This window comes from Sander lucioperca, chromosome 7 (assembly GCF_008315115.2).
Source record: "Sander lucioperca isolate FBNREF2018 chromosome 7, SLUC_FBN_1.2, whole genome shotgun sequence".
NCBI classification, from domain to species: Eukaryota; Metazoa; Chordata; class Actinopteri; order Perciformes; family Percidae; genus Sander; species Sander lucioperca.
This window is the reverse complement of record NC_050179.1, coordinates 9,137,852-9,195,146: the sequence shown is the minus strand read 5'-3', so window position 1 is coordinate 9,195,146 and position 57,295 is coordinate 9,137,852. Positions and strand designations below refer to the sequence as shown.

The 57,295-nt window shown below is 40.0% G+C and overlaps 1 protein-coding gene across 1 annotated transcript; it reads right to left on the bottom strand.

Moving 5' to 3' along the window:
- Positions 1-27,867: 27,867 nt before the first annotated feature.
- On the bottom strand, positions 27,868-57,068 carry cd82b (CD82 molecule b). The gene is made up of 9 exons (XM_031282509.2): positions 56,916-57,068; positions 45,926-45,998; positions 44,464-44,536; positions 38,397-38,521; positions 35,139-35,213; positions 33,196-33,294; positions 31,825-31,998; positions 30,636-30,719; positions 27,868-29,958 (listed from the first exon to the last, which is right to left on the bottom strand). The coding sequence occupies exons 2-9, from the start codon at positions 45,986-45,988 to the stop codon at positions 29,881-29,883; spliced, it is 771 nt and encodes a 256-aa protein (XP_031138369.1). The 5' UTR covers positions 45,989-45,998; positions 56,916-57,068; the 3' UTR covers positions 27,868-29,880.
- Between the last annotated feature and the right edge of the window lie 227 nt (positions 57,069-57,295).

Sequence of the window (57,295 nt, the reverse complement as noted above, 5' to 3'; positions counted from 1 at the left end):
TTAGCTTATGGAAAGGTTGAATTCAAAGACTCGTCAGGTCCTCGGTTCAGATGTAGGGCCTGCGCTTGTGTAAGAAAAGTATCACAGGAATGGCTTGGCTGCCAAGAGAACAGCTGTGAGGTATTTTCTTTTTGGCTCCTTGGGTATTTTCAGAGGGCTCAGGCTGAAAAGAAAGGCTGAGGTGAATCACTGACTAAACTGCCTCCTCCTCCCGTCTTTGAGTGCTCACATGGATCAGTGGTGTTGGGGAGAAGTCCTCTCTTCAGGCCCTGACACAGTTCAGTTCAGAGATTATTTGTTTTCCTTAGCTAATCAGTGATTGATCAACACATTTAGTGATCTGTGGCCCCTAGGGATATAGTACACCAGTCAATACACAGCTCCAAAATCAGTTTACAGTCTCAGGTTTTGAGTGATGGTCTAAGTCAGAATTCAAGGAAACATTTAAGAGTGACTCAGGTTTTTTTTTTTTTTTTACAAAAGTGGTGACTGATACATTAGAAAACCCGGCATGCCATTCACTCCCAAACTTTGATTAATGAATTTGAGGTGACTCAGATGAGGTGATGGAAGGATTTGCTGCTGCAGGGAACAAGTAGAGCAAACAGTTTATTTCAGTGAAAGCCTCCAATGAAACCATGCAGATGTTGAACCACAGGGAATTTGGATTGAATGCTGTGCAAAAATCATTTGAAATCCTTTTTCTGGCATGATTTGGTGTACAGTCTACTTGTTCCTCCTTCATCCAAGCTGCCGGCAATAAAATGTACTCTTGTGTCCATGTTAATCACAAAATACACACGCACGCATGCATGCACACACATACACTGATAGGCGGACTGTACTAGCTTACAGGCCGTTCCTCACATGCATTCTTATCGCACACAGACCCATTTAATTCAATTTACACACCCCGCGCTTTAATTTCACACACACATAACATCATACCACATGCTATCTCATTAAACAGGCTGTGGACATGCTTCACAAGCTCTCACAAAGTAGGCCTTATTGTCGTACACACAGGCACAGACACACACACACACACACACACACACACACACACACACACACACACACACACACACACACACACAGGGGGTGTAGTCTTAAGGAATTTCCCCAGCAACAGCATAGGAGTAATTTAATATTGCATTTTGTGCTAATGTGATGCTGGATTGTTTTGTCTTTAAATGTTTTTTTCAATATGTAAATTTTGAGTTCCTGTAAACAAAGGATGTTATTTCCCCATTCTGTGGTTGTTTCAAGGAGATAAAACTGTCTCTTTCCATGTTGAAACGTAGTTTAATGTTGTGCAGGTTTAAAATGGCATAAAAGCTCTGTGCGGCTTCTTCTCTATTGACACTGACATGCACAGTGTTAAAGAGTAGTTAGAAATACCCTTATTTGCATTCTTGCTGAGATATAGATGAAAGATTGATACCAGTCTAATGTCTGTGTGTAAAGTAGCTGCATCAAACATTATCAATTAATCTTCTGATTATTTTCTAGATTAATCATTTAATCTATAAAATAACAGAAAATAATGACCCAGAGAAAAAACCCAGAGAAAAATGCCTGTTACAATGACAGGCATTTTTCTCTGGGTGATATTCAGAGTGAATTACGTTAATACAAAACAGTGAAAAGCAGCAAATCTCCACATTGGAGAAGCTTAAACTATTATTATTAAATTATCAACTGATTATCAAAATAGTTGCCAAATAATCTCTAATCTTCTGTTAATCAACTACAATTGTTTCAGGTCTAGCGTTAAGTATGTAGCTACAGCCAGGAGGCGATTGGCTTATCTTAGCATACAGTCCATCAGCCAGACGCAGTGATTTCTTGGAATCTCCACTGGTTGCCTGGCAACCTATCATTGACAACAAGACTTGAAGTCACTGTGTCCCGTCCGTGTTCAGCAAGAAATAGTTTGCCATGTTACCCCCCCCTTAACTTGTCTTTATTTAGATATAAATGTAATGTGGGCATCAGAAACAGACTCAGTGATTGGACATAAACTGTTTGGATTAGGCTCAAATTCATATAAAAGCAATTAAAAAGTTTTGTAGCAACTTTACAAAAAGATAAATAGAGCAGAAATCACAGTAGGAGGATCAGTCACAAAACACTGATGATGGCTTTTTATGATTCATTTATTTTGGAATTTTTATTTAATTTGCTTGAACAAACAAACAAAGCCATGGAGGTTTTGTCCCCAACTGTGCAATTTGCCTGCAATTATTCTGATAAATGTAAGACACACGTAGACATACACAAACACAGACGTACACAGGAAGATGTCGAACACACACTCGTGCAGCCTCAATCTGTCAGGGGGCATCAGCCAGTGCCCAGAGGAAATGTACCATCATGTCTTATGGTTTCCTCCTCCAGGATCAAACTGTGAGACATGGTGTAGACGGGTAAGACTCATCTCCTGGATGCCCTGTAGCGAACCACACACACATTTGGTTACACTACCACTAGCTTTGCTGTCTTTAATTTTCCATTTCATAGCCTGAGTCATAATGCTGTTTTCCAGTATTCAACTTCAACATGTATTTCTCTTAGTTCTCTTTAATATTATATATACATTTATATTCATGCAGAAAACGTCCTCGTGAGGCAAGTGGCAAAAATTTCCCTCTCACAAGAATTTGTCTGAGACACTATTTAAAATCAGTGTGCTTTCACATGAAATCATCTGTGAATTCATGCATCTCCATCTGGCTTAGTGAGCCTGTCTGTGTCTAACACATTGGCAGGCTGACGGAGAAGGGGTAGAGGAAGATGACAATAGAAATGACACACTTAAGCTTGAGGGTACTGAATCTTCTTTATTTGGAAACATCTTTATCTTAACAACTAATGTGGTAATGATGTGTGTTACCTGGCTGTAACCTAGCAACAAGCCTGCAATGCTGTTTAGATGTATAATTGCTTAAATCCCTTGGAAGAGGCGTAAAGAAAAAAATTAACACGCTTAACCTGAAATTAGAAAGCTTTTAGTATATAATAGTATCTTTAACACTTTCTGTATTGAGACTGCTGGTTGGTTTAGACTTTTTCTCTGTTTCTGTGTGCATTCCACTGCATTAAAAACACCTGTAGGCGCTTTAGTGTGAGTTTTCCTCCACCTTAATAATTATGGATGTCTATCTGCTGTAGCTCAGTCAGTGACAAGAGCCCGAGGATACGAGAGAGAGAGCAAGGGAGGAAGAGTGGGAGGGGAAAGTAGAGGGAAGAGTGTAGAGATGTATGTCAATCTGATATTTTATACACCTCTTCTTTCAGGAATTCACACAACAGAAACATCTGCTGAGTCTGAGCTTAACCAAGCAGCGAGAAAACACACACAGGAGGCACCAATGCTGTACAGCAAGAGGAAATGGAGAGTGTAAAGATGGAAATAAAGAATGACTGGGCTATTTTTGCCCTTGTTCCCTCTTTATGTACATTAAGTGTGCAAACTGACTCTCCCCCATCCCTCCCACCCCCCTGAGTGCAGCCATTTCTTTGCTGTTTTGCAGTGACAAGCCAAGCGTGGCTGAACTCCCTCCATATACTGTACCTCCAGTGTCCCCAGGATGATGCACTGGTGAATGGAGGAAAGTAGGCCAGGGGAGCGACCACTGCATCCCCTCCTCCTCCAGAAATCTGATTCACTGGGAGGGAAAGATCCATTTGTCTGTCACAAACAATTTCCCTTCTCCTCAGTTTCATTCAGGGATTTCGTTTACCTCAGAGAAAACATGCATTTTTATCTCTGTATATTTATTTCTCATATCCACTCAGTGTCTGTAGGTGTGCTATACATTCAGTGTGTGTTTTGACAAACATCACTGTTTTAGTTTGATTCAAACAGGTCTGAGCCACTTCTTCTGTCAGAGGACTGTGGTTGTGTGTGCAGCACAAGTATTGAGGTCTGTGGTTATTGGTCCAGCCCAGACACATTTTCTGGTCTGGGAGTCTTGGAAGGTGGAAATGTGGGATATAAAAGAGTTTTAAAAATGAATTATGATTTGTGGATTGAGGCGTCGTGGCACTGTAAAATATTGTGAGCTGGTTAAAGTAGCTTTTAGCAGTGGAGCTCCCTTTACTGGTGACTGAAAGCACAGTTGATTACTCAGCCGGGATACAAAGTACATTACATCATGGTCAAAAGCACAACAAAAGACTACAGAAACAATCATGATGTGATAACTCTGATGCAAATAGGCTTCTGAGATATTAACCTAAAGGTGCTTTCAGACAGCGAGCAGTTTTGTAAACAAGATGGCAGAAAGTGGTAAGGATGAGAGGTCCCGCCTGCCACTGTTGCGAATGTGCACTCTATTTGCCGCTGCCGTCGGAGCTGATGATGGTTCAACTTTTTTAACCTGTTGCTACAGTACAGCTTGCCGTGTGACCATAGCCACCACAATAACCACAGTGAGGAAAAAAAGCAGTGCATTTGGTAATCACTTAGTATGGAAAGCGAACAAACTACATAGTCCGTGACTTTGAATCTTTGTACCATACTGAACAAAACAATTTAAATAAAAAAAGTGATTCGTAATTTCCACCTTAAGAAAGCTACGATGAACTAAACATGTTCAGTTCAGTCCACATTTGTTTTGTCACACTGACATACATTACGGTCAAATTTGCTTACCATTTACGTACTCTCAGTATGAAGGCTCTGTTCTTCATTTCCCACTAAGTCTTTACAGTGCTTGGATAAAGACAACATAAGGTTCCCCCCACAGCATTTGTTTAGTTAGAAGTGTATGGGGTTAGGGACTGAAGTTGATATTTACCATCATCAAGATTAGCATTGGTTTCATTATGATCAACGACATAATTGATGACACCAAGCAAGTCCAGATTATGTATGTTTTCTTTAAATATATTATATCAGAGATGTATTATCTTGTTTTCAAGGAGGTCCCAAAATATAAACACACAAGAACAAACAGAAAACAAGACAAAACAACACATAACACAACAACACAAAAGATAAATAAAGCAATCAACTCAATAAACACTATAAGGAAACAATCAATGATTGCATTTCTGAAAATGTGTAATTTATCTTAAGGTAAGGGAGAAAAGCATTTTAAATAAGCCAAAAAATAGAAGTGGTCCTAAAGTAGAGCCTTGAGGCACACTTTTTTGCTGAGTTAACACATCTGATTTACACCATTGTAAAACATGCTGGGAAGTTTGCTAATATGCTGATTTTGTCTCCTTTGAAACTTAATTTGATGAGTTAAATGAGCTCTCAGCTGTACATTTATTGAAATCATCATTTGAAATCAGAGGGGTTCATGTTTACAAGTATTCCTGTTTGATGTTTTACAGTGTATTTTTGTGGCATGTTTGGATGGCTTTAAACTGGAGACCAGTAACCAGGTGTGGAAACACTGTCATTGTGGTCACAATTCTTTCCCGCCTCCAGCCTGCTGGAGATTAATGTGGAAACCTATTAATACAGTGGGCTGGGGACCATTTAGAACCATAACTCTTGTGACTCTCCTATCCCACCACTAACGTTGTTTTTTCATGTCCACAAGCCGATAATGACGTTCCCAGAGTTTATTTTGGACCTGTTACACTTTTCGCTGCAGCCTTTTTACAAATGCCCAGGTAATTTCCCTCCTTCCCTTTAGAGAGCTACTATACATAAAATAAATATGGATGCAGCTCGAAATCTACTCCAGTGGCATCCAATCTCTTGAATCAACTTTTGGGATGTTTCCCTGCCAACTCTTGCTTGGATACCAACACTTCCTTAGCAACTGCATGGCCAGCAGCTATATATGTGCATTTAATGTTGACAGGAGCTGCAGGGCTCAGCTGTTGATGGAACACAGTTATCCTTTTTCTCATTACTGTCTGCTCTATGTGAGATGCACCAGGCCTGAGGAAAACCATCAGGGACTTACATGTGTGTGTGTGTGTGTGTGTGTGTGCACAGTGTGGCCAATATGGAGAACAGGCCCGCTCCTTGGAAACAACAAATAGTCTGAACAGAAATTTGAGCATAAAAACAAAGGATCTTTTCCTCATCACACTCCAGATGCCATCATATATGAATGTAAACACAACTCCCTGACAAAAATGAAAATTGCCTAAACATGTTCAAAGTGCCAGAACTTGCATGCATAATTTCATTTGAGACCATAAAGCATGAATCAGGTGCTCCTCCCGTGACAGCAGTGTTTGCTAACCTGTTTGTACATGCACACGGGAGCTGCATCCATGCTTGCATTGACAAACACAGAAGACAGGGAATACCCAAAAATCTGTGTCCAAAACAAAACCTACTGCATTCAGTGGGTGTTTATTTTGGTCCTGTTTCTATGCATAGTTTAAAAAACACCTCAGGCTGGAGAAAAGGTGATGTCATGCTTAAAGAAACATTGTATGTTTTTTTTTTTTTTTTGGATATTTCATCAGACAACAAGTTGTAGTTCTTAAATATCAGAGGATGCCAATAAGGTCCATGGTAATCTTGAAGGAGAAAGCAATATAAACACTGAATATCTTTATTGATCCCCCCCTCCCCAAACAGAACTTACTGTAAGTGGGCTCCACCACTAGCCTCTAATGCTCACACTAGGTCAGCAGCACAAGCCTTCATCTCCTGAAAAACCCTGCAGCCAAAACATTGCATTCAAAAGCAGCCTTCAATAGTATGGTGCCATCTGGAATAAGCTGGACAGGGGTGGGAATAGCCTACTATTTAATGTGTTTTGATTGTTTTCTTGTGAAGGGGTTCCTCATAGTGATGAATCCACAGATAATTAACACCCAACTTTAAACCCCTTAGTTCTACAGAGAAACATTGTTTAGTTAACTCTCACTGCTCTTATAACAGCTGTAATCAGCAAAAAAGCTCTAAAACCCCTCTGTACACTACCTGCTCAGCACCAAACAGACAGACACGAAGCTGGTGAACATAGTATAGCATTAAGCAGCTAAAGCACCAGATATTTTCTTCAGGAATTGGTGGAAAGCAAAAACAGAGCTAAAAGAAAAGTGGATATTGGATTTACATTCATCACAAACATTACTCCAAGTAAATTCTAAGGTTGTACTACAATTGCTGGATGTGTAAATAGGCAACTCTTTGCTAACAAGTTTGCCATATCAACTTAAAAGGTAATACAAATGTCGGTGTTGTGTTTACAGCTTGTTTCCTGCTGCAGCCAATATAGGCCAACAACTCAAAGGTTTGAATATTTGTACCTAGGACTTGACATGAAAGTTAATTTCATTTTCATAATTTTATCCCCCAGATGCTTGCCTCCACAGGGGTTGAATCCAGTATTCTGCTCACAACAACACCCATCTGCTGCATCTGCTAAATGCACATCATTGTTTATAACCAATAAATAAAACATTTAAAATAATTATGTATAATATATAATCATTTTAAGATTATTGAAATTGATTTCAAACTGTAATTATGGCTTGGTCACCTACTTTGGATGAAAAGGTCATGTCGCCAACAAGTCCGTCAAAGAAAGTGGGGGGATAGATAAGAAATGGACAGTTATTTGTCCACCAGGGCAAAGATAATCTCCATCATCTCTGAGTGATGTGACACATTCATTTACCGATGGTCTCATTATTTGAAGATGTGATTGGTGTACAAAGATAATCCAGGTGATTGATTGGAACAGTCTATCATGAGAAATTGAGGCACAAAGGTGTAATTATTTCTATACAAGGACAAGACAAAGTGAAGGTGGAGAGTCTGATTGAATATTTAACCTTGGATCACCGTCAGTGGTGATTCAAAGCTCAGCCAGTGAGCTGTGAAATATTGACATATCAAAGTCCTACTTTAAGATCCATTTGTTGCAGCATCAAAGAATAAATGTCACATACCATATGAGATGGAGGACTTAGAATAGGGGAAGCAACAAAGGGGCGGGGGCACATAGGAAAAGCAGCGCAGAACAGGTTGGCTCTTATTTTCTTCTTTATGTCAAAACTCAGCAGGCTGTTTCAGGGGAATCACCTGACTGCTGAGTTTCCTATAAAAGCAAATTTTTAAATCATAAATCCATGAGCCCAAGTCCATCAGGGGATAATTGATGCTTTTGTCAGTTGGCAGTGTGTATTTTCCTAATAAAAAAGATCTGAATCTTTGATGTGATATTTATATTCCTTCAGGATTAATGTTCAATTTGCTCTGACTCAATGATACCACTCCGAAAGTGACAGATACATTAAAACTTTAACGTGAGATATAAAATTGAGCCTCCACCATCAGTTTTTCTCGTTTGAGCTCTTGTGTGAAGAGCTTCTAACTCTTGAGCTGTTTTCCATTTATTTATTTAACAGTTTGTCCTGAAGGAAAGTGCATTAATTACTGCTAACGATACAAATGTTCGGCGCCGGAGGGCCTTGTTTAATAACGAAAGCATTTTCCTCTCTCCTGGCAGGGATGTGACAAACTTTCCTTGTAGGCAGGTCAAAAGATACCACCATGATCAAACTCAGTAGTGAAAAGACATATTATGATTACAGTGACCTGACCTCTAGTATCCAGATACAACATTATTGTAAAAGTCATGAAGCATTTGAAAATTTCATTAAAGGAATAGTTTAATACTTTGGGAAAGCGCTCTAAAATTCTCTTACTTGGCGTGAGAGAGATGAGAAGATTGATACCCCTAAAGATATGAGAATCTTCTCCTGTCATACCATGCTTCCTCCAACACAAATTTGCAAATCCTAGTTTTAAGCTTTCAATCAAATTCCTTTTTAATGAACAACTTCTACCTTTGTGTAAACCTGCAGAAAACTCCCCCCGCATCTTGTCCTCCATAATTATATCCAATTACGGTTCCCACTTTTCTTTTACATGGAAAGTATCTTCTGCCATGTGTCAGCTAATAACATTTTATAAATAAAAAAAAAAATGTAAGTAGGTATAACATATATACATATATACAGTATATACTCAGTTTTGGGAAATAGCCTATTTTATTTGCTTTCTCCTCGAGAGTTAGATGAGACAATTAATACCATATTTATGTCTGTACGGTAAATATGAAGCTGCCACCTGCAGAGCGAGGCTAGCTTCCCTCTGTTTCCAGTCTTTGTGCTAAGCTAAGCTAACTGGCTCCTGATGGTAACTTCATATTTACTGTACAGATATGAGAGTTGTCCAGTTTTAAGGGAAAGAGGAGGCTAAAGAATAATTAAAATCCAGCTAAATATGTAAACAATGCAGATCAAATATATATTTTACACGTACTCTTGGTTGTTAAAAAACAAAAACAAACATTTAATGGTAAGTGAATGAAACTACTCTTAAAGGCTGAAACAAGTCTACACAATGAATTGTGGTGTTAACTTAGCGCTCACTGTCACTGAATCTTCAAAATAGTGATGCCTTAACTCTGTTTTCAAAGAATAAAATAGAAAATAAACTGTAGGACAAATTCTTTCTTTGAATGAAAGGACAATATTTGAGCCTTTTTGCTGAGCTTCTTTTGTTATAAAAATCAAAGAAAAATACTTTTCTGCAGAGTGAGAGGCGAGATGAGGAGGAGTCTCAGGTCACATCCTCCATTCACCTCATTCCCTGTGAACCCTCATCTAATGGCTATTTAATTCATAGTACTAACGGATTATCAAAGCCATTTAAATTAGTCATTATGGAGAGGATAGATTGTGAGACAGCCGTGGGAGGTGGGTCATGTTAACCAAAAGGGAGGGATGAGGAAAGCCTGCAAATGAAATATGAAACAGGATGCTTTTTTTTTCTCTCCCTGAAGATTCTACAGGCTCTACTTGTGATTTAATCTGCTATAAAGCTGAGCCTACTGTGGGAAGCCCTCAGGGAGGAGCCTCTATCCTACACTTTTACCAGAAATAATGTTATTTAATTCAAAGGAATCTTAAGAGAAACAGGAGAGCCAAAAGAAGATGTGTGTGTTGCAGAACATAGCTGGAGAGAGAAAAATGGAGGAGCATGGCAGCGAGCATTAAATACAGGCGGCACAGAAGCCAATAAAATATAGATCTCAAACATCACATTGAAGTGACAGGGTGACCTTGTAGCCAGAGAGTGCCCTTTATGAAACGCTAAGAAAAGGAAAAGCAAATACAGTTATGTTTGACTCTATTTGTCAGCCGGCATCACTCTTCCTGCTCTCTCTTGCCATCTCGTTTGGTTTAAGCATTTTGCAAGGTGGCTGGCCTGTTTCCAGAGCCTGTAAAATCACTGAGAGCAAAACTGTCTGGTTTTGAAAGTACTGTCAGTGTAAGAAAAATCCCAACTTTGTCATCCAGGTTTTTGTAGAAGGAACAGCTTGACATTTTAAGAAATAGGCTTATTTACTTTCTTGCCGAGATTGATGACACTACAAATATCTGCGTTAAATATGCAGCTAGACCTAGCAGGCGCTTAGCTTAGCAAAAAGACTGGAAGCAGGGGGAAACAGCTTGCCTGGCTTTAGTCTATATCCACGACATTTCACTTCCGGGATTGCTCCGGTGCTGTTATCGCCTGGATGTCCGTTTCCTTCCGCTTTCTTTGTGTTGGAATTTTAAACTCCGGTCGATTTATGAGGACTATGGTTAACTGTTCCACAGATCTCTGCAGGGTAAATACAGACAGCTAGCTAGACTGCCTGTCCAATCTGAGTTTTCTGTTGCATGACTAAAACAACTTTTGAACATATACAGTACATGTTCCACCAAAACAAGTTCCTTCCAGAGGCTATTTTGCAGCGGCACCGTGGCTCTGTCCGGTGCTTGCCGCCGCCCATGACGATTGTGATTGGTTTAAAGAAATGGCAATAAACCAGAGCATGTTTTTCTCCCATCCCGTAGTGCTATATGGACTAGCCAGACCCTCCTCCGCAGCGCCGTGGAGGAAGGTCTGGCAATGCGAGACTAGCCTGGCTCTCTCCAAAGGTAACAAAATCCACAAACCAGAACCTCTAAAACATACACATTATATCTTTTTTTTTTTCCATACCAAAAACAAAAGTGTAAAAACAAATGTAACCATAATAACAACATCCCCATTAAAAGTTCTTACACCCTAGTGACATCTTCACATGCTTGATTTGTCTGACTTAAAACCCTAAAACCCCCAAATATGCAATTTGCAGTGATATAAAACAGAGAAAACGAAAAATCTTTACATTTGAGAAGCTTGAGGCAGTGATTTTGGTATTTATTTTACCTAGCCTAATTAACAAATTGCCAATACATTTTTTTTTAAAATCTTTGTTAATTTCTCATTGTAATCAATGAATTGTTACAGCATTATCGTGTCAAAGCACACTTTACTGTGAACATACTGCAGCATCAGGGCTCTGTAAAAGAGATTAATGATTCTAATTTAGAGGATCGCTGGAGATGAGAGGGATTTAAATATATACAACAAGACCTGTTTCTGTGTTACATTAACATCCTACATTATTATTCTTATAACCATTTCAGATGAAATGGTGCTGAGAGATGCACTTGTGCATCCACACATGAGCACACAGTCACAGATGTGTGACACACACCACTTCATCAGCTCATGTCTCCGCTCACCACAGGCCACCGGCTCTCCTCCACCGTGAAAATATCTTCCAAACCATATAAATATTTATGTCCATTAATAGTAAAGATGCAGCACGAGTAGATGCATAATGCTCTAGTACTGATCTTATTTTCGAAGGAGATGCACTCCAACTACCACAACGTCTCTGTTGCCATGACAACAGAGTTCAGCAAGCGAGTCAAGCAGGACTTGGCCCCATCAGTCTGCTTAAAGAAAAGTAGCATGGTTCTTATAGAGAAGGGAAACAATGTCCATGTTAAGTGTGCTCCAGCAGCAATGCATGTTAATGATGACTTGTAGTTACTAAAACAGCCCAAGGACATGAGAGAGTGGGCACAACACGGTTCAACGCTACCTGTGTGAATAGGCTTACCCCACAGATGTCAAAATGTGGATATGGACATGATTAGATGATCTCAGGCCATTTCTAGACGTTGTTACCAAATAGCAGGAGCCACAGAATACTTTGACCATATAAAGAAGTGAACGCTTATGAGGAAAGCAGATGTGAGGAATTACAAGCTATCACATTCACATTCCACAGACCAATGTGTGCCTGAGTCCAAGTCCAAAACATTGTCTCAACAAGGAGCCGGAGATTTATTGTCCCCCTGCTGTCAGATGTTAGTTGAAGGGGAAATTTAAAAAAAATCATTATACATATGAACACTATCACTCGTATAAACAAACAGTTTCAGCCTTACTTCACTTCTTTCCCTCTCACACACATGCTGTTCCTGCTGCTCTGGGCTTTAGCCTGTCAGAGCATTGCAGTTGTGTGATCACTGACATGATTTCTCTTTGCACAGACATCACCTCTGGGAGCAGCCACGGTTCTGGGATAGAAGATGGATGGAGAATGAAGGGGGGGAGGTCTTTCCAGCTACGGCTGGTGGATGAGAAACAAATGAAAGACAGGAAGCACCTATAAAGCTGAGGCGTGTGTCAGAAAACAGAGGCGGAGGGTTATTAGAGTGTGTGTTGAACACAGCAGCTCCACGAGGGATTAGGAGGACGAGCAGCAGGAGCCATTTGCTCCAGAAAGAACAGGTTAGTGACTTTCTGCTTTCAAGGTAACACAGCTTTCACTTCCAGACTCAGCATGCATGCATGCATGCGCTGGCTCAAAGTGCCTCCTGCAAGATTAAAAAGGAAGTTTGGTGATTGTGTGATGAAAAGACATATCTTCCACCAGAATCTGGAGCTGGAAAAGTTGAGTTTTTTTCCCGATGAAAAAAGATTGTAAGGTGAGAGTTTACATCATACAGTAATTTTCCCCACGATGAGAGAGTTCCTCTATAATGACAAGGGTCTGTCCCTCAAACTGTCCTCAAACACTTTCACTTTCCAGCACAGAGATGACCTTGTGAGTAAGTTTATTTGTATAGCACCTTTTTAACACAGAGGCAACTGAATGTGCTTTACAATGCGGCAAATAAATGCAGTAAAAAACACAATAAAAAGGAAGAATAAAATAAACCAATAGTAGGTTTATATTCTTCAAGCAAATTAGAAATGTATCTTGACCAATAAAGTGATTTATTAACTAGCATCAGTTCTTTAAAATCTGTTGTCTGAACTACCTGGAAGCCAGTGTAAAGATTTAAAATATATTTCAGTCTATTACAGCTTGCCCAAACTGTCTTCCCAAAAATGACCATTAGACAGCTGCAGCACATTTAGAAGGTTCCAACCAAAGCTCAAGAGAAAACAAGAACACATCACTCCTGTTCCTAAAGGAAACATGTATTACAACTTGGGTTATTATTATCGGGTTAATAATGTTTCAGTTGGCTTTTCTTTTCTTTTCTAAATAAGTTTGTCTCTTCATCTGACTTCTTTTAGCAATGGTTCCCAGATCTCTGGTGAGCAAAAGGTTATTACTACTGATTACTTCTCCTGGATCTTGTTATAACTGTGGTAGCACTATTCTGAATGTGATTAAATTGTCTCATGGTCTTTTCCATTGCAAACCATTGCAGTTGTCCACCCTACTGGAGGTGAAGGCATGAATGAGTTTGAAACCTCTAATTCTTGTTATTGTTAGGTGTTTCACTTTTTTTCCATCTATTTATTCAAACATTCATAAGCAGTGTCCCCTGGAAAACTGGCCTGCCTTTCGACACTGATTTGTACTGTCTAGTCATTGGAGGTGATGTTATTTGTTCAGACTGCGACCCCCAACGAGAGGGACCTCATATAGAGACAAAATAGAAGAGGGGATGGACAAAGCCTGGCCTGCAAGGATACACACACACACACACACACACACACACACACACACACACACACACACACACACAACACCTCTCTATCCAACAGATATCCAAGCGGGGGGGGGGGGCTGGGTAGTGGGGGTCTCAGCTGTGCCTAGGGACAGTGAGACAGCAAAATCCAGGACAAGAACAAACACACACACACACACACACACACACACACACACACACACACACACATACACGCCACTCACTGTTATTAATACAGGTCGTCAATTAGGCCTGACCTAGAAAGCATGTCTGCACGAAGGCTACACAACAAGCTGAAACAGACTGATGGGCTCAAAACACTCCAAATCCCTCCGATCAGCTCACTGTCTAAAAGCCTGGATTAACCACACACATATAAACACACACATGCAGACAGAAAATGCCACCTAAAATAAAATAACCTCTTCAACCCTAAGACTGATTTACAGATGCAGTAACATGCAGAGAGCCACACAAAGACTGCATGTTGACGGACAAAAAAACAGACGTGTTAGGGTTGTGCCAACACTGAAATAAGCAGCTAATTTAAAGCCTTTGAAATTGCGTTCTTTGCCGTTGTCTGCAGAATAGACAATTAGTTCCAGCATGTCTGTAACTTGTTTCTGTGACTCTGCAGGTACTGCATGCTGCGAGGAAGCTGGCAAACCATGTAAACAACCTGCAGTGAATGAAAGAGATACCCTCACTTTTCTGTCTCTGTGTTTTTCTTTCCTTCATTTAGAGTGCAGGGAGCAACTGAGTCTTAGGGGTCATGCTTGAGAGCATTAGCAGAGGAGGAGGGGGCAGTTGTTGAGGCAGAAGGATGTTCTGAAGGTGAAGAGGGTGAAAGTTGTCCTCCTTGCCAGGCGTGTGCTCTCAGTTAGCGGGCAAGGACGTGCCAGGGGCAAGCAGTCGCGTTTTGGCTCTGTTCCCTGAACTCAGACCCTCTGCTTTCATTCATGGTCTCGTCTTAAGAGCTTTTTCCTCCTCCATTGTTCCACAAGGCCTATCTAAAGGGTTTATGCCTCTGACTTGTGCTAAGCACTCAGGGTGACAGAGCCAGAGCTAATCACAAATCCTAAAACCCTCTACAAATGTTTTTTCTCCTCCCTGGCTGCTTTCTGTCTTTATTAATGTTTTTGCTCCCCCCCTCCTGTCTCTCCCTCCCTCCCTCCTCACTTGCTGCTCTCTTCTTGTCTTAATGCCTCTATCTCCTCTCCACTCTCACTGTGACAGTGGAGAGTTGACATGCTCTAATCTAAGCCAGATGAGCTAGAAAAACACAGGCTTCCTCCGCCGGTTGCTTTCCCCATTAACCAAGAGGCCCATCATTTCTCTCTCCAATCACAGAGCAGACTTCTGAGGTTTACCAGCACGTCTGCATATGCACTACAGCAGACGAGCCAGTAAAAGTCACCCATGAGTGATTTACAATGACACTAGTTGGCTGCTGCCATCTTCTATCTCCTCACCACAGAATATTGGGCAGTGGCTCAGAGCCAGACATGTGACACCTGTTGAGAATACAGCAGTGTCAAAACGGTTTTACATAAGGTTTTCTTTTCATGGATTAATTTGGATTCCCAACATATTCAGCATCCTGAAGGTATTTTTCCAGAGCATATGGGTGCAGTGTTGCATCATGTAAATGTGGCTCCTGAACAGACTGGACTGTGTCCAGTTGTCATCAGGGTTGAACTGAGGCTCCATCTTCTCTGTCATGGTGAGTTTGGGTTGAGACTTTCATTTAGGACTGGCTCTCACTCACTGCTGAGGCAGAAGGACATCACGTTCCTCTCGGGACAGTTGCCGTCCCACCCTTTGCCACTTTCACTCTCTTATCCACAGGCCACAAAAGCACATTGCATACAAGTCCAGACTGCAGTGAGGCAGAGGGGCAGAGAATAGGGAAAGAAAGAGAAACAGATCAACTTTATTTTAATAACAGAGTTTTTGACTCAATATGTATGTGTAATTCGCTTTCTGGCAAGAGTTACTGTAGATTAGGAGATTGCACTCGCATGTCTGTATGGTGACTATATAGCTACTGCCAGCAGCTTAGCTTAGCGTAAAGTCTGGAAACTATCTTTCACTCTCGTCACTTCAAACAATAAAAAAGTTCTCAAACCCTGTTGTCTACAAAACACTTGTTTTTCGAAAATCTTAAAAACCAAAGATATTTAATTAACAATGATATAAAATCTTACATTTGAGAGGCTGAAATTAGTGAATGTCTGGTATTTTTGCTGGATAAATTAACAAACCAGTTAACTCTCAAATGCTGTATACATCTTCTGTTGCAAAACAGAAAAAAACACCTATTTTAAGGGGGTTATTTGCAAGAAACAGAGCCAAACTAACTGTTTCCCTGGCTTCCAGACCTGATGCTAAGCTAAACTAATTGCACAACATGCTTTAGCAACATACTGTAGATAGTTGCACATCTCCCATGTGAGAAAATAATGTTGCTGATAATTCAGAAACCTGATTTTTCATCTGATTTTGTGTGAACACAGTATTCATCACTCTCTGGGTGGGTGAGAGGAACCCTGTGGCAGCTGAGAATCGAACATCAGAGAAGGCAAGAGGTGAAAATGAGGCTGTTACATCCACAATCATACGCTCCTAACTGGTGTCATGCACTGCATGCCAAATCAAGCCTTTTCAATATTCTCCCTTGTACCTTCTTCCTCACACTCTTTTCTTCTTCCTCCTCCTCCTTTGTTTAACCCCCCCCCGTTCATCTGCCCACCTTCAGTTCACAGCAGAGGGTACAATAAGTGATTGTGTGATTTCAATCAGCAGCTAGATTTAGGAAGTGAGAAAAAATAAACTTTCCTCTAAAAATGTATCATTTTCCAGGTTCCCCCCTGTGTCTACTCATCTCTTACAGGGCACGTCTAATGCTAAGTTAATAACACCGGGAGGAGAGCATGTTGCGGCTGGAGAACAGGCTCAGGATCGCACAATAACACACTCACTAGCAAGCCCCACATGAATCAAAATGACAAAGCCAATCTAGTGAAAAATTCTCTCTTGCTGGCAGAAAACTGCTCGGCTCTCTGGATGGGTAGGTACAGGAGTGCAAGCGGCCGGGGAAAATTGTGATTTTAATTTAAAAAATAAAATTTAGTTAGGTGTGCAGCCTCGACAATCCCACCTCTCTTTCCCTGCGGTGAAGTTAATCACATAGTTTATGGGACTAGAATCCTTCCCAGTGACACAGGCTTTCACTTCTTGTGGGCGCACATGTGTATCATAAAGGCTTGTCAGCAGAGACGGGGAAGGTCAGTAAAAGTCGAGTGAGTTCACTTATCCCTGCAGCTGCCTGTTGAGTATAAAATTAACCAGAGCCACAAGCTAACCTCAAGAGGGTACAGTATACTCTATATATACTGCTCGCCTTTACTTTTGAAGTCTGCTGCCTCTAGAGAAACTGTCACAAGCATGAAGGCAGACAAAATAAAGACAATGGTAAATGATATGAGGGATGTAAACCTGTAAACAGGAAGTATAATAATGCCATGGAGTCGGTGAGTTAGCTTTGAGCTACTGTTAAGCCTTGTTTTGGAATTATAATAAGTGTCTTTTTTTCTGACTCTGAGAAGGCAAAGTCTCTACCTTCATGCCCCTCTGGGAGGTTTGGACTACAGTTTGAAAACCTGTGGTCCACAGAATACTGGAACCACTGGTCGCTGTGAAAGCTAACTGGGAAAACATATATAAGTGCTGAGATGGAAAGCTGAAGTATGGGAAAAGCAGGGTTGAAGAGAGAAGGGGTTAAGCTTCTGTCTCCATCCAGAGCCCAGGTGTACCATGTCCCACCCCCAGGCTGTGAGTCTCCATGCTGGGGAGACCTTTAATAGCCTTGAGATGTAAGCACACTATCCCCAATAGCCCATAAAAGACAGTGTTCCTCTGTCCCATTGCCCCCTGTCTGTCTGGTATGGCCTCATAAAAGGCTTAACTGGTCTCACATGACCCCTCTGTCCACTGGTGCAGTGATTGGCTGGATCCTGAGAAGCAGGGGTGGTGATTGGACGACTTTAGACTGTAAAGGACAAGGTGGATCACTGCTGAGCTCACCCTGTCCTGCTGCTGTCTGGTCAGTCTGAAGAGGGCCTCTTCCTGCGTGATGGCATATATCAGCTGGGCTGAAATATTACTAAGAAATGTTTAAATTCCCAGTCTTAAAAGAGTACTCCAAGGATTAGCATTGTACACCTATAACAATGTCAGACTCACAACAGACACTAACAACAGACAGTTAAAAAAAATAAGATGAATGCAGCAGAATCAGATATCCTCTTTTTTATTCCACGCATTCTTCTTTATTGTCATAACCTAGTGCCTACATTACCCACAATGCAACCTAACCGCTGACAGTTTGGTCGAAGATATTGTTGTCTTATGCTAGCAACAGCTAATGTAGCCTCAAGCCGCCATAGGCTCAAGCAGAGATGAAGATCGGGCTACAGAGGTCTGGTAAGCTCATTTCTTTAACTCAGACTCCACACATCCATATTTCTCTTTAGACTCAAACTTGTAGTTTTCAGATCCAACCAATACTGCCTCAAGTGACATTACTTGAGGCAGTATATCAGATGTCCCTTTGAAGCCAACAACAAATGGCTTTATACAATTTTTTTCACATATGAAGTTGTACTCCACAATGTGATGATTAAAGACATCTGTCAGTACAGTTACTTTAATTCTGTCCACTTGCTGTCAATACCACATTTCTAGTTAACAGACAGTAATCCAAGCAGTGTCAGAAATTAAGGGGGGCAAAGGGCAAAATGCCCAAGAAATCTCAGAATGCCTTTGATATATTTACCAGTTTAGGCCAATATCCTTATCCTACATCAAGCCATCATTTTATTTTCATTCAATTAATTTAAATTTCGGTCTTTAACAGACACTCACACAAGTGCTGTTACATATAAATGCACTGATAATAGCAGTAGTATGCAAGGTGGTGATCAGCGTATGCATTTTAATCTGGGCTCATTGCATATGAAAAAAACAACAACTTTATGCATTAATTACTATTTTTTAAAGGTGCCCAAATTTTTTGTAAATGCCCCCATTTTTTAGAAAGTGGGGGCAAAAGTTGGCCCCCAAATATTTTTTTTAAAATTTCCTACACTGAATAAGAACACTTTCCTTTCCTATTGCACTAAAATCAGCAACTCATTTTTAATAACCTTAGTCAATGTCCCACTAAGTATACTTAGGCAAACCTTGAGTTACCCATTTGGGAACAACAAACAATTATATACTGAATTTTGAGTTGAGTGCATTCCAGTTCAGTTCTTTATTGTTGTAATTTGTCTTGCAGCATTGCAAAAACAGGCGCATCTAAACAGACATCAGACACATGAGATAGTGGACTGAATAAAAATGACTGACCAACAATAGTTTAAAACATAAAATAAGTAAAAAATTAAACAACAAGCAGTCTGGACAGAAGCTGTGTACAGCAACATGTGTGCGACTTTTTGCCTGGATGTTTGTGGTTTGGCCTTGTTTATCCTCTGCTGGGGGATTTTGGGTGTTGTGACCAGAGTGCAAACGCAGAACACTGGGATCCATCCCTCCATCTGACCCCTGCCGACCTCTCGCTTTTTGTCACGATGCTGAGGCTGCAGCCACTTAGCTAACATGGCTGAGGAAGTGTGTGGCCTAGGGGAGTGCACACACACACACACACACACACACACACACACACACACACACACACACACACACACACACACACACGCACGCACACACAAATACACACACAATCTTTTGCATACACACCCACAGGCATTCAATCACATTTGTTTCTGTTTCTGCATCTGGCCAATGTTTTACTCTTCCCATTTTTGTTTTTAAGTGCTCTTATGCCAAAAAAAGTAAATAGGTCAGAGTTTATCTGAACAAAAGTATTTGCACAATAGTCACATCTCCAGCTTTCTCTCTTATGAAAATGATATGTACACATATGTCCTTAAACTGGCTGGATTAAGAGTTTCTTTCTGAGGTCAACAGAGCTGAAAGCCTCAAATGTTCTTCCCATGAACTCATCCTTAGGCTTATTGAGCTAAAACATCTGGGCCCCCTACTTTCCCTACACAGCTTTCCACTGAGCCCAGAGATGGATCCTTCAGGATTTGGCTGGTAGGCAACACACACCTATACAGTGTGTACACACACACACACACACACACACACACACACACACACACACACACACACACACACACACATCCACCAAAGCGCTCTGTTGAGTGACAGCACCTGACAGCATATGATGCAATGCTTAAAGGGTGAAAACCGACAGCAGTGGCCCGTTTGTCATTACTCCTGTTAATGTGGCCCAGCTGCCTGCCTGTCACGTGGCGCCACCCGTCCCAAAATCCCTAGGTGTTTTGAGTGTGTGTGTGGGTGGGTGCATGTGTGTTGGCTGGCTGCTACTCCTGCTTAAAGCCCATCAGGAAGAAGAGACAGTAGGGCTGTGTGAAGCGTGTTTAAAGGTACGACTCCACAACTGTGATCATTAGAGAGAATTTGGTGGAAAAGGCCAGATCCCCTGCTGTCTTAGTCTAGTGTAAATATGGTCCCCTCTGTGGAGAGGAGACAGGCCGACAGCAAGAGGAAGTGCGAAAAAAAGAGCAAACTATGAGACGAGGAATGGAATTGAGAGAAAGGGATGGCATAGACAGACACAGCAGGGGGCATGCTGTTCTCCGTATTAGACTGTCAATGAATATCATTAACATGGCTTCTCTAATCAGCATCTGAGAATATCCCACTGAAGGCCATCCACTTTGTTCCCCACCTCCTTCCTCTCATTTTGATTACACTGATGCATACATTTACCATAACTTTATTTCCTTTTTATCAAAGCAGCCCAATCTAAACTCCCCGAGAAAGCAGCATTTGTTGTTCTCTGCTTCCATTACGTCCAGTGGTCTGTCCTTATATGTGAAACACAGCAGGCTGCCATTTTACTGTAAGGATATCGACTCTGTCATGGTCACATCACAGCTTGTTTTCCACCATTTCAGCCCGCTTAATAGGCAGTGGAAATAAATGGGCACTCATGCTGAAAGACAGTCTTTTCCGAATGACAGCTCACTAGATAAATACAGCCAAATTAGTTCCAATCTTGAAACTACACTAAACAATGTAAGGTTGCCTCAAGAAACACTGACAAGAGTCCTCAGCTTTTATCTTTTTAGATTTGTTGATGCCACTTAATTGAATTGTGAACATTTTTGTGATCCGTATGTGTGGATGAAAAGGAAAAGGATGGCAGGATGTTTGCATTTCCAAAATGTAATGCAGGTTTTCCTCACTGAAGGTCGAGGATGAACTCTCAGACACAAAGAGGTGTCAATGGTGTGTCAGTCAAATGTGTCATACCATGGGGCCCCAACAGGAAGCTGGCTGGTTGTTAAACAGGAAGGTCTGACCTCCAAGGAGTGTTCCCCTTTTTTATATGTCATGTGCTTTTCCTTGATGAGAGCAGCTGGTATCGAACGTAAACAAACTCTGGCTATTGTCCAGAGACATCAAAACAGTAATATTTGATTGTCCTCTAAGAGATGTGCATGGCATAAGATGAAACAGAGGGGATTAGAGGTTGAAGGCGAAGAGACATTCCCAACACCACACATGCTCATTCTTTAATCATGATCAAGTCCTGCCAATATTGGGAAATCTGAATTCCAAAGGCTGTTCGGCATCAAACGGGACAAACGCAGCCTCGTCTATCTCTCTTACATCTGACAGAGTGACTAATGGGAGCTACTGAAGCTTCACTCCCCCGAAACCCCAAACCTAAACACTCTCATAGACTGAGTCTCTCCCTTTACGTCTTCTGAAGCAGCCTCGACTTTACATGCTACAGTTCTGACACACATCTTTAGGTACAGACTAATTTACTATCTGTGCTCTAAAGTCCTCTCCCTTTCTCGACACTCTCCAGCGGCTCGAGGCAGCGTTCCCATAGTCCTCCTGTGTGCTCTCAGGGTGTGTTCCTGGCACTGAATGTGCAGATAGGATAAATAAATCACACACAGGCCCTCTGAAGTGCAAAGAAACTGACTGGAACGGGCCACAGGGAATAAAGAAGACATCTGGTGGAGAAGCTGGAGCCTTTCTGGTGAGGAGAAAATTACTTAGAAAAAGATATTATGAGAGGAAACCGACTACTGGAGCCAGGTACACCAGCTCTTCATAACCTTTATAACGTGTTCGCTAAGATAAGTTGTTACTAAATATTTACACCCAGTAACTGCCAGTGGTGAAAGTATACACTCAAGTACTGTACTTAAGGGAAATTGAACCCAACAGTATATGCAATAGTAAAGATTAACACAACCTTGACCCACTACACTATGGTACTATGGTACTTACACATTAATGCATCAGTAACTAAAATCAAAAAATATATTAAAGTAGGCCTAATAGTAATAGCCATATATATATATATATATATATATATATATATATATATATATATATATATATATAGTATAGTATAGTATAGTACACTCCCAGGTCACTTTTCTGCATTATGAGTGCTTTGACATTTAATAAGTACATTTTGCTAAATACGTAACTACTTTTACTTAAGTCATATCTCTAATGCAGAACTCTTACTTGTAATGGATTTTCAAAGTGTGGTACTGCTGTTTTATTGAGTAAATTATCAACTGCCAAATGAAGGCAAACTGTTGCAATACCCAATTGACAAAGCTAGTGATAGCATGCTAATGACCCATTTAGGGTGGGTTCTGGTAACAGTAAAATAGACAATATGTAATATGGTCAAAACTCAATAAAATGGTGTTAAATAATGATGGGGATCAAACAACACAAAAATGTTGCATTTAATGGTGCATTTAATGGTAAAAAACAAAGAACTTAGCAAGACCTTTACACACAAACTTGGTAATGGACTAACAAAGACTGTAGCTTGTGCAACCCAATTTTGGCCTTCTCGTTGTTAGATCTAATTAAACACTGACCAGAAGGAGAGATCACATCTCCGTCAGCCAGACTCAGAGGGCGTATGTTGTGTGATGGCACATACTGTTAGCCATTTTGGAGAGGCCGTTGCATTTGTGGTCTATACACAAACGCAGCCATTAAATCTGGAACAGTTGATCCCTTATCAACCCTGGTCCCGGCGGGTTAGTGAACACAGATCCTATTAAATACTGTAGCTGCTGCATTCAGTACAAGAGGGGGAGAAACACTCATGCACAAACCTCCATCTGCTATGGTCTCTCCAAACGGCAGAGCCTACTTTATGTGTGTGTTAATGTACAAGTGAGCAAAAGAAATTTAGAATGAAAAGAGAAACAGAAGGGGATGGATGGAACAGGGAGAATCGAAGTCAGGCAAAGACAAAAAAGAAGAAGCGAGAACAGCCATCCGCAACAAATGTGCTGTGAGGCTTTCGTATCAGGGTGACAGGTGCATTATCATAGGTTAATGAGAAGCCTAGTGCTGCCTGTAGCTCCAATCAGGGGAGCGCTGCCTCCACAACCACCTCCATCAATCAGCTCAGACATAAACTCCCACTCAAGCACACAAAGGTACAGTATTCCAACACACATAGGCATAAGTATTCAATGCAGAGTTAGCTCATTGTAGCTTGTGGGGTACACTGATACAACAATATTATGGGCGCAATTTGACAAAAGATTCCGATGTGATTATGAGGTATTTATAGACACAATGAGAGATAATTATCAACTCAAGCACAGCCCTTAGGTGTGATCAGCAAAAGATGTTAACAGCTGGTAATGAAGTCTGTGATCTCTGTAGAAATAATGTACATGTAGTATTCAGATCCTTAACTTAAAGGGCCCTGAAAATCAGATACTTATTATGGGTTTTGGCGTCCGGCATGAATACATTATATCTTAAGCCAAACGATTGGTTTTCACATGAGAGATTTTAGTATTTGTGTTTTGTCTGTGCTCTTTGGTCAGGTTTGAAGCCAGCAGGGCTCTGATGGAAAAGAGATGATGTCACTTATTTCCATGCACCATGTTGCCCGGGGGACAACACTGTCAATCAAATCGGATCAAGCCACACCTACACAGTCCTGATGAAGTTGAAATCTCAGGTTTTAATTAATGTCACTATGTTAAGTAATTAATGTTGCCATTATTGATTAATTGACCTATTTATTTTCCAATGTTTCCAAATTGATGAATTGTTTGGTCTACAAAATATGTAAATTTACTTTCATAGATGCAACCAGCAATTATTGACCTTTGACTTTGATTGGTTTAATAAAAATAACTTTAACAATCAATTGATTATCAAAAGTAAATACTATTGTCAATTAATTGTATTCATTTTTGTTTCAGCTCTACTAACTTCATCTTTGAATGCTGCTTATTTAGTCATGCATATTTATTTTATTGATTTAAAACAAAGTTTTCAGGTACTTCAACAGAAGTAGTAACACCACTCTTAGCCCATTACAAGTAAAAGTATTCATGTCAAGCTAACTAGCATGTTGCCATCAGTGACAGCATGCATGTGGCCAAGCTAACCAAACAATCTTTCTGTGCTACCACACCTTAGCAAGCAACAAAACATACTTATTTTAATAACATCACATTTTTGCCAGCACTGGCATGTAGGCACATGTGTACATGGATTAAATTAAAAAAAATCAACCTTACCCATAACTCCCTTCTCTGTGTATGTCTGCAGAGATGTGTGCAGGGGTGTGGCACAAAATTCTGGACCCTGCACAGAGGCATTCTCCATAGGCCCCTCCTCGCACCCTAAGCTATTCATTGTAGTATCTTTGTGGGCCCTGATTAGGGCCCTATATACCCAGTCCCCTTTTCCCCCTAGCTTAAAATCACCAGCTAGCTAGTTACCAAAAAAATGGTTTAAGTTAAGGATATATCTAAATGAACAAGAATATCAATTTGAAGAAGAGTGCTATTGCATCAAGTATCAAAAGTATTGAGGTGCAACACCATTCCTAGTTATTACTGATGGATTACTTTGCATCATATTTTATAGAATGATCATATGTGTTTGATCTTAAATCTGTTAATCTGCATAGTAACTAACGAAAGCTGTGAGATAAATGTAATGTGAAGTAAAAAGGCTACAAGTTCCTTTATATTGTACTTGTAATATTGTATTGTAATATTCTAAATATACTAAAACCACTGGAAATAGGCTTTCGTCGCAAGCTGCTGCTTGTGTGGTGTTGTGTGGAATATGTAGCCAACAGTAAGTAATGAGCACCCGGTTGTTTTCTCTTGGCGTCAAGAGTCTCTCTTCATGTCCATCTCTCTCCCTCACTGGGCTGGAGTGGAAACGGTGTGTTTTCACATACTCATATTGCTGATGTTCACCGGTGTTTGGCAGGGCACTGCCGCTGCAGCAGAGTGATTTCAGAGGTCTTTACTCTCCACGGGCCAAAGAAGCCACATGGAGAGGAGAGCTTGCCCTTATCACACTGGATTATCCCACAAGATGAAAGAGAGAGAGGTATCAAGAGGAAGAGAGAGAAAGCACGGTGGCTCTGAGTGTGAGTCAGGGTATCATTCTTCTCCGGTGCTGGAGTCTACAAGCCACTGGGCAGGAAATGAGGCGGAGGACACCCACTGACCTGCAGCCACTTTCCGCCTCCAAGCCTATCACAGAAACAATTTAAACAGCTAATAGAACTAGGCTGATTGTCTTTCCATCTCATACAGGGGCACTGTGACTCATACTGCTCATTTCTGATTAGACCTTCTCAGGCTTTAAAGTAATCTGCACCAGACAGGGAATAGACCCTGCTAGTTATGTTATTATACACATCTATCAGGCGGATATGTGTAAGCGAGTGAATGTACAGTTTGTTTATGTGTGATCCCTGAGAGAGATTTAAAACAGGAAAGCCAGTGATGGTTTGTGCAGGAGGAAGGGACTAGGCAGACGGGTCCGTCTGCAGGTGGAGGTGGGGTCCATTGAGGGGTGACTGAGGGGCATGTGGGGGTGCTGCCTGAACATGTTCATGACACAACAGGATACTGAGAGGAAAAGCTCAGCGGGCAGTGGGGCAGCCGCAGAGAGACCCCCGTTATCATCTGTGTTGGATAAGCACCAGTGGAGCAGAGAGCTAACTAAAAGCACTCATTGATAGGGAGACACATAGTTGCAGAGAGAACATCCTGACAAACACAGAACTTATTTGTATGCATGAGCTCTATGCAGTGGTGTAAAATGCATGTGTGCTCCACATTAGGGAAAGACAAGTCTTATGAACACACATTCTCTAGAGTTTTTCAAATCAATTCTTTTAAATCACTCTGGCTTACTTTTACTGAACATGTGGACATGACATCTTCATTATTCATCCTTTTATTTCATTCGGTCTCAGAGGGATCATCATCTGTCCCACATCCTCTGCCCTGGACTCACTGACAGTTATGTGGAAAAAACAGAGGAAGCTTTCCTTCCTTGCTGTGTTTGGATGGTGTGTGTGTGTGTGTGTGTGTGTGTGTGTATGATGAGCCCAGCGGCAGCAGCAGCCCACTATCCTGCCTATATGCCTACTACTTTCTCTATAAAATGTCAGAAAACAGTAAAAAAAAACACTCACAATATCCAAGGTGACGTCTTCAAATGTCATGTTTTGTCCGACTAACAGTCCAAAAACAAAGACAAAGAAAAGCATCACTCACATTTGTGAAGCTGAAAAGAGCAAATGTTTGCTTCAAAAACAATTATTCAATTATCAATATAGCTGCCAATACAGTTTCTGTCAATTGAATAATGGGTTAATTGTTGCAGCTCTATAATCTGTCCTAAATGGTACAAAAAAGTACCCATCACAATTTCCCAGAGCCCATAGTGACGTCTTCAGATTGCTTGTTTTGTCCTACCAACTATTTCAAATCCAGATGTGTTCATTTTAGACTGATATGAAACAGAATAAAGCAACAAATCCTCAACTTCTAGGAGCTGGAATGAGCGAATAATATTTGCCTGTTAAATTACTTAAATGATTAATTGAATATCTAGTGGTGAAACAATGACACAGTCTAAACTAGAGTTGATTCATCCAGACAAGAGACAGTAAGTTATATTGATCATTACGATTAAATTAGACATTCCTAAACCATGTTTTTCCCCTCAACTACAAGATTATTTTGTAGCTATATAGATTTTTTTCTTTTTTTGTGATTTTAGTGTTGACTATGACTACACTTATGACTTAGGAGTTGATGTTTGACGCTTGAAGTACTCACCATGAACAGAGCTCCCTGATGAGATGTGGCTCTGTTAAATTACTTGAAAACAGTCCCCTGAGAGAACACTAAGCTGCACTCATTATACTGAGGTTAAGTGTCTTAGACAATAGTGGAATAGAGCAGCAAGGTCAGTGCTGTGATTGTATTATTTTGCTTGAAAGCAGTGCTGGTGAGTCAGTGGTGAGGTATTAGCTTCTGGCATGACATGACATCATGAGGCTCCCTTTCCTTGATAAATGTCATTGCACTTAAATCTTATGGGAGGAGCCGTTTTGTAAAAATCCAGTTATAGCAGTGAAATGAATGGATGTTCTGTTCAGCCACAGGGTAGTGAGACTAAATTAACAAGAACATACAATCAAGACAAGACTAAATTGGGAAATAATCAAAAAAGAAATAGGCGAGAGATGAAAACTAGGAAGGTAATGAAAAAAGTTATTTCTTTAGACTACGCATGAAGCCCATAATCAAACCTGCAGCTTCTACAAATCAGCTTTTTATAACATAATTAATCCATTGATGAAGAACATTTCCATTTACACTTAAAACGCCATAACATACTAAATGTGCTCATCTTGTCCAAATGCATTTCTGTCTGAGCTAGTGACAGTTAAATATATACTGCCACCTTCTGGTTGCTTTAGGTACAACACCTGACTGACCAAAGGAAAGATCAAACAGTAACCTGCTTGAAAAAATATCAGTCTACATGTCATGTTCTGTTACCCCTGTGTACTGTAACTAGGTTAAAAAAACACAACATATAATAATGGATTCTAGTGGATTCAGCTTTATTAATAATTCTCAAGAATAAAAAAGAAACATTTGTTTTTATACATGGCGTACTTATATTTTTTCTTCTAAACAAAGTCATTCATTTTTTTTTGTAAAAGTGTAAAAATATCTTAAACACACAATAAAGAGCCTTCATATCTAATTAAGATAAATTAATGTTTGAATTTGGCAGGTCATAAAATAGAGGCTGACCAATTTTGACAGACAAAACTGTTTTGTTAAATGGACACTTTCTGCCCTCATGTCATTGCAGAGTGATGGACATAATTTGAAATGACTCATATGAGACATAAACCACCTAAAAGTGCAATCTATCCACTAATTTAACCATAAATTCAGCAATAATATATTGTGTTTGAAATGAAGTGGAAGCACTGAAATAACGAGAAGTGAGATGAGGAAACTCAAAGCAACATTTTTGCAAAACATTTCTTTAGCAAAGGGTTAATGTTTTTCTCTTGCTCTTGTTACCGATTATATGAAAAACTAGGCAAAGTGACTTCTGGGAAAACAAACTATCATGCAGAGAAGGGAAAATACTTTGTGGTCACACAGCTGCCATTTTCAAGTTACTGCTATTATGATGAAAACAAGATTTTTCTAAATGAAGGCAGGTGTGAGGATAAATTAAGGATTAATTAAGATGTTTGGGGCAGGCGCTATGGTATGTTACCAGTTCACAAACTCATGCTGTCATAAAGAAATTAAAATATAGCTTTAGTGATGACAGATTCACTCTAAGGGTTCCAATTTCTCTGATTCAGACCAAAATAGTGCTGACGAGCTGCTGTGGCAGCCATATTCTGTACATCAAAAACAAAAGAAAGGAAACGAAGAACAATAGCACTCTTACAACAACAGCATGTGGCTAACAGCTTTCCCATAAACGTTGACCAAGCACTGAAGTGCCATAATCCCTTACCAGTCATATATATATATATATACAGTTGTAAAAAAACAGAGATGACATGAGAATATAAAATAAGAAATAAAATACTCACTCAACACATCATACACATACTTACTTCATGCAAAACTAGTCATTTTGGAAAGCTACTATTTACCAGTCAGACACACTTGAGAGGAGGACAGAGACGTGATTTAGAGACTCTAAAAAATAATGGATAGCGGGAGGGAGGAGGAGGAGGAGGAGGTGGTGGGTGTAAACGGAGGTTAATATCAGGACTACTGGGTACAAGGAGCTCATGACAGAAGCCAAAACCTCCACCACAGCAGCCCTGCCCAGGCTCAGCCCCGGGCCTCTCCTCCACCCTCTGCACCAAAAATACCAGCTGCACGATCACAAAGTGGGACTAATCCTCGAGTGCGTCGACCTCGCACCCACCCACACCCTTCAGTCTCCCTCTCATCTCCATGCCCTAGAGTCAGAGGATGCTCCGGCTCTCAGCTCAGCAAATGTCACTAAAGTGCTCTCTCTACTACTATGTTAAGCGCTTCATTGAGGTCAGCCAAGGAAAACAAAACAACACATAAATGAACATTTGCATAGTATCACACCGCAAATTTCTCAGGCCTCCACCAAAAGATATTACCAAAACATCAAAAAAGTCTCCTTAAAAAAAGACAACAATGGTTACTTGTGGAAGCATTTCCAACAAGTGTCATAGCTTGATTGAGGTGTGTGTGTGTGTGTGTGTGTGTGTGTGTGTGTTTGTGTGGGGCGTGAGAAATTTGCACAGCTGTCAAGGAAGGAGAAGCTCAAATGGTTGAGACAGCTGTCTTATTTGTGTGTGTGTGTGTGTTCATAAGAATGTGAGACAAGGAGAGAGAAAGAGAGAGAAAGAGAGAGGAGAGAAAGAAAGAGAGAGAAAGAGAGAGAGGAGAGAAAGAAAGAAAGAGAGAGAGAGAGAGAGAGAGAGAGAGAGAGAGAGAGAGAGAGAGAGAGAGAGAGAGAGAGAGAGAGAGAGAGAGAGAGGAAAAGAGTCCATCCATCTGTGTGTGGTGTGAAGCTGGCTCTGTCTTCAGCTCAGTACTTCGGTACTTTGGTATAATCCTCCACGACAACACTCTTGCACAGACACATGGAGAGGATCATCCCAAGGAGCTGAAGGAAATGGAGTTTTCAACTTAGTTATCAGCATCAAAAATTGACCAATAGATCAACCACTCAAACATATTAATGTCAAATCCAAAGATTTATCCAAAGATTTATACATATACAAGAGTAGGCAGTTTTCAATCCAAATCTAGGGCAAAATCTAGCCAAATTTCCAGAAAACTGCCATAATAAAATGTGAATTAATGTGCATTTCCTGTTATGTGAATGTTAGGAGTTGGTTTATCAAGATAAGCATGCATCGCTATGTTTGTTTCCTAGCATTTTGACACATTTTGCTTTTACCGATACACCAACTTTTCCACCGTCCGTTATAAATGATGGAAGATACACTTTTGATTTTGTTGAGAAATAGTTTGACATTTGGGGAAATCTGCTTATTTTCTTTGACATGAGATACCAATTCCATGCCTTTCCTAAATATAAAGCTGGAGCTAGGAGACAGTTAGCTTAGCATAAAGACTGAAGGAGTGGAATCTGTCTTCCAGCACCTCAATAGCCCACTAATTAACAAATTATTATCTCTTTTATTTTGTTATATTAGTGACCAAACTCTTTAAATGTACAGTACACACAGCATGTGAGTGTGGTATTAAGATCTCTAAGTCTAGAAAAAAATCAGAACAACCTATTCTTTAAGGTTAGTCTGAGGGAGAGATGGTTACCTCAATGACTGCCACACCAACACAGATTCCCAGAATAACTCCACAGTTGTCCAGGAGCCATTTCTCCACGCTGGTTGCACAGCCCTACAAGAGAGAACAAGAGAGGGAGAAAAAGAGAGAGCGAGAGAGAGAGATTAAGAAAGACATGGAAAGAGAGGGGTTGCAGACTGTCGTGTGGAGCAGAGATGAATGGCTACGTGATCCCAGCCGGACATGAACAGAGCCTTTTCAAAACACAACTGTTGTCTTTGGACTGAGTCAGTGAGGGGAAGAATAACACGGCTTAGCTGAGCGGAGGAAAACGCTATAGAGAGAGAGAGAGAGAGAGAGAGAGAGAGAGAGAGAGAGATAGAGAGAGAGAGAGATAGATAGAGAGAGAGATAGACCGAGTAAAGTTTCTGAAACACGCAGACCAAACAACAGAACAGTAGAGCTTTCCTGGTGTTTGAACAAATCACACAGCACAAACAACACGCCTCAGCTGTTGGTTTTCTGTGCTGTATACCGTATTGTATACTGTGCTGATTAAGTACGACCACAGTGCCACACGGAGCTGACAGCCAGAGTTACACAACACCAGTCAAAGTGACTTACGTACTGAGTAAAGGTGTAAGTTCTGTCAGAACAATGCAGATGTGCTGTAGCATTGTTCACCCAGCTGAAATAACACTGACCAGGGTTTAGACGTAGGTCTGTTAGCATTCACAAATGTTACCATTTAAAACAGCCAAACTAAGTAATATCCAACATGTCTGTACAGTAAAAGAATCATGGCTGATCATCAACCAAAATTAAAACACTGGCAACAGAGTAAAAACCTGCATTGACGGAGAAAGTCCCGTCATAGTTGGTTCAGCACAATCAAAAGCAGACTGCAGCCAGAGTTGCAACTGCTCTGCACAGCAGTTTCACACGGTGGCTGAGTGAGTGTGTGACCACAAAATTATGAACCAAAAAGGGAAAGTTGAAAGGACTTTACAACCAATCGCAAGAGTTATGTTACTCTGTAACAAAAATGGATTGATATACTGTTTGAGTAATGTTTGCTGTGCCAGCCTTGATACTTGATACTGAACTGAGATGGGAACACTGGATAAACAGCTGTTGGCTTCATCAGTAAATTCACAATTTCAAAATGATTTTTTAACCATAGTGCAGAAACAGCATTGCAGATTTAAGAGTTATGTACCGTTTTATAGATGGGTAGTTCTGTGGATAGGTGCACACACAGGCCTACGTCCTTGATGTCTGCGCCAGGCAGGGAGTCATTGCGACAGGAACAGGAGTAGAGGTTCTGAGAGCTGTTCTTGATCAAAATGTTCTCAGACCAGTTGCCTGGACCTGTCCATCCACAGCACTGCATCTGGTGACATGACAGAAAGGGAGGATGTGAGTGAAATGATTAGGAGAGAAAGCAAGAGGATAGGCTGAAAATGTACAAAAAAAGGACACAGGAGGAATTAATGGAAAAATAAATAAGAAGCAAAACTAGCAAATGCATCGGCTCAGTGAATGACCATTTCTATTGTGGTGTTGAAACCAATCTGTTCTTGGCTGCAGTTTTCAGAAAGATCAGGGGAAAAGAGGCTTGGCAGGAAAAGAAAGAGAGAGAGGACGAAGAAGAGAGTGAAGAAACTGCATAAACATCTTCAGAGCATTGAACAATCTGACTTCAGCTTGCTTCAGACATGTTGGTATTTGCTAGGTGCTGATTGGTAATTAATAATTTCATCCAAAGTACAAAAAATAAACAAAACATAGTTTCTCACTTACCCTTAAAGTGTCTGATAATGCAAATAGCTTGGCCCTGTATATTATGGTGCTAGACCGTAATTACGAGCAACCAAGTCAGATAAAGTGTAGCGATTTGGGATACTTCTGACAGCTACGATATCCCCAACTTGGTGAAAAAAAACTACAGAAATGTCAACAAAACTTGTGCCACTGGCAGTTACATCTAAATAAAATCCAATATTAATGCTAATACTAATAATCGATTCAGTTAATTTAAAAGGAGCTATACACAAATGGGTTGTATTTGGTTTTCATTTGTCAACAAACTCTCCCAAACATGTTGCAAAAGTAGCTAATTTAGGCTTTTAAAATGATGTGACTAAAAGGCTAGCAGTGTGGTTACCCATGCGCACATATTCCGGTGTAATGGGAAGTAGACCTATTCCTGTTCTTCCCATTCTGCTGACAATTTGTAACAGCATTACATTGAAAATAACTTGAGACTAGTACTGAAGAGTTAAGAGTTCAATTCACACTGGAAACACCCATTTTATAATTATATATGCACTTGTGTTACTGTAAGAGTCATTTAGAGTAGCATCTGTGAATCCAACCTGCTGCTGTTCATGTATCTGTGTAGCATATAGTGGTATGACAATACTGCCATGGTGTCATGGACTGTTTTTCAAACTAATGGGGTATTAATGTTACCATTAACGTAAACTGACATTATATTACAACTGATTTGTTTGATGATTTAGTTTATTCATTTTACATTAGATCTTTGGGTGCGTTTTGTACAAACCAGGTTGAAGAGTTAACTCACCGTCCTCTGAACGTAGTCCCAGGTGTGCTCTGTGGTTCTGTTCTGACCAGTGTAGTTGATTAGCATGCCTTTTATGATGTTGGACATCTCATATTTCAACTGGAGATGAGATGAGAATACATTATCAAGGAGGTTTATGCGTCACACCAATACTGATCACTTGTTTTTAGTCGATGCAAAGACTATAGATAGCTGAACATGAACAGTATGTGTTTGTAGGAAAGCCATAAAAAAAGAGTCAATAGATTGTCCACATAGAAATCCGTCTTTGGTGCAGGATAGAGAGACAGTGCTAAAAAGAAGAAAACAAACACACCCACACTAAATCTTTTTCTGAAATGTACTGGCAACATCTGAACATAATGTTTCTTAGGGCAACACCTCGGGTGGTATTACCCTGTCAAGTCTCATGCTGGGCTGAAACATTGCACAAATACAGCTTAGTAGGAGCACGACTCTGTGTTTATGTGTGTAAGACCACAGAGCGGTGGCAGCAATGTATCTTCAGAGCCCTACGGGAGATGAGCGAGAGCCTCTCCCTATTCTGGGAAATGGCACCACCCTGCCCTGTGGTAAGCCTTAAACACAGGGAGCACGTCTAAAGGCTGCAGACACACACATGCTCTCAGAGATACACACAAACACATATGTGCGCACACATACATGCTGGAGGGCAAACAGCTGAAAGGCCTCCACCAATCCTGAGTCCTACAGGTGTGAGGTTTATCAAAGGAAAGGCTTTTTATGTCCAGGGAGGGAATGACCAAGTTCAGAGTATGAAACCGGTCCGAGATGTTGGCACTCCCTTCACACGCACAGTGAAAACACACTGGCTGTATTATTTGGGCTGGTGCTATTATTGATTTGATTCTGCGTGATGGTCACCCTCATCCATGGTGTAACTTAAAAAACTGTGTTGAGCGACCTGTAAGAGATACCCTAATGCTCTGCAGATGTAAAACTCACAAAGGACATGTGATATTAGGATGCATCTTGTTATATTGAATATATTTTTGACATCCAGGTGTATTGTTGTTTTGTGCTTAAGCTTACATGACATATTTAAAATCCTCCATTTTTAAGACAGCGAACAGAGAGAATATCTGGTTTGTTGTGACTTGTCTGACTTGTTTTCTAAGATGCACTTTGCTGGGTTTCCCCCTGGGCTTATTTAACTATCTATTAAAGGGTCAACTCAACTCAGCGCAATGACTGAAACATATTCAATCACCTCTGGAGAGTTGGTGATGTCGCCTGTAGGGGGTACTGTTTCATCAAAGACTTTAGTAGAAAGTGGTTTCTGTCCATGGGGTAATTATTACTATTTTAGATGAGGCCGTGTTTAACAGACCAATTTAATATGTCCGCATATGACAGCAGCTTTAGCAACACTCATTCACCGTGAATTAGTTCACCTTCTGCCTCTAACACAAAATAATTTAAAACACCCAGCGGTGGAACCAAGAAAGACGACAATGGAAACATTCAGTGCGACAGCCTGCTTACTACTTCCTTTACAGTTGTCACACATCTCCTACAATCCACCTGCTTCATCTCACTTTCTACCAGCATCAGTCACAAACCGACACCATGTCACTTTCCATTCGTTGGGGTATAAAACTGTTTCATCACAGGATGCAGGGGGCTTCCTATCAGGTTTACCTAAGATCGAAATGATGCCAGTCACAGCTGTGAAGGGGAAAGAACAAATACCCAGAAGGCCCCAGTTGTACCAGTGGCAGACGGAAGGGTAGTGGGAGGGAGAGGGGATGAGAATTAGGGGTTAAAGGGTAAAAGAAGAATAAATTAGGACAGAGAGTAACATGGGGGAAAAGACTAAAATACTGTAAAGACAGGAGGACAAATTATACAGAAGTGAAATTGAGAAAAAGGAAGGGAGAAAAGTATAATAATAATAAAGGACACAGGAGCTAGTGTCTTACCCGATCTCTTTGGAAGTAGATGAGAACTCCAGCAGTGACCTGGGCGATGAGGATGAGCAGGAGGCAGGTGAAGTACTGTGGAAAATGTCAGTATAACATTTATATTCAAAACTTTTAAAACGCTGACAAGAATGCAGGAAATCAATATTCTTCTAGTACAAATTATGGAAAATTAAATAAAGAAAGAATAGATTTTAAGCGGCTATAATCGACTATATCAAATGACAGCTTTATAAAATTGTGACAAAGTCAAGGGGTTACATGTAGTGATTAACCTAAAGACAATTATCACCAGAATCTGTGGCTCTCCTTGGCTTTACAAAGCTTTATAACAAGTTTAAGCTAATTGTTTAGCTGTCCAGCTCGCAACTTTACTGTTTTGCTTCACTCTTACCGCTCTCATAGTGTTGTTTTAGGCTGTAGCAGGCAGCTGTTTTCAGAGAAAAAGCTCTAAAAACCTGCTCAGCACCAAACAGCAGACAGACACAGTAATTGACTAACTGGTGAACATGGTGGAGCACTTAGCAGCAAAAGAGACATATTTTCCTCAGGAGTTGGTAGAGACCAAAAACAGAGCTAAAAGGAGAGTGACACATTTACAGTTTTTCACGATCGCTATGACAATTTTTTCAATACTTTTAACAACTTTCCTAAACTCTTAACGCACCAACACACCTACAACACACAATTGGCAAAACAGTTAATGTCATGCTCAAAATAACACATTGTAAACTAAACTCCAACACTGATTTTCAAAATACAATAATTCACTAACACAATACACTGTGTTTACCAAAACAATGCAAACGGGTCTCAAAATCTAATAATTCTTCCGAAACACTAACACATGTTCTCTCCCAAGAGGAACATTTAGTCAATCATAGCACAATGTCATACAAAACACTAACATCCCATGGAATTACAGAAACTGCATTATTGTATGTGTCAGGTCTGCCCTTATACAATAGACAACAGTATATTGTATTGATCATAGATTGTGTTTTGCACTGCAGTTTCTCTTGAAGCCTCTCTACATTTTTATTTTGTTGGGTTTAGTAAATGCATGCATATATATATGTATATATATATATATATATTTTTTTTTTACTGTAAAGATTTTTTTTGGGCTTTATTTGACAGGACAGCTAGTTGAGAAAAGGGAGAGAGAGAGGGGGAAGACATGCAGGAAATCGTCACAGGTCGGATTCGCACCCTGGACCTCTGCGTCGAGGCATAAACCTCCAAGTATATGTGCGCCTGCTCTACTCACTGATCCAACCCGGCCACCATTTTGTTTCTTTTGCTGCAGAAATTCAATACAAAAAATGAATGACCCATCTCAGAGTAGCTTTATAGAATGTATGGTTTATGGAAAAAAAGGAGACAGAGACAGAATTGTCCTGGTACTTCCTCTCCCTCGTGAAGGCATTTTTCTTATTTTCTGTGTTCATCTACAGTATATTGTTCAAATAGGTCCTCTTTTACTGTACTACCATATGATCATGCGATGGAAAGAACCTCAACACCTGAGTGTGTTTACTAGAAGGGAATCAGCTGTGATTGATCTATTTGCATAACTTCAACTTCAAACAATCATGTGTTTCTCAATAAATGCATATATAAAATGCAGGGGATATATTTGTGCTTCAATTTACAATATGATCAGCTGTTCACTTTGACTTTAGCCTATAAGTTAGGTTTAGAACATGTTATCTGTTCTGACATACAGAGTGAAAGCATTTGCAAATTGGTCAGTAAAAATCCATTGTTTTGGTCTTGGTGGAACTTGTGTGTAAAAGAAGTTCAAGCATTTTAAATTTGTGTTAACTGTATGCATTTTGTGTCAAAGCAACAAGAAATGTGTTAATTGTATAGCCTACACAGACGGATGTTGTGCTAACTGTGTTAAGAGTTTAGGAAAGTTGTTAAAAGTATTGAAAAAGGTGTCATAGTGATCGTAAAAAAACTGTATCAAGGGGACATTAACTCCAAATTAATGATAAAGTTTCTCCATGTCTGCTGGATGTGTAAATAAGCAATGGTTTGCTATAGTGCTATATCAACTTAAAATATGATGATATGTCAATGTTGTGTTTACAATTTGTTTCCTGCCCATGAGGCTAAAAAAAAACAACCTTTATTGCAGGAATAGAATAGAAAAACTTTTGGGCAGACATTTCTACCTTTCATTTTAAATAGTCGTTAATCTGTGTTCAGAGTCTCTAATCTTATAAAGCCTTCTGCAAGAATATTGTAAGTCATATAACATCTTTCGACAGCCTCATGTATGTCCTCCTTGAGTGTAAAGGTGGTGTGTGTGTGTGTGTGTGTGTGTGTGTGTGTGTGTGTGTGTATGTAAGATGGGGGTGTCCTGTGCCAGCTGGTCAGTGTCACTGGGAGAAGTAGGTCACAGCAGTTCTTCAGTTAACCCCTAGCAGGTTTAACGCTGTCGAGGTCATGCACCTATCCCCACTCTTGTTGTACCCCTTACATCTCACTGGCTTTATCCCTGTCAGCCCCCCCGCTCTCTGTAAATCCACACATGCTGCGAGGCCCGAGCTCACACATAAGCACAAATGCAAAAGGGCTTTAGTGTCAGCAGGAATCTTTCATGTGTTCTTAGCCAAGCTTGAGATCTCAAACAGGTGCATTTAAGTGAATGTATCATGTAAAAAAGTGTACAGTAACTACAATACAATATATATACACAATAATATTTAGTTGGTAGGCCCTGTAGATACAAAAAACAGCTTATCTGGTTAATTAGAGGGCTAAACACTGCTGCTGCATTTTTTTTCTTCAAGTATTATTTTGACTTAACATTAGAGAGATGACAGGAAATGAGAGAGATAGAGATAGAGAGAGCGAGAGAGAGAGAGAGAGAGAGAGAGAGAGAGAGAGAGAGAGAGAGAGAGAGAGAGAGAGAGGAGGAATGACGTGAAACCAAGGTCCCCGGCCAGACTCTAATGGGGGACGTTGGATTCACGGTCAGCATGTTAAACTCCTAGATCACCCGGGCGCCCCTCTACTCAGAATTCTTTAATTGAGGATTAAAACCTATTGATTTCTCTGTCATACAACATAACATTTAGTTTCCTGTGTGGTGACTGATGACTGCGGTCAGATGTTAGATCTTACACAAGTTTCACATTTAAACTGCCTGATCGTGGGGGTGTTAACCCTAAGTCTTCCTCTTATAAAATGAGACCAAGCTGTAGCATGTTAGAATTGGAGCTTTAAATGAATGTCATTCCTCACCAGACCCAGCAGACAACGAATTTCGTAGACGGCTCCTATGCAGCCAAAGAAGCCCATGGCCATTGACAAGGAACCCACTCCGATGAGGATGTAGGCAGCCACTTTCACCGTATCTGATGATTCCTCTGGAGAAAACAGATGTAAACAGACAGTTACACACAAGAAGAGTTAAACTTACAAAGAACCACTGAAACCTATATGGGTGCTGCAAACTAAATACCTGTTACAATAGATTTATAGCAACAGTTTGTATTTTATATCAGTCTTTTAGTTAAACTCAGCACCTTTTTTAAACAAAAAACACCAGTTAGAACAAAAAATGCACTGACAGATGATTTTTCATGACAACAACAGCAGGGCCTTGATCTCTGCTCTTGTTCTTCTTTAACCACAGTGTGCGTGTCTGCAACCAAATGCAACTCAGAGGAAGGCCTCATTCACATGCAAAACCATTTTGACACATGTGGTAACAGCAAGCCAAAAATTATTCACAGTGCAAACCTACTTCTCTGAATTCAGAGCATTCTGGTGCTTTTCTCCCACAAAAGATTTATTTTAATAGGCAACCAAAGAGAGTTGGACCAATGTGTGACGAGATTAATTGATTTCCCTCTTTGGTATGTAGAGCAGGAGAGATCCAGGAGAAGGGGGCAGGGACTGCAATGGAAGATTGGAAGGTTGGAGAGGAGATAAACTGGAGCCATTATGTGGCTGTGTGCTATCTGGGCTGGACAAGCTCCAGAGAGACAGAGTTCGGTCTGCAGATGAAGCCAGAATCTGAGCTCTGTGAAATGACTCCAACTCCAAAAGATTTCTGGGCCAAGCAAACCAGCCAGAGCTATCAGATAACTCACTCCCATCCATTTGGTGAAGAAGCTGAAAGACACAATGAATATAATGCAATGTTGCTTCTTGGCTTCCCTTATCACATTAGCTGCTGATGCTTCATGCAGCAATCATCATATACAGTATACATTGTGGCAGATGCACAATTGATATTAATTATGCCACGGACTGTAAAAACAAGTTGTATTTCCAAGTACAACTCTACTGGGTAAAACCTAATGACTGTACATACACTGAGCCAACATTTGTCTACAAAGACATCCAATTCAGATTATACTTTTATCATGATTTAGCACCACCTTACTTTGCAGACATCCTTAGTCTTTATACTCCATCATGTACACTCATTATATTCCAAAGATAAATAAGCAATTTGTAGGGTACCAGTGCATTTTCCTACCATGCAACAATTCTTTGGAATAAAACAGTACAATGAGATTTTTAAATCAAGACTGAGAACCTTTTCATTTTTCATACAACTGAATGTTTAGGTTCTTCCATGAACGTAATTATTTGTTGCTTATAACGGCTCATTCCCGTATAAGAATTTATTATATTTTATATGATTTATATAATATACATATTTTCTGAAGTATTAAGTACTTTTGACATTTTTGCCTTTAATTTAAAGTTGATAGTATAGAGACAGCTAGAATTAAAACAGGGGCATCACAGTTATATATATCTTAACCACTTAGGACAGGCCATTCTATATGTAATCAAGAGTTGAAATGATTAGCCTGATCAGTCAACAGAAAATGTATTGACTTTGTTGACAATCAAGTAATAATTTGTTATTTTTCAAGCAAAAATTTCAACCATCTTCTAGTTTCAGCTTCTCCAATGAGATGATTTGCTGCTTTTCTGTTTCATATTATTGTAAACTGAATATATTTGGGTTTTGGACTGGTCAGACAAAAATAAAGACATAACCCTATTAATTATAATTATGTTAGTTGCATATTTTGTACATAGATGGTGTAGTGCATGGATACACTTAGTTACTTTAAATAAATATACTAATTTACAATACAGATACAAAATACACACGCTGGCACAAAGACATTATTATGCATGTACATCGCTGACGCTACATGGGTTACCAGAGCAAAACATGTTGTAGATAATGTCGAGAATAATTGAAAGCTATATGCAACATATGCAGTGTTTATGTGGCTACAGGGTAGCATTTAAAGGGAGGCAGACAAGCATACTGTATGTTCTATATCCAGCATTCTGTTGAAGCATGTCATTTCTCACACACACACACACACACACACACACACACACACACACACACACACACACATATGTCTACAGAAAAATGTACTACAGGTTCCTTAAAAACAGGAATTCGCTGAAATGGTTTAAGCAGAAGCCTCAGTGACCATCGAAATACATTGAAAATGAGTGTTACCAAACCAAAGGACGCAAGAGATTGCTGAGTATCTAGTTAGAGGCATAACAGCTTGTTATCTAGAGCAGAGATGGAATAGAGCAGGGGTGTCCAAACTTTTTTTAAAGAGTGCCAGATTTGATAACGTGAAGATGCCCGGGGGCAAATGGTCCCTTCTGACTTTTGTAAAGAATTAAAGTTACGTACAAATGCACTGTTCTATAAAAGTTTTTATGTTCGTTGTTTTTAAAATGGCAATATAACCAAATCTACCCCACTCAGGCGTGAACAAATCTAAAAAACAAAAACAATTCTGCCTTACTTTTACATCTGTAGTCAGATAACATAACAAACTGTATGGAATACCTTAAACTTCAATGAAGTTAATAAATATATTAACCTCATGTTTGTTTTAAACATTTTGTTTTTCACAAACCGAGGCTGCGGGAGGTCCCCGGGCCCGACTTTGGACATGCCTGGAATAGAGGAAGCAGTGACGCGAGATTCAGCACTGAACTGGGACTGCATGATACACTGTCATCGTTTTTTTCTGCGAGATACTTCAGTATGATTCCCTTTACAGTTATTAGTCTCAATGTGGAGCAGAACTTTTTCACTGCACTTGTGGCAAATTAAATCAACATAATAGAGATTTAGTAAGTGGACCATAACAATATTTTTTAATGTAGATCATAAGCCAGTTTTCTATAATTATCAAAAGTGGAAACTACAATTGAGAAAGATGTCTGTGTGTAGTTTCCCTGCAGCAAAGTGATTAAATGAACACTTGTTCTAGTAAAAACATACACCCTGGAGTTAGAAGAAACGTCATGCAACACTAATGTTACCTCAAAACGATTCTCCGCTGTAACCACTTCGAAAGATTTAATTGAAGCAGTTTACTTTGGATTACCTTTAACTCTAACATCAATTAGAACCAGTATCTAACAATGATGGGCCGACTTTTAAATCTTAGTTGCTAATTCTAAGTCTTTTAAAACAGACACTCTGCCAGGTGTATCAAAGTTGCAGAGCAACAGATACTGTACTTCACAACCTTCCTGCTGTGCAGCTAGCATCTGTGTTCTGTGGTAATTTCCCATACAGTACACTTTTTTTCTGAAGTCAGCATGTGTTGGCCTGGTTACTGTGCTGTCCGGTCGTGTACTATGGCACGTTTCCATGTAGGTTGCCGCTAGATATTCTAAAATAGTTCCACGGGTAGTTTCAATGGAACTTTCCATGTGAAAAGGCACAAATTATGGTGCCCTTCAAGAAAGCTGCTGAGGGAGAAGGGGGGACTTTTTGGTGTTGCAGGTCCTTCTGTAAACATGACCAGAGCCACACATCCAGCTTGTATAGAGCTGAAGAAAAGTCATAGTTGACATTATGTACAGATTTAAAATGCAAACATACCATAAGTAGATCAGCTTTGTGCTGAATTTCTTGCGTTTAAGTGGCCCAAAGAAGAATTATTTCCCAACCAAGTTCTCTTTTCTTTGTTCACGACTTTGGAAAGTTTCGAAATTAATCTGCAGCATATTTCCAAACTGCTTTGGCACACTATCTGGCTCACAGACCTCCTTTCCAAGGCCGACTTTTGTTTAAACATAAGGCAAGCTGTGTTTTGGCAAGTGCCAGCAAGATAAACTCAAGGCATCATGTCACTGAGGTAAACTGTTAACGGCAATGTTTTGATATAGAGGGGTTAACACTGAGGAAAGGATGCCCTTTTAACTGAGAAATATGGGTCCTGAAACCAAAACATTGCCAAAGTTCCCCTCCCTGAAGTCATTGGGACAGCTGCAGAAACCTCTATTAATATAACTCATAAAGAATGGAAACTGAAAACACAGATATCCTGTTTATAGTGAGGCAATGGTACAACTTCTGAGGGGAACACACAGAGTCAATAAACAGAGTTGCCTGCAGCTTTGGGTTTTTTCTCTCTACAGAGTGGTAAGAGATTTGTGGGCTAAGAAATCCAGGGACCCAGTTAGGAGTTGAAGTTGACCCCTCCAGGGTACATGGAACAAAAATACATGAAGGAGAGGAGGTCATCAAGCCCCACATAGGAAGGGATTTCCTCAGGGTATCAGTGAAGCAGGCTCTCTGCTATCTCAGGAGGAACAGCTGGATTATCATAACAATAGGACTGGGGCTGGCAGGGATGATGGATACTGTACTGCCTTTATATTCTGGATGCCTAACTGGAGATAAGCAAACTCAGCTCAATAATAACCTTGGACTGATTTCTTCTTAAGTAGTGATCTCAAGAGCTGAAATATGAGCTAGAGGAAGACAAGACTCAGTCTGACAAATTTAGGACACAAGGTCAGTTCTGGTTGTCTTCGTCATAACTTCAGCCTTTTCACAACTCATTAGTCAAAGCAGCACAGACCTCCAGCCTAAATATAGATTTCTCCAGCTCTACTCAGGCCTCAGAGATTGGCCTTTCTCATCATAAAACCTCCCATAGTTATGGACTGCAAACAGAAGCTGGGGCTGCAATTTAAAAATAATTTTCACCATTGATTAATCTGCCAACAGTTTTCTTGTTGAATCGGCTTATCGTTATGTCTATAAAATGTCAGAAAATTGTCAACCATAATACCCTAGAACTACAGGTAACTGTCTTCAGATTATTTGTTTTGTCTGACCAAAACAAAAAGATATTTACTTTACAATGACATAAGACAGAGAAAAGCAGCAAGATACGCCTTAAACAATTAATGGATAATCAAAATAGTTGCTGCTTTATTCAATCTAATCGTAAAAGTTGTTCACTCTCGTTGAAATATTGTCAGTATAGGAGCAATAAATCTTATAGTTCTTTTAGACTGGCACAGCGCACATGCTAAAACCACATTTGAGGTTAATCTGAATGGGTTAACACTCATCATCAGACATACTGTAGCTTTGCGACCCACGTCATATGCCCATCTCCTATAGGAAAGGGGTATGACAGTTTCATTAAAAGAAATGCTGTATTTGACTTCCAATACTTATGAAGTTGCCAGTTAATTGAAATAATTCTTCTGTATAGACTGATGCTGGGAGAAAACCTCACTGCTGCTCTCGGCAATGCTCCATCTGGGATGAATACACTGAAAGCCTTTATACCAAGATTTATGGCAACTAAGAGTTTCCATCAGTGGTTCCTTATTCTTTTCAGCTGGAACTGGGTTTCATTATGCTTTCTCCAGTGTCTTCACAGTTGATAACCTAAGTTAAACATATTTTTGTCTATGACAAAGCTGATAGCTTTGTCTCTTAGGAGAATGCCATTCCAAGGCTTGGTTTCTTTTTCACTGTCACAAATAGATATGTGACAACATCTGTGAAGGTGGGCGATTCTATCTGTGCACTTCTGCCATCTGGGGAGATGAGAGAACCGTCAAGTTCAAAGTACAACTCTGTGGAAACTGGGGGAAATAAAGCTGCTACTTACTGACATAAGATAAAACAACTTGATTGTGAGCGTGTCACCTCCCCTGACTAACCTACTCCCCTGGATCTCCACAGATGTGTCTATCAGTTTAAGTCCACAGGGAAGCTTTTGAATGGCTGAGGAAGTCATAAAGTTTCATCTGCAAGTCATACTTTTGGTTTGCTGCGAAAATCCCTTGGTGGTTCCTTGGGAATGAGTCCTACAGTATGAGCCAAAATCCATATAAACTTTGCAGAGTAGGCCAGGGGTTTTAGGATTTGACAAGCACATTCTTCAGTCTCTATTTCCAATTCTACTGTGTTCAGAATGTTTGCTGAAGTGTTATCACGAAAGGATGTGGCAGCAGGACTGTGGGTGTGTGTTACAACACTTACGTAGAACAGCAATGAAGCTCTGGTTATCAAAGAGGACCCACAGGCCAAAGCCCATGATCACTGCTCCGAAGATCTGTGGAGGGGAAACAAAAAGGAATCAGCCACCAAATCTCATGTGAGAGTTAAACACAGAATCTGTGCTGGTGTGTCTTAAACAGAGGGTGCTATTTATGCTACCCCAGTCTGTCACACCTGGAATTAATCAGTTCCTAACTCTTCGCCCTGTCTCCTTGTCTCTTTCTCTCGTTTATCAGTGTTTTAAGCCCCCAACGTCTCGCACTAGTATTAGGCAATGGTTATGGTTAGGGTTAGGGTTAGGTGCCTTGAAGTCAACGATCACAGCGCTGCCTTGAAGTCAATTAGGCAATGGTTATGGATATGGTTATGGTTATGGTTAGGGTTAGGTGCCTTGAAGTTGGACGGACATTGGGGGCTTAAAACACCATCAAGCCTTTCTCTCATAGCAACGTAGAGAGAAAGAGGATGGGGAGAGGATCAAGAGACCCACTCTTCTGGTTTCTCCTGACAAATAACAGCCAGCCAGCCACAAATCTACAAGTCACACTCAACCATATCCTATTCAGAACAGCAAACTCAAAGTTGTTAAAGTTAGGATAAAAGTGTCAAGACAATGACAAGAATCATCACCTCTAGACTGAAACATTTTGTCACTGGCATCTGCAAGCCTCAGAAAATTATCAGTTTTACCTTATGTACCTTTGTAATGAGGAAATGAAGTTCAGAACTTCTGTGTTAAGATGGCCCTTGTTTAGAAGTTGTGGGGCACTGTAATGGGGGCACAATCCTTAGATGAGAGGCTCTGTTGATTCACCAGCTTCTCCCCAAGCCCACAACAGTCATTAGAGCCCTGGTTAAGAGCTGCTCATTTACTGTTGAGCTCCCGGCAGCCATCATTAGCCCACCACTTCCTGGCTTCCCCTAGCCTCCACTAGTCTAATCTGTCCACTTGGACAAACACTGACAAAAAACACACACGCTTCCTATTAGACACCAGTTGAGTGTTCACATCAAAAGGTCTGTGTCAGGTTTACAGCTGCAGTCTCATTGGAAAGGTCTGGACATCCTCGCAGAGTCAGTTTTAAGAGTCTGGGGTTTTATCAACCCCTGGACTTTATGTTGTGTCCGGTGTGAGAGAGGAGGGAACAAACAGCAACCATCTGCTGTTGTTTAGACCTGGCTGTGGTGAGCGACATTTCCCTATGTATCTTGAGTAATCTCTGGTGCTATAAGGATGCTTATTAAAATAAAAGCTAGTGCTGAAAGGCATCAGACGGCTCACAATGCGTCACGAGTGATTCAGCTGAAGGAGCAAAGCATGTACCTATCTTAGGTAAATAAAGCTGACAAAGTGGAAGTCATGTGAAATGATTCTGACAGTGCACGCTATGCATTTGATTGCAGCACTGCCACGAAGCAGTGATGAAGAAATGTGATTACTTACAAAGAAGAGGAGGTTGAAGAGGAATAGAAAGTACTTGGTGACTGTAATGCATCCTTTCCCCATGGCTGTGCTTCTGGAAGACAGAAATAAACAGAATGTATTGGTTAAATTAAACATCAGAGGGTAATATCCCAGTCTAGTGTGGGTTTATGAGATAAAAAGAGAAGACAGCCACAAGATGGGAGAAAACACAACGAAGACAGCTCTCCTTGAGATAGCATTGCATGCCACAAAACAAGGACACAGGAACATCTATCTGCACAGTTGGGTTCCTGATTAAAAAGCTTTAATCTTCAAAGCAACAAGATCCAGCTTAATTAATTTTTTAACAGCCACGTTTCTCCTGTCTTAAACAGCCCGATCAGCTCTAGTTGTACAAGACAACAATTGGCCTGTTGTCTCCAAATATTGGGTTTTATGAGTGGCAGTATAGTATGATTTTGAAAGCAAATTTTAAAATGAATATAGTTTAATTCTTGACCAACAAGAGGAACCACCCTGGTGAGAAAGATTGGAGAGAAAACCACAAAATCTGAGTGGTGAAGTCATGATGACTGTTTGGAGACCATGACAGCATGTGGTTAGACATGCTATTGTCATCACAAGCAGAAGGGAACCAGACCAATCTACAAATGTGTTTACTAGCAGTAACAAACTTGATTAGAAACACAGAGCATTACAGTCAATTCCATTTACTATTTCGAGCCAAATGTACAACAAGAGAAGCCTATAAAACCACATTCAGCCATATTCAATAGGTCTGATGTCACACAATCACATAACCGACAACACAATAATGTTGTGAATCAGACCCTCAAAGCAGGCTCAGAAGTGTAGCTGTCTGTATTTTAAGTTTTGGCATTTTACACTGATGTCTGCATTTGTTTTACAATCAGTTTACCTCTCACTCATCTGTGTTTTTACCATGTACACAGATGTAGGCTATACATATGACTGCATTCAGAGGCTTTTCTGTGAGTAACATTTTCCTTTGAGGAAACACCTGTAAGCCAGGCCAGCAGCACACATACAGCACAGTTAGGACGCGTTATGAAACTCTCTGGCAACATGGTTCAGCCACAACCAGACCTTTTCCTTCATTGGGAGCACTCAAAATATAACCAGCTATTGTGGTTATTCGAGGAGTCTGAAAATATCCTATAGAGACAACTCCCCGTGTATCAGATGACGAGCAGTTCTCTTCTCCCTGTCTCTGTAACATCAAAACTGTAGGTTCTTCCCAATGCCTGGGCCTAGTGTGTATTTAGTTCTATTTTAAACAGTTTATACTACTTTTGGAAGCAAAAACCCATGACCTGATGTTTATTGTGTATTATTTGTAAATATAAAGAATACTGTTTTGTTCTTGTTTTTTTGTAATGGTGGATTTCTTGTTTAGAGATTTGACTAAAGACAAGCACAGGCACTGAACATTATGGCAGAGCAAGTAGCTGGGTAAGCAAAAAGTGTGTCATGATTAGGGGTGTAACGGTACGTGTATTCGTACCGGACCGTTTTGGTACAGGGCTTTCGGTACGGTGCACGTGTGCGGCAATCTTTTGTGTGCGGAACATAGGTCAATTTTCGTGTTTCCACACGAACATATTAAGTGGCGGAAGTCTCCGCGTTCAGTGCAAATCCCGCCCTGCAGCTGATTCTAAAGTTTTCATTGGTCATGTCAATATGTCAATCACTGTACAGATTGCCTACACCAAACACTGATCTCTAAACCTACCCGCCGTCACTGTAACCTAAACCAATGAAATCGACTGCAGGGCGGGATTTCTGCTGAAGTGGTTTGGGGAAAAAAATTAAAATCACACACCGCGTGCTGTACAACAACATACACGGCACGCTTTAGCTCAGCCTCTCGCTAGCTGGCGTCATGGCCAATGCAGACAAGCCCATAGACAGTACGGACAAGCCGGAGCTTGAAGAGCCATCCATATCATTAAGGTCTCCTGTTTGGGAACACTTCGGTTTCCCAGTGAAATACGTCAACGGACAAAGACTAGTCGATAAGACGAAAGCAGTGTGCCGACATTGCTCAGGAATGATCGGGTATGTTTCTGGCAACACTTCAAACTTGTTAACACACTTGAAAAGACATCACGCGAGTGTGAACATCACTACTACAAGGAAAAAAACGACCGTAATTCAAACGCAGCTCCCGCTGGCATTTAAACAGACCTTTGCTGGTAATTCCGATCGGGCCAACGCAATAACGAAAGCAATTGGTGTTTTTATTACTTATTTATAAATTGGCTGATCTATAGCATACCATACCGACTGAGAGTATTTTATTTAGTGGAGAACTTTGCAGCAGTATTTTTCTTATTCTTTTTTTATTTTATATATATTTTATTTATTATATTTTATTAAAGTGTTTTAAAAAGTGTAAACAAATTGTTAAAAAAAAGTTTATAGTAATAAACAACCTGCAGTTTAATGTTTGCATTTCTTTCCCTTACTGTACCAAAAATGAACCGAACCGTGACTTTAAAACCGAGGTACGTACCGAACCGTGATTTTTGCATACCGTTACACCCCTAGTCATGATGCAAAATATCACTTTATGCCTAACATGTTGTATTACCAGTTCAATTACCTTTGAGTTAACTTGGAGCATATTTACTTTGCTGACATCTCTCAGTCACATCTGACTGCTAGACTTTTATTAAATTGAATTTTATTTGATAAAGATGATGCAATTTAACATAGTTCCAATACAGAGCATGAAACTGATGTGCTGTACAGAGAGTTTATAACTGTTGAAATTTTTTTTAAATCTTTTCTTTCCCTTTGATTGGTTAGTGGTGGGTCTGTACATATAAGTGAAAAGGGAAGCAATATCAAAGCTGCCATATATTTTTAATGTATGCATCGTGACAACAAGAAATTACCTAATTTAAATATGAAATGGTATTTAACACCCATCTAAAAATGTCACCATCCTGTTTACTTCCTTATTTTTTTTTTAAAAACTACTGTGCTAATTTTACCTCTGCCTGGTGATTACAGTGAATTGACACTGTATAACTGTAACACATTGTTGCAATTTTCTTCTCACAAAATTCTTGGCTAATCTAATCTTCCCAATTGACCCTTCGCAAGCCACGCCCGAAAACCGCCATAGGCCAATCATGGCTTAGCAACCGTAACTAGGCACGGGAGGTCTGTCAAGCGTGTGGATTGTGCAAATCTGATACTCGGTATCCTAAAAGTTTGGACGGGGTGGAGGAATTTTTTTCCCTTCCCAAAACCTAAAACCCAAGGGGAGAAATGCCGGGCGTGGATCAAGCAGTGTGGGAGGCCCCATTCACAACTAGCTAAATGTCGACAGGATTAACAAAAGCACATACGTTTGCTCCAAGGCAAGAACACGCTAATGTTAGCTAGCTAGCTAACCCAGCACAGCATTGCTTGGAAATAATGATGGTTCTTTGTTCATAATGCATATATTTGAACGTCAAAAAAGATGATTAAAGGCAAGACGGAGGCTCACTGACATACTTTAAAATATATTTCAGCATTTTGTTAATCGCTAAAAATATAAGCAGGAGAATGTTATCATTGCAAAGTGGTCAGGCTAATGTCTTGTGTTTATTCCACAAGACTTATGGATAAGCTGTTTGATTTATAATTATTAGATTATTTTCAAATTTCACTTACCCTGCTGTGCATGAACATAGCTGTTCCTCAATTTGTGAGTTTACCATTTGAATGGTCAGCGTATGAGGCGGCTGCTGCTTGCGCTGGGACCTATAGGCTTTAGCTTCAATTTTGATGAAATTATTCTCTCATCGGTTGCATATTATGTCGTGGATATTGTCGGTACACGATCCGTTCTGCGCATGCGCAAGATAATACTGTTTTACCGAGGATACGACCTGCACGATCTGTTCCACACTAGCCTATGGCTAGCCTCCACCGGGAAGCTAACGTTAGTTTAGCTAACAGCTAATTCGGCTAACCGCTAGCTGACAGCTAGATTCAGTCTAAAATAACGTTAACTCAAACGTAATGGGAAAAGCAGGCTACAGCTAAATTAAGACTTCACAGTAATAACAATAAAGACAAGTATTGAGTGATTGTATTTTAAATGAGCACAAGTAAAGTAGAACTGACGTAACAGCTGTTATATATGTTAACGGTTATTTTCACGTTTTATTTTGAGGGTCTTTTAAAGTTATTACATGCTGTCTCAGCTAGCAGTTAGCCGAATTAGCTGTTAGCTAAACTAACGTTAGCTTGGCTGTCGACCGGAAGCGTGGAACAGATCGTGCAGTGTCGTAAATCCTCGTACAACAGCGCATGCGCGAACATTTTGCGCATGCGCAGATCGGATCGTGCAGGCAGAACGGATCGTGTACCGACAGATATATCCCTCGAATGTAGGGCTGAACGATTAATTGCATTTGCAATAATATCGCGATATGTTAAAACGCGATTTCCTAATCGCAAAGGCTGCGTGGTTGGTTTGGTCACATGACTCGCGAGAGCAAATCAGTCTGCACTCCGCAGAGAAAGCATCAACTAGCACGCTAACGCTACGTCGTACCTTGAGCTGATTTCTGTCATTCAAACAACTCTGAGTTGTAGTTTAAAACTTTTACAGCCATTTTAATAAAATGAAGGGTTTTATTTGGGCTCGAGTCCATACATGCAGTTAACGGATACAGGCACACAGAACTGAAGGCTCGTTGGCAACGATTAGCTCTGATTAGCGGTTAGCTCCGGTTAGCGGTTAGCTCCGTTATTAAGATATGAGTGGAGGAGCTGCCACTGAGAGGGGTAACAGTCAGACTGATAAATGACATTCGGGGAGCTTTCACAGCAGCGTGGCCGCGGTGTTTCAACAGTTTTATTAGTACAGTTAATCCCACGGCAAGAACACCAGCAACTAGCTATCGTAACGATAGCCTCTCTGAGCAAGTGCACTCGGCAGCACGCAACTTCACGAGGGGGAGGGGCTGGAGGCAGATCCTCTCTGTGCACTGTAAAAAATTACACTGTTGTGTGTGTGTGTGTGTGTGTGTATATAGATATATACTATATACTATATTTTTACTTATTTAACTGTCTATTGTGTAATTGTGTGTTCATACTATAAATTATATTATCATTCTTTGTTGAATAATACAGAAGACAAAGAGCTTAAAAAAATAATCGAATATCGCAATCGCAATATTTGGGAAAAAAAATCGCAATTAGATTATTTTCAAAAATCGTTCAGCCCTACTCGAATGCATACTGCAGTCTCTTTTGTCTTACTCTCTCAGATATTTCACCTGTTCGCCAAAAATTACTAATTATCTCCTTGGGAATGTCTGACACCGGTGCATACATACTGTAATAGACGTGCCAGGCACGAAAGCTTGTCAGGCGTAGCAACAGTAACTAAGGAGGGTGGGGCTTAGCGAAGGGTCAATTAGATTCATGGGTCGGTAGGATGAATAAAACACTGAAAGTTAGGATTCACCAAGTAATACAGTTTGCGCTGCTGGGAACCATCACAAGAGCAATAGTTATTTAGAGTAGCCTAACCAAATGCAAACATGGGAAAATAAATACTGTATATCTTTCCACTCCAACATTATTGGCTGGAAGTACAATCTGTAGAGTAGGCCTGTCAAAAGACGGCTGAAGTTAATATTGCTATTACTAAGTAACCACTGATACTAGGCTATTAAATGTACTTGAAAACATAAATACCAACACAATTCATGTTTACATAATGGAACACAGTACAAAGCCCAAAGCAGATACCCCTGCAAAGTAGATAATCCTTAAAGAAGATTGCTGGTCTTTATGTCTAGATGATGAGCAGCAGTGCAGATTAAAAACGGCTTAGTTATGACAACCATTGTTTGTTGACTGAGCCCCGTCCATCTGAAAACAATTCCAAACAATGTCTCAATGCTACTTAGTAGGGGTGTGCAAAAAAATCGATTCATATTCGAATCGCGATTCAAGCTCTAACGATTCAAAATCGATTCATAGAATTCCAAAAATCGATTCATATTTAAAAAAAAAAAAAAAATGTATGTCTACTGCAATCACATGATATATAGATAGATAGATAGATAGATAGATACTTTATTGATCCCCAAGGCGAAATTCAAAGTCCCAGTAGCTTACAGACATATCATAATAGGATGTTAAAATAGCAAATAACAAACAAATCCACATGAATAATATGGACAATAAAAGATACTAAATAAACTAAATAAAAAATCCACATGAATGTAATAAGGGATGTATAAGATATATATATATATATATATATATATATATATATACACATACATGGTAAAAGTAACTACATTTACATACTGTGAATCGTTTTTGAATCAGAAATCGATATTGTATCGAATCGTGAGCCTAAAAATCGGAATCGAATCGTGACATTTTCTGAATCGTACATCCCTACTACTTAGGCTATTATATTTTTCAAGCCGCAAATCAATCAATCAATCAATCAATCAGGACTAGAGGTTGACCGATTCAACGGTTTTGCCGATTAATCGGCACCGATAGTTGATTGGTGGAACTATCGTTATCGGCAAAAATCCATACTGATAGTTTTTCCTGGTTGCGTCCGTTGCTGGAGCGGCTAAGAAGTGCGCGCTGTCATTCATTACGCAGTACGCGAGAGCTGAGAAGAGTCTGTTGGCATCATGCATTACAATAGCGGCCTCTAGAGGCGAAATAAAAACTATCACTGATGCCTCGTGTTGTTTATTTTCGACACGTGTTACTGCGCGCTGCACGGAGAGCACATGCTGTGCGGAGAAGGCTGACATCAGATGCTCGTTTAAAGCATCGACAGCAAAAAGGTATGTATACAGTACATTTTGTCATATCATTATAAAGTTATTAATTTGTTGAATAGATGCTGCATTAGTAGAGAAAGAACAGCACAACAGTATGTTTGTTTGCTTTCGAGGCTGAGATGACGCTAAACATTAGTATAGTAGTTATTGAACTGTATAAGTTATAAATACTATCGGTCGATTAATCGGTTATCGGCAAATACGGCCCAACCTAGCTATCGGTATCGGTAAAATCCACTATCGGTCGACCTCTAATCAGGACCAGCCCAATTCATTCTGAAGTAGCCAACTGAACATTTTGAGGTGAGCAGCAAAGTCAAACCAAACCATAAATAAACTCTCAAACTTTTGCAGAATTTCTTCCATACAAGCTCACACATTGAGCAGATACTGTAAACTGTGGGGCCATTTTATAGATTTATTTTATGTTGAACCTACCTACAGTAGACAAACCCAATCACACTGCACTCCCTGAAAGTGAATGACAAATCTGTTCCGAGTTGAAAATAAGAACTGGAAAGTGCAATGGAAATTCAAAGCAGAGTAAAACGGCAATTCCAAGAAACCGCAACCTTGTATAACAGCTAGTATTCATAACGCTGCTGAAATCTGAAATGGGAGAGCAGAAAAAGACGAGAGTAAACTCAGGCTTATGGTGCAAAAACTAAATTACTTTCAAAGAAAGTTGCGAATGAGTCGCCTGAACTTTTGAAACTCTGTGACCTCATACAGCCATTTCCCCCACCCCCATCGTAGCACCCATTTCCTCCATGTGGTTTGGCATAAGGTGTCAGTTGTGACCATCAAACAGTGTTTGTTTTGGTTGCAATAAATTGAAATTAGAGTCTATTATACAAAAAGTACAGAGATTATTATGATGGCAGCATTACTGGCAGATGGCATCGACAGTGTCAGTAATGGACCCAGCATGGATCAACTAGAGCCCTGTCTTACACAAAAAGCAAGGCGATTTGCCAACCTCCATCTACCACCATCTACCACCTCCTCCTATTATATTCATATTTGACCCATTTACACATCTGTGAGGCCATCATGCTCGCACAAACCTGCCTGGTACTAAAGCCTTTAATACTTGACCAGAATCCTGCTTTAACATCTGCAACAATGTTGTTGAAACAGGATGTTGCTCATTTTCTCAGTGGCATTTTGTAGTGATTTTACGTTCTGTGCCGAGGGTTCGAAGCATGTGTCGAGCTTTCCGTGAAGCGCGTATCGAGGCGTGTATCGATTTAGACAGATTGATGACATCCGAAACCTCGCTGCCCGTCCGTACCACGTGACTGGTTTATGAAGTGGTTCGAATCCACACGGTTTTATTATACATCCATTATCTACACACGCACATTCACTGCCCTCTTCCCAGTTAAACCATTGCCACGTACTAGTTTAAGAATAGCTACTAAAATAACCCCTCCTGCTATTATATTATGACCCTATTGATATACACACGTTTGATAGCCGCATTCCTCTCAAGAAAATCGGTTTATTATACAGTTATGTTAATTATATTATACCACCAGAAAATACACACTATATTGATATGAATGAATTACGTGGACATTTTTTTTTTTTTCTATGTTATTTCTTAGTCTTTACTGGCGCAAAATTCAGTCAAAAACTGTCTCTGATACAGTAACACAGATCACATAGATCATCAGTAATATATCTGCCTGTTTTACCTCTTTGACCAACAGGTGGTATTGTGAGCAAATGAAGCCTCGAGAAATGAACCACTTTGCTGGAAAGCTTCAATGCTTCATGAGGCTTCATCTCGCCATCACTAGCACTTTGGAGACTAATTTGAAAAAAGTTTGAGTGAAAGGAAACAGCTTCAGCACATACATTTCTAGAAGCAGTTATTGGTAGGGTTGGGCGATATGGAGAATATCAGATATCACGATATTACTGACCAAATACAGTATGTCGTTGTCGATTTTGCGACAATATTGTAGGGTTGACAATTGGTGCTTTAACAAAATATTTTCACAATTAGATTTTAGATAAATAATCATCAATAATGTGGATATAATTATTATGGTGGTTAAAGGCAAATATTAGAACAGCTAGAACAGTCTGGTAAGTTCAGAAAATTACATACATTTACTGTAATGCAGCCCTTAAAACTAGGAAAAGACAACACTTACCATATTACAATATTAAGATATCCAAAACCTAAGACAATATCTAGTCTCGTATCACGATATTGATATAGGCTAATATTGATATATTGCCCAGCCCTAGTTATTGGTGTAAGTTCAGTTGTGTGTTTGAATATTGCAGCTTGCGAGAGTAAGAAGTAGGCCTGCTAGTAATGATAATTTTTATTATCAAAATATTGTTTATGTCTGTAAAGGTTTCATTAATCTGGGTCATGCAAAATGGTTAGTCTAGACTATGTTTCATCAGTTGAGTTGCTTAATTAGTTGATATGCCTTAACAAATTCTGTGGGATGGAGGGATTTCCCATTTAGTAGCAATGGGACTTCAGACAGGGGTTCAGTGCCAGGTAACTTCCCACCATCCAGTGACTAAACAGAGCACACATGGTTTTAATCTACATCTACTAAAAATTACTAATCATCTTTAAACTAGTAAGTCTATATGAAATCATGACACCTATTACAAGTTACCATGGGCAAAATGACCTAAAATTGCTTTTTACTGTATTCTGACCAGCTAAAACCAAGCACCTAAGTAGTTGATTTATGATATAAAACAGAAAGAAGAGGATGTGGCCTTGGTGATAGGATGAAAACATCAGCTATCAATAACAAGGTAACAAAAAAAACCCTGTTTACATCACAACCAGCTTTAAAAGTGATGCAAATGCCACTTTATTAACCTCTTAAAGCCCATTTTGTAGCTGTAGCTGTAATGGGACCAGCACCATGCGTCATTCTCTAATAGCCTGAGGCTGCTGTGTCCTACATTAATTAAACAACTCACCTCTGCTCTACTGTGGCTTTTCAAGATATATCATGTGGGTATATGAGCCGTTAAGGACTTTAAAATCCAGTGGTATACCGTAGTCCCTTAGATCCCTCACTGACAGAGAAGTAATGTGACAGAAGATAGTTGTACCAGGGCTTTTGCTAAATAATGCAACATGCATAAAACCTCATCCCAAAAAGGGGGCTTGATTCTTATTTTTATGCTGTTTTAGCATGTAATATTTTGATAATACACTTTATTAAAGCTGATGGCTACATCACTTAGGGAAAAAGTCTGGGAAGGCTGAAATACACTTCAAAGTTGAGACACTGGACCCTGTGATGATGAGTTATCCTGACACACTGTACAGTCCCTAAGTGGGCTAATACTTATATTAAGTAAAATACTGAGTTTTTACTATTTCCCTATAAAAGGTCACGAACGTATACTGTAGATCCTTCATTTTTGGGACCACTTGACACCTGCTTTAACGTCTGCGGTTTACTTAGATTTTTTAAAGACCAACAGCATAGAATTAACTCAATATAAATCACAATATAAATGCAACACATATTTGAGGCGTTACACCGACGTTAACAGATGACAAGTAACTACATACAATGCACAAAAAGTTGAGATGTGACCATGGCAATCAGGATGCTACCGCAGCCAGCATTTCAAAATCTAAATTATAACGTTATAAAGTCCTTCTTTCTAACTAACTAGCTAACCCTGGGGGATTACTTAACGCCAACATTGACTAAATGTAAAACCTTCACAAATTAGCTAGCTAGATTAAGCACGCAATTTCGTCTATTTTTTTCAGGGACTTCAACAGTTCATCGAAGGTTTTATCAAAACCGACCAGTTCGGTAGACTTTAACAAACGTTAAAGAAGAACGTTAAATTAAAATTAACGTCAACTGTAAACTGACGTCTCTTCAGCCAATAACGATTCTGCTGAGCTAACGTTAACTGCCGTAACATTTATGTTAGCTTAGTCGACATTTAGTCATTAACGACTTTTCAAGAGCTAGACAAAGTATTCTAAAGGTAGCTAACGTTAAAGGAGATGTCAGCTAACAGTGAACTGGCAACAACGATTTGGGCGTAACGTTAACTTTCGTTACTCTTATATTATTACTAGCTACATAACTTGAATGTAACGTTAAGGTTAAAGTATGATTAAGGCTAAAACTTACTTTTATTTCTTCTCCAAAAGGTGATAACAGTTGGCTGAGGGTCGACCGTCTTCTGCCCTGCTAGCTGGGTGACTAAAGCGTAACGTTATCTGGTGAGAAACAAGACTTGTGAATGTCCGCATGTGTGTGTGTGTCTGGGAAAGTGTTCACACCCCTACCGTGAGGCGGACGTGGTTACTTTATTAACCCTCTCCTACCCTGCCAAGGCAAAAAATCTACACAGATAGGCCATACAGGTGCATTTTCTTATGCTGAGTACTTAATTTGCAAACAAGCTTTTAGAAAATAACAGTTATCTCAGTGGTGGACAGTGACCAAGTCTGCTACTCTATACTTTTACTCCACTACATATTAGAGGAATAATGTACTTTTTACTGCAT

Bases quoted from the DNA above. Each gene is read 5' to 3' on its own strand.
- cd82b (XM_031282509.2), bottom strand. From the start codon at position 45,988: ATGGGGAAAGGATGCATTACAGTCACCAAGTACTTTCTATTCCTCTTC. The intron at 35,214-38,396 runs GTGAGGAATGAC...CATTTTCCACAG, and splicing joins TTCGTTGTCTGCTGGGTCTG to TACTTCACCTGCCTCCTGCT. The intron at 30,720-31,824 runs GTACATAACTCT...TCTCTCTTGTAG, and splicing joins AACTACCCATCTATAAAACG to GGCTGTGCAACCAGCGTGGA.